This window comes from Pipistrellus kuhlii, unplaced genomic scaffold (genome assembly GCF_014108245.1).
Source record: "Pipistrellus kuhlii isolate mPipKuh1 unplaced genomic scaffold, mPipKuh1.p scaffold_m20_p_9, whole genome shotgun sequence".
Taxonomy (NCBI): Eukaryota; Metazoa; Chordata; class Mammalia; order Chiroptera; family Vespertilionidae; genus Pipistrellus; species Pipistrellus kuhlii.
Window position 1 is genome coordinate 54764769 of NW_023425595.1, and position 61452 is coordinate 54826220.

Sequence of the window (61452 nt, forward strand, 5' to 3'; positions counted from 1 at the left end):
TTGATGAGAGAGAATCATCCATCAGCTGCCTCTTGCACACCCCCTACTGGGGTTGTGCAGGCAACCAAGGTACATGCCCTTGAGACCGGAATTGAAACAGGGACCTTTCAGTCTGCAGGCTGACGCTCTATCCACTGAGCCAAACCGGTCAGGGCTCAATCTTGCTTCTTTTATTCCTTCCCGGGCATTGTTTGTGAAAGCAGTGTGTCCCGTGACCCCCCTGCATGCAATCCCTTCTTAAGGTCTGTTTACCAGAAAATAAAATCTACAGCAGTTATTTTTAAGAAAACCAGACCACATTTCTTCTTTCCCTCACGGTCCTTGTTATTTTTTTACTTCATAAACAGTTCTTCCTCGTTGGTTACAATAAGGATCACAAGAGTTACCTTTATCAGCCAGGTAAGCCAAGAAGTTATCTTTGAGGATATCCTAAGAATTTTCATTGTGCATGCATTTAACAACATGAGGTGAAACTCTCATAAACTAGTATGTCTTACTACTTTTTTGGCTTGCTACTTGGAAGGTTTTGATTTTCATTACGTCATTGCAGTGAATACGTACTTAGCCACATTTAAATTTTCCCCACACACCAGAACAGGAATGACTGCGCAAAGCTGAAGCATTCCTACCTTAGCAGATGAGGGCAGTTTTCAAAACTCCCTTCCTCACAAAACCGGCACTCAAGGAATCTGTTTCTGAGTCAGTATGCTGTACTTTTCATCTGGAGAAATGAATGCTTAAATTTTAAGAGAAAACGTTTCTCCATAGCTCCAAAAAGCAAGTATATTGACCTTTTCATTTCCAAATTCCTGTTCTTTTATACTTGAGTTCTCAAGTATAAAAATTGGATAGCATAAAGTCAGGTAGATCTATTCAATTGCTGTATAAAATTCTACAGACCATTTTGGAAAAGTCCAGTGCATGAGCCTAGAATTTTTTTTCCTTTAACAATTCTTTTTGCCACAAATTAGATTAAATTGTTATTTTTCTAAATTGTCCTGCAGACTAAAATAAAGAAAATTATATAAAATGAAATAGTAAGAATTAGGTTTTTTATTTTATTTCCTGATCTTTATTCATTTAGAAGTTAAACTAATATTATCATCAAAACGCATAAAAATATATTTTTTCAATATATTTGCTAGACATCCAGAGGAATATCTCTTATTTATTATAAGGTTTTTTTTTATAGTACCTAATATGAAAATACAATTGAGGAAAATGTCTAAAAATGTTCTCCATAAACTCATTTTTATCAGCACCAAATCTGACATTTATTCTCATTTTCATAATATACTTCTAGAGAAATCAGAGTTCTTATTGGCAGTTACAAATGGCTTTTCAAATGAGTCTAAGAGATAATCTGTTCTTGAATATTCACTGCTGGTCGCTTGTGGCGAAATGAAGCAGATGCCTGAGGCTTAGTAATTTCTGAGAAAGTCTCAGCCTCTGTATATCGGATTTCCCCGGCTCTTTATTATCTCTTCTGGATCTTGAATTAGGCAAATATAAGACCTGTCCTCCATGTCCACCAACATTTTCATTTTTTAATTTCTTCATCTCTCTTTGCTGCAACTCAGTAGTTTCTGTAAGTTGTCTATCACATTCACTAATTATATCTTCATTAGTAGTTTAATTATTTCACTAAGGTTTCAATGTCACTGATTATTTTTCAGTTTTTAAATGTTCCATTTTGAGTTTTTACAAATCTGTGCGCTCATTTTTTTTTTTTTTAAATCTTCACCTGAGGATATTTTTTCCATTGATTTTTCTAGAGAGAGTGGAAGTGATGGAGGGAGGGAAGGAGGAAGGGAAAGAGCTAGAGAGTGACCTATGTGAGAGAGACAAATAGATTTGTTGCCTTCCGAATGCACCCTGACCAGGATCGGGGAACGAACCTGCAGCCCAGGTATGTGCTCTTGACCAGAATTGAACCTGAGACCTCGAGCCAACGCTCTACCACTGAGCCACACCAGCCAGGGCTGCGTGCTCATTTTTAATAATCTCTTGTTCCTTACCCATGTTTTCAATTCCCTCTTTTATTTCTGTGTAAACATGTTAGAGGTACTTCTTTTATGTTTGATGATTCTAGTATGTCTTGTGAGTTTTATGTGTAAACTCATATTTATCGAGGCTTGGGAGACCCAGTGTGAGGATACATTCTTCCAGAGAGAATTTGAATTTGCTTTGTCAGGAACTTACTACTTTTTTTTATAATATATTGAATTGAATGTTCATAGTCTAAACATTCAATTCAACATATTCAATTACTTCGACTCTGGCAGAGATATTGAGAGGGAGCAGAAAGGGATTGAGTATTTCCTATTATTATATGAACTAGAGGCCCAGTGTGTGAAATTCATGCATATGTAGGGTCCCTAGGCCTGGCAGGTGATCAGGGCTGATGGGGGTCTTTGGTCCACCAGCTGGGGCCTTCCTTCATTCCACACCACCCCCAGGTGATCAGCACACATCACAGCAAACTCCCCTGGGGACAATTCGCATGTTAGGCTTTTACATATATAGATTACACTCTGAGTTTGTTTTTTCAGTTGTACCACTGGGTTGCTGCGAAGCATTGACACAATTCTGCTCGTACCTTGGAGTTTATGGTGTAAGCAAAGACTAAGTTGGCCTGAGAAGCACCATTGCTAAAACAAGTGTAATGATGAGCCATTCTGAAATTCATTTTAAAGAACTGCCATATCTTCATAGAAGATGGTACCAACCTCTCATATTAAGAACTAAACTTACTGACTCTATGTCTCAGACACTAAGTACCTCCCAAGTGTCAACTCATGTAATTCTCACAACATTCTTCACATGCGTGTGATATTATTATCCCCATGTTGCAGATGAAGCGCAGATCGATACCCAATGGATTACTTGCTCCAGGCGCCACTGAATTAGCCTCTCCAGGAGCAGAAGCTGGCGCAGGGATTCAGAGACACGTGATCTATGGAGAGTGTATATGGGAGGCAGCTGATTAGCAGCAAAGCCTGCAGCCAAGGGGGCAGCAATGCACAGCAGCGGGATTGAACTGCGCAAGGAAGGAGCCCAGTGTTAGCCTGATCCACAGGAGGAATGGGTATCAATCTGCACATCAGCATTGCAATGGCAACAGCTGTGGGAGTGGCCTCCATCTCACGTCAACCAAGGGCAATGCTCCAGATGGGTCCCGGGTGTAATCCGTTAGCAGCAATGAACCATCTGAGATTTGAGTGTACAAGGTGGTCAGGGGGGATCTGGGCCGGTACCAACAGTGTCTGCTGCACTCACAGAGGGAGGAAGGGCGAGGGGGGTTCAAAGCCAGACCGCCTGGTCCCAGAGTGGCCCTCTGCCGGTGCAGGCCTGCCTCGAACTCTCTCACTGCTGCCCTCAAACACCGCAAGCACAGTTTACCAGGAAACCCCTGAATTGCCAAACAAAGCACCACACCCAGATTTGTAAAGTGTTTAGATTTTTTTGTCTGGAGAAAATTTTGTACCCGATTAATTCAGAGGTTGCAGTATCAGCTCAACAAGAACTCTCTCTTACAAGTTTCCAGTGCTCCCAATTCAGAGAGGCCTGTTCAAGGCAATTTTGCAGGTGCCCAGGGCCAGAGCTAGGGTGCACAGCCCCAGGGCGAGCACCTCCTTCAATGGTGTGCCCTACAAGCCCCTGGAAGAGGGCCTATGATCTCACACCCTCCCTTCAGACAGCAGGGAGTCTGCTTGGTGAGAAGTATTCCTGGTCTTTCTCTCTCTCTCTCTGTACCTTCTCAGTGGGGAACTGAAGAAGGAGGGAAGTCGGCATCTGGAATTAATGACTTTAGCTTTTAAAGTTTCTGGTCTGATCAAAAGAAGACAGAAGGAAGGCCAAAAGGCACATGAAAACATGCTCAAAGTCACTAATTATACGAGAGATGCAAATCAAAACAACAATGCGGTACCATCTCACACCTGTCAGAATGGCCAACATCAACAAATCGACAAACGACAAGTGTTGGCGAGGTTGCGGAGAAAAAGGAACCCTCGTGCACTGCTGGTGGGAATGCAGACTGGTGCAACCACTGTGGAGAACAGTGTGGAGTTTCCTCAAAAAACTGAAAATGGAACTCCCATTTGATCCAGTAATCCCACTCCTAGGAATATATCCCAAGAAACTAGAAACACCAATCAGAAAGGATATATGCACCCCTATGTTCATAGCAGCACAATCTACAATAGCCAGAATTTGGAAACAGCCTAGGTGCCCGTCAGCAGATGATTGGATCCAAAAACTATGGTACATCTACACAATGGAATACTATGCTGCCATAAAGAAGAAGGAATTCTCATCATTTGCAGCAACCTGGATGGAATTGGAGAACATCATGCTGAGTGAAATAAGCCAATCAATGAAAGAGAAACACCACATGACCTCACTCATTTGTGGATAATAAAGAGCATTATAAACTGATGAACCAAAAGATAGATATAGAGACAGTAAAGCAACAAGCAGATTGTCAAATTACAGCGGGGAGGGGAGGAGGATCTGGGGGAGATAACAGATCAACCGAAGGACTTGTATACATGCATATAAGTACAACCAATGGACATAAAACTATGGGGAGGGAGGGGATATGGGGGAGGGAGGGAGGGGGCAAAAAAAAATCATTAAAATATGTAAAAATAAATAAATAAAAAAATTAAAAAAAATAAAAAAAAATAAAAAAGAACTTTGGCACTGTCAAAAAAAATAAATAAATAAATAAAGTTTCTGGTCTGAGGAATGTACTCAAACCTTCATAGGCACGGAGTGAGCAGTGGAAGGCTGGAAAGCTTTGAGAGTGGAAAAACAGGTCATAATCACTAGAGTCCTCCTACATGTAAACTACTCTGTGGATCTCTCTCTCTCTCTCTCTCTCTCTCTCTCTCTCTCTCTCTCTCTCGTAACTTCTTCAGTTATTTCCCCTTTTTTAAATTGAATTTATTGGGGTGACACTGGTTAACAACATTATATGGGTTTCAGGTGCATAATTCTACAACACATCATCTGTACACTGTACTGTGTTTTCACTGCCCCAAGTCAAGCTCTGTCTGTCACTGTTTATCCCTCTATACCCTCCTCCACCTCTTTTTATCCTTCCCCTCAGCAATCACCACACTATTTTCCATTGTTTGTCTTTTTGCTTAATAGCTTCCCCAACCCAGTTCCTACACACACACACACACACACACACACACACACACACACACACCCTTAAGGTGTCTTCCTGCTCTCTATGAGTCTGTCACTATTTCTTAGTTCATTTATTCATTAGATTCCATATATAAGTGAAATCATATGGTACTTGTCTTTCTCTGACTGGCTTATTTCACTTAGCAAAATGCTCTCCAGGTTTATTCATGCCTTTGTGAAAGGTAAGATTTCTTTTTCTTCTTCTTCTTCTTCTCTTTGTTTTTTAAATTGATTTTAGAGATGGAGAGAGAGAAAGAGAGAGAGAGAGAAATATCAAAGGGACAGAGAGAAGTATGGAAGTAAGAGGGTACATTGATCAGCTGTCTCCCATATACACCCCAACTAGGGATCAAGCCTGCAACTGGAGCATGTGCCCTGACCAGAAATCAAACTGATGACCCATCAGTACATGAGATAATGCCAAGTAGTATTTCATTGTGTAAATGTACCACAGCTTTTTTATGCACCCATCTACTGATGGACACTTGGGCTGCTTCCAAATCTTTATTATTGTAAATAACACTGCAGTGAACACATGGGTGCATATATTCTTTAGAATCAGTGTTGGTGCCAGAAGCCAATTCCAGCTTGTCATAATTGCAGGAGTTTCATCAAAAGGTTGATGGAACTTGGGGACTCAACAAGGGCTAAGTCACATGCATTATCGCCTGTTGGGAATGGCTAAAGGCATTTCCCCAAACCTGAAAAGGATGACTGCTTGCTGCCAGACAGTGCAGGGCATCTTACTCTACATGTTATTGTCTCCTACTAGCCAAACATCTGAACAGCTGAAGGCAGTTTCTCCCAGATCTGATAATCTGACAATGGACTCTGTATAGGAAACCCTATCCTTTGATATTTATATCTCCATCTTGCCTTAGGACAAATTGTGTTAATAAAGAGCAAGGAGTCCTGAGACTCGGAGAACTTGGTTTCCTTAGCCAAGCTCCTCTGGCCCCATAGTGCCTTCAGAAACTATGTTTTGTCTCTAGACTCTTATTTAATTTACGCACAGTGCTTCTCCAGGTCGTTGAACCCTTCTAGATGCTGGATCTAGACCCCTAGCATTATTTCAGGTTTCTTCTGATATATTCCCAGAAATGAAATAGTTGGGTTATCGGCAGTTCCATTTTTAATTTTTTGAGGTTACTCCATATTGGTTTCCATAGTGGCTGCACCAGTCTGAATTCCCACTAACAATGCATGAGTGTTTCAGTTTCTCTACATTAGGGGTGTCGAACTCAATCAGAGAAGGGGCCAAAATCTAAAATCCAGCCTAAATCGCGGGCCGAATGCTTAACTGAACATTCATAAACTGTCATTGTGATGGAAACGCAGCGGAGTGCAGTGATGACAACGCTGTGCGGGCCACATTGCAAGGCCTGGCGGGATGGATTTGTCCCGCAGGCCTTGTGTTTGACACATGTGCTCTACATCCTTGACAACATTTGTTTGTTGATTTATTGATGATAATAATCCTGACACATGTGAAGGGATATCTCATTGTGGTTTAACTTTGCATCTCTCTGATGATTAATGAAGAGCATCTTTTCATGTGCCTATTGACCATCTGTATGTCTTCCTTGGAGCAATGTCTATTCAGGTCCTTTGCCATTTTTAATTGAATTGTTTGTTTTGGTGTTAAGTTTTGTAAATTCTTTATAAATTTTGGATATTAATTCTTTACCAAATTTATTAGTGAATATGTTCTCCCATTCAATGGGTTGTCTTTTCATTTTGTTGATGGTTTCTTTTGCTGTGCAAAAACTTTTTAGTTTGATGTAGTCTCATTTGTTTATTTTTTCTTTTGTTTTCCTTGCCTAAGGTGATATGTCAAAAAAAATACTGCTATGAGAAATGTCTGAGATTTTATTGCCTATGTTTTATTCTATCATTTTTATGGTTTTGAGTCTAACATTTAAGTCTTTAATGCATTTTTTTGTTTATTCTTGTGTATGGTGTAAGAAAGTGGTCTAGTTTCATTGTTTTACATGTATCTGTCCAATAGTCCCAATACCATTTATTGAATAGATTATCTTTACCCCATTGTATGTTTTTGCCTCCTTTGTCAATATTAATTGAGCTTAAAGGCTTGGGATTATTTCTGGGCTCTTCATTATGTTCCATTGCCTATATGTCTGTTTTTTATTTATAATAGTATGCTGTTTTAATTACTATGGCCTTGTAATATAGTTTGATATCAGGTCACCTGTGGTTTCTCCATCATTTTTGTTCTTCTGCCTTACGATCACTGTTGCAATGCATGATGTTTTGTGCTTTCCTTATACATTTTTGAAATATTCATTTTAGTCCTATGAAATACACCATTGGTATATGCTTTTATTTTTTAAATATGTATTTTTTTAAAATCGATTTCAGAGAAGAAGGGAGAGGGATAGATAGCAACATTAATGATGAGAGAAAATCACTGATCAGCTACCCCTGCATGCCCTCACTGGAAATTGGGCCTGCAATCTGAGCATGTGCCCCGATGGAGACTTAAACCGTGACCTCCTGGTTCATAGGTCAACACTCAACCACTGAGCCATGCTAGTCAGGCCACCACTGGTTCATTGGTATTTTGATAGGAATTGCATTGAATCCATAAATTGCTTTGGATAGTATGGACAATTTATGTTAATTCTCTCAATCCATGAATACAATATATGCTTCCCCTTATTTGTATCTTCTTCAGTTTCTTTTTTAAAAATATATTTTATTTATTTAAGAGAGGAAAGGAGAGGAAGAGATAGAAGCATCAATGCCAAGAGGGAATTATTGATTGGCTGCCTCCTGCACGTTGGACGGAGGCTGCTACCCAGGCATGTGCCGCAGGCCAATGCTCTATCCACTGAACCAAACGGGCTAGCTAGGGCATCTTCAGTTTCCTTTTTCAGTGTCTTATAATTGTGTGAGTATGGATTTTTTACATCCTTGGTTAAATTTATTCTTAGATATTTTATTTTATTTACAGTATTGGCATAAGGATAGACAAATAGATTCCTAAAACAGATTAGAGTCCAAAAAGGAATTTCCAGAAATAAATTCAATTGATTTTTTAAAAATACGTTCTTAGTATTGATTTCTAGAGAGAAAGGAAGAGAGGAGAGAGAAACATTAATATGAAAGATAAATAGCAATCAGGCCCTAGCTGATTTGGCTCAGTGGATAGTGTCAGCCTGCAGACTGAAGGGTCCCTGCCGGGTTTGATTCTGGTCAAGGGCACATGCCTGGGTTGCAGGCTCAGTCCCCAGTAGGGGGCGTGCAGGAGGCAGCCAATCAATGATTCTCTCTCATCATTGATGTTTGTATATCTCCCTCTTCCTTCCTCTCTGAAATCACTAAAAATAATATATTAAAAATATATATAAGTAGCAATCAGGTGATCATTTGTCTTATGTCAGTACCCTGCCTGGGGATTGAACCCAAAATCTGGGCGAGTGCCCTGACCGTGAATCAAATCAGCAGGCCTTCAGTGTATGGGATATTGCTCAACCAACTGAGCCACACCAGCCAGGGCAAATTCAATTGATTTTTGGCAAAAACACTAAAGCAATTCAATGGGGAATTGGGACTTTTCAATATATTATGGTTGAATATAATCTTTAGAGGAAAAAATTAACCTTGATCCTCAATTCACACCCATTGCAAAATTAATTTGAGATAAACCATAGTCTTAAGTGTAAAAGCTAATACCACAAAGCTTCTAAAAGAAAATGTAGAAGAAAATATTTATGATCCTGGAGTAGGTAATGATTTCTTAAATAGCACACTATATATAAAAGAAAAAATTGTTAAATTGGAATTCAGAATTAAAATATTCTACTCATTAAAAGAAACTTAATAAAGGCAAAGTCAAGTCACCAAGATGGAGAAAATATTCACAATGCACATATCAAGGGACTCATATCCAGAATATATAAAGTACTCCCTTAAATCAATAATAAATAGTCAATCAATGCAGTTTAAAAAAAGTACAGAAGATTTGAATGGCACTTCACAAAAGATGATATATAAATCATTAAAAAGCATACAAAATATATTAGAGATTATTAAACATGAGGGTAATAAAATTAAAAACATAATGAGATATCACTACATACTGAAAAGAAGACCTCACATTTGTTCTTTTATTTATTTATTTTTGTTAATCCTCACCTGAGGATAATTTTCTATTGATTTTTAGAGAGAGTGGGAGGGAGAGAGAGAGACAGAAACATTGATGTGAGAGAGATACATTGGTTAGTTGCCTTTGCTGGAGCCTGCAACCCAGGTACATGCCCTTGACCAGAATCAAACCCAGGACTCTTCAGTCTTATTATTGATTTTTACTGAGCTAAACCAGCTAGGGCAGAGCTCACATTTAAAAAGTTGACAATTCTGCCAAAACCGATTTGGCTCAGTGGATAGAGCGTCAGCCTACTGACTGAAAGGTTCCGGGTTCAATTCCGGTCAAGGGCATGTACCTTGGTTGCGGGCACATCCCCAGTGGGGGTATGCAGGAGGCAGCTGATCGATGTTTCTCTCTCATCGATGTTTCTAACTCTCTATCTCTCTTTCTTCCTCTCTGTAAAAAAATCAATAAAATATAATTTAAGAAATAAAAATAAATAAAAAGTTGACAATTCTAGTCTTAGGAAGAATGTTCAGAAACTAAAATTCTTATATATTGTTGGTGGGAGTATAAAATGGTGCAAACATTTTGAAAACAGTTTTTGGCAGTTTCTTATAAAAATAAATATACAGCTATTCAATGGCAATTATATGTCCAAGTATTCACACAATAGAAATGGATCTATAGATTCACAAAAAGCCTTGAACTGAAATGTTTATAGCTTCTCTTTTCACAAGGGGTCAAACCAGGTAATCCAAATATCCATCAGCATGAGAATGGGTAAGCAAACTATGGCATATTCATTCAGTGGAATACTACATGGCAATACAATGTGCAAACTACTGCTGCATGCTACAATGTGGATGAAACTAAAAATATGTTAATGGAAGAAGTCTTTATGAGCATACAGTATTCTAGTCATATGAACTTCAAGAACCGAAAAAACATCTATGACGATAGAAATCAGAATAGTGGTTGAGGTGGTGAGATGGTGATCTGATAGGTATTGACTGGAAAGAGGCAGAAAGGAGCTTTCTCAGGTGATGGAAAATTTTCTTGGTCTTGGTCTGGTTGGTGTTCACCTAAGTACATACAGTTGTTAAAATTCATGAGCTGTACACTGAGGATGTGTACACTCTTGACTATCTAACTTATATGTTATCTAAATTATATGCTATTAAAATATTGTCAAGATAAAACTGAAAAGTCAGCCACCATTTATAAGGCAAACTTCATTGAGAACAGGTCTGTTTATATTTTAAAAAATTTTATTTGTAGATTTCCTCATTAGCATTTGTTCGAGGCTGATCTCTGATCTAGCAGTATTTTGTTTGCAAGATATAAAGTTATCACATTAGGAAATTCCCAGCATTTACTTTCATAATTACCTTGGAATCAGAATAGTATGTTCCCTTTGTTACATTTCACTTTTACTTTCATTTCTAGATTCCTGAGTAGAGTCCTTATGCATTTATCTATTTTCATATTTTATTTTATTGTTATTCCTCACCCAGCATATTTTTCCCCCCATTGATTTTTAGAAAGTGTGGAAGGGAGGAGTAGGGACAGAGAGAGAGAAACATCAATTTACATCAGGTGGTTGCCTCCTGCACACACTCTGAGTGAGGTACATGACCTTGACTCTAATCAAACCCAGCACCCTTCAGTTCTCGGGCTAATGCTCTCACCACTGAGAAAAACCGGCAATGGCTATTTTATTTATTTTAAATTTATCTTTATTGTTGAAAATAATACAGATTTACCCTCCCCCCCATTGACACCTTCCAGCCCACCCCCATGCCCTGCCCCAGGTCTTCACCCCACTATTGTCTGTGTCCATGGGTTATGCATATAAATTCTTTGGTTAATCTCTTTCCACCTACTCACTCTCACATCCCTCTAAGATTTACCAGTCTGTTCCATGTTCCTATGTCTCTAGCTTATGTATTTCTTTAATTAAAAATGTTAGAAACTTACAGTGCAATAGCATTAGCCTGGTATTAAAGTTGTTACCACATTATTAATATGTGGAATTCCTTTCAGAGAAAAAAATTTTTAGCATGATCACTCTCAGAGAAAAAATACTTTAAAGTTGATTATTTAATAATAGAATATTGAGTATGTACCATTGGTAAGAGTCATCCAAACTCCAAACCAGGAATGGAGTGAAAAACACTCTCACACACTTGTATCTTGCTTACACATTGGCAGCAGAAGAAAACTGGATAACTGGAGAAAGTAATGGCTCTCGGTGTCTATTTTGCCACTTTTCTCAAACATTTCCTTCCTTATTTCTATCTCTAAAAGAGTATTTGGAGAGAACATATATTTATTTTTAAATATATTGCTGGAAAGAAGAGAGGAGGCGCATTGCATGACATTCGTGCACTGGGGGGCGGGGAGATTCCCTCAGCCCAACCTGCGCCCTGTAGCAGCCCAGGAGCCCTCGGGGGATGTCCGACTGATGGCTTAGGGAGTGAGCCTAAGCCACAGTCAGACATCCTTAGTGCTGCTGCGGAGGTGGGAGATGCTTCCACCACGGCTGCTGTGCTTGCCAGCTGTCAGCCCAGCTTGTGGCTGAGCAGTGCTGCCTCCGTGGGAGCTTTCTGACTCCCTGGTGGTCAGTACGCATCATAGCAACCAGTCGTTCAACCAGTCGATTTGCATATTACCCTTTTATTATATAGGATTCCGGATATTTAAATAGTTAGAGGGGAAGTGTAAGTAAGATATGGAATACTATTAAAAATTTGAATGCAGTTTTGGAATAAAGTAGGCCCAGCTGGATAGATGGACGCCATTGTTGTGAGTCAACAATGACTTATTGAGCGTCTACTATTTGCAGGTGCCCTGCTAGCACTAGCATAATGCTGTGAGCAAAATAAACACAGTCCTCGCTCAGAATCAACTTAGAATTGTAACAGGTAAACAATTACTTTTTTAAAAATCAGCAATTAAAGTTGTGCAAAATGCTCCAAAGGAGACATATTGATCCACTCCAGGACCTGACAGGTCGGATCACAACAATCATTATTAATGGGAAGAACTTGAGGATTCTAATCACTTCAGGATTTCCTGGTCTTGAAACTGAGATAAGTGTTTTTTTGAGTGAACGTACCAGTTCTTTACAAAGATTTAGCCGTGCGTCAGCAAGAACTCAAACAGGTGTAAGAGAATTAATCTGATGTTATATTTGCATAGGTAGTTTTTCTACATGTGGTTTTTCCTAAAATCGATCTGCTTGAAACCAAGATTATGGTTGCCAGGTCTCTTCTGTCTTCTCACCAACCTTTTCACAGCAGTTCTCTCTTAAAAAAAACCCTGGCTAACCTCTCGCCCTCCTTGGGTTTTACAATGGTGTGTTGACCCTGGCTGTAAAATATTCATAGTAATGTTGAGAAAAGGAATGTTTCTAATACCTGATATATAGTTGCCAGATAAAAGATAGGCACACCTTGCTCTAACTGATTTGGCTCAGTTGAGAGAGCATCAGCCTGTGGACTGAAAGGTCCCAGGTTCGATTCCGGTCAAGGGCATGTACCTTGGTTTTGGGCACATCTCCAGTAGGGGGTGTGCAGGAGGCAGCTGATCAATGTTTCTCTCTCATTGATGTTTCTAACTCTCTATCCCTCTCCCTTCCTCTCTGTAAAAAGTCAATAAAATATATTTTTAAAAATATATAGGCACACCCAGTTAAATTTGAATTTCAGATAATCAATATATTCCATGAATAATGTATTACATGATTTATTGTTTATATCAATTTTAAATTTAACTAGAGCAAAAATCTATTTTCTAAGTCATTGGTTTAAACAAAATTGAGCTGTCTACTGATAAATTTTTGGAATAAAGGTCAGTAAGTGACTTTTGGGCTATAAAACAAATGTTTAAAAAATTGTGAGAAGGTTGATATGATAACATTTCTCTGGACCTATCTACATATCTATGTGAAAAAGATTTTTCCACACTTACAATCTTTAGAAATGAAAAAAAGGAACAGAATCTGTGGTGAACCTTATCACATTCTAGTAATTGGTAATATTCATGAACACACATGTGAATAAATTGTTAAACTATAACCTGCAACCCCAATAAGATTGCATTTATAATAGAATTTTACATCTTATCTTTAGTAATTATCAATATTTAAATATATTTATATTGTTTTGATCAATTATGTAATAAATACCAAAAGTAATATACATGATAATGCAATCAAGGAGAAATTTTTCTTTAACTTGCCAAAACCGGTTTGGCTCAGTGGATAGAGCATCGGCCTGCGGACTGAAAGGTCCCAGGTTCGATTCCGGTCAAGGGTATGTACCTTGGTTGTGGGCACAATTCCAGTGGGGGGTGTGCAAGAGGCAGCTGATCAATGAGTCTTTCTCATCGATGTTTCTAACTCTCTATCCCTCTCTCTCTTCCTCTCTGTAAAAAATTAATAAAATGTATTAAAAAAATTTCTTTAACTCTTAGATGTTTAGATCACAGGGAAAAATATTAAATATGGCAGAGTGGTCATAAAGATGTCCATTATAGCCGGGACCGGTTTAGCTCAATGGATAGAGCGTCGGCTTGGGGACTGAAGGGACCCGGGTTCGATTCCGGTCAAGGGCATGTACCTTGGTTGCGGGCATATCCCCAGTAGGGGGTGTGCAAGAGGCAACTGATCGATGACTCTCTCTCATCGATGTTTCTAACTCTCTATCTCTCTCCCTTCCTCTCTGTACAAAATCAATAAAATATATTAAAAAAAAAAAAAAAAAAAGATGTCCATTATGAATATATATTAATATTCTGCAGAAGTAGAATGTACAAAAGGAAATAATATAAAATTTTCAATTATTTTTTACAGCTTTTATTTATTTATATATTTTAATCCTTTATTGTTTAAAGTTTTCAATTATTAAAGATGAACTGAGATGTTAATTATCAAAGGGATTGTGGTAGGTGTCAAATGGCTATGGTATTTGCAGTCCATCGAATACATGTCAAAAAGAGCTGGGTCGATTTTATTCTATAATATCTAGGTCTACATTTTGTAGTTCCTTAGCAATCACTACAGCTTTTATGTTTTAATATCAACTTACAAATGTCCCAGGAAAAGAAGAGTTTTTCAATATGCGTTTGGTGGGTACATGATCAAAAAGCGTGTAAGGCCCGCACAGTGTTTCCATCGTCTCCAAGCTGAATTGAAATGGCTTATAGTTCTGAGCTCAGCAGGCTCCAGGGTGGGGTGAAATCTCTACACCATAGTAAACAGACCAACTTAATCTTTCTGACAAAATTCTCCCAGCTGGAACCAACGAGCTTATCCCAGCCGCGGTGAATGCAATGGGCCTCCCTCCCGATGACCCCATGCATTATACTGTGGGCTCTGCTTCTGCTTCCTGGTTACCCTGGATCTCCTGGAAGGCAGGAAAGCCCAGTGAGCTCTCCCAGGTCATGAGCTCTCCCCGCACACTCTGTCCAAGAAAAGGTGCGTCCACCTCCTGCTGAGACAGGGAGGCTGAGGGCCGCGTGGCAGCGCAGGGAGCCCGCAGGTGCAGTTTCCAGGAGAAAAAACACCGCCTTTTCCAGGAGATCTATCTCCCCAGTGAGACCAACGATGGCCTTTTTCACAGACAACTCTGCCCCCAGGTAGGAAAACACCCGACCATCCAAAAAAAGTTTCAATGCAGGGAACTAATAAGGTGATCTCCGTCTTTAAAAGAGTAAAAAATAAACTGAAAAGGAGAATCATGCCACCTCTTTGCATGCCACTGCATTTCCACGCATGCCTTACTCTCTCAATTAGAACAAAAAGTTAAGCATTGACGTGAAGGTTACACAAAACGTTGTGTGTGTGTGTGTGTGTGTGTGTGTGTGCTTGCATAGACATGCGAGATGGACCTTTTCCAAATAGGCTGATCAATGATTATCTTCTCTCCGCGACTTATCGATATTTCCTCTGATCCTCGAACAAGGAACAGAGGTTCTTTCTTTCTTTCGGTAAACGCCCCCCGCACACACTAAGATGAAGAAATAGCGGTGCTTGTAGGTCACGGAAATCCCCGGGGAAGGGGAAGTGGCTGCGGTTGTCAGCCCGGAGTTCCCCTGGCGGGAGGAAAGCACCGCGGGGCGCGGGGGGCGGAGACGTTAAAGGCGGGGAGACTGCAGCGCACGAGCCGCCAGCCGACAGGTGTCCCCGGAGCCCAGGTCCCCGGCACCTCGGCCCGGGCAGCAGGTGCGTGAACCCCCTCCCCCCGTCCCCCACCCCCGCGCCCGTCCGGAGAGGGGACCCCGGGTTGGGGACCCCGGGTGGCTCCGCTCGGAGGCGCGCGGGGCCCGGAGGTGGCCGAGGGCCGGCGGGGCGGCGCGGTCACCAAACCCCGCTGCAGGGCCCAGGGGTCCGCTGCAGGCGGCGGACCAGGGACAAGCAGAAGAGTGGGTCCCCGGGAGCCGGGCGTCTTCTCCCTTGGCTGCCACCCCAGGGGAGGCGCTGGGCGCGGGGTGCGAGGGCTGCCTGCACCCGCACTCACTTTCCCTCTGCCTTCCTGCAGAGTGCTCAGTTCTCTCTTACTTGTGGGGCGCTGGCCAGTGCACTGGGGAAGCTTTGCTGTGTGGTTTACTTTGCTCTCCAGGAGGTATCACCAGGCCTTTGAGTATGCAAGTCAGCCTCAGAACAGAGCCCCGAAAAGCATCGAAGTAAGGTCTCAGTAAAATATTTAATGACTAAATGGAGGAATGTTCCCAGTGGTGGCAGGAAGCAGAATTTTGATAGTTTTCCTGGTGATCAGTATGGACATTGTGTAGTGCTCTTAATTTTAGTAAAGGGCTGGAGGCATTTGCCTAATGCTAACAAAGTAATATTAACTTAGTTTGCTGTTATGTGTTGCTAGCATTAGATGTTGCTAATACCTAGCATATGCTAGTACCTCCTCTGAAGACTGTAGAGGTGTTCTCACAATCTTAACAAGCAGTTACCACCATGAGCTCTGCTGACAGGGAGGAAACTCAGGCTCGGGGAGGTGTGCTTGCCCAAGGTTACACACCCTGGTCAGGGGAGGCTGAATGGCATTGGAAACCCAGAATGTTTGACTCCAAAGCCTGGTATTGAACCATCCCTGTGCAGACTTTGTGGTCATTAATATAAAATTGATATCCTTAACACGATGCCGATGAGGGTGTTGTGGTTATAGGGGAGCTCAGTCAAGTTTGCCCACATTCATTTCTTCAACAAAATGTCTCAGTGTCTGCATTATATGCCAGGCTGGGTGGATATTGTGGTTGGGAAAGCTGGTACAAAGTGGAAACATTAGTTCTGATTTGAAGGAGCGCACAGTCTAGGGCAAAGGTCGGCAAACTCATTAGTCAACAGAGCCAAATATCAACAGTACAATGACTGAAATTTCTTGAGAGCCAAATTTTTAAAACTTAACCTTCTTATGCCTCTTCTTCAAAATAGACTCACCCAGGCTATGGTATTTTGTAGAAGAGCCACACTCAAGGGGCCATAGAGCTGCATGTGGCTCGCGAGCCGAGATTTGCCAACCACTGGTCTAGGGAGAGTCAGGAAAAAAAAAAAAAAAAGCAAACTTATTCTATAGTGTCGGAGATATGGATATACTAAGCACCCAAGAGGCGAGAGACATCCAGCAGCTCTGGGCTCAGAGAGGTTGCTCACTGGAAGTGACAAGAGTAAAAAGGGAAGAGGCTGGGGACTTGAGCCAAACCGAGAAGGAAAGAGGAAATCCAATAGTGAGGTACCCGAATCCAGGGGAACCGAGTATGTTAAGAGGAAGTGGGCTCCAGTGTAAAACACAGTTTATACTGGTTTTGGCAAAGAAGCTGTTTTTATAAATATTGAGACTAGTTTTAAGTGGTGCTGGCTAAAGCCGATGCTAGTGGGAGACCTTCACCATAGACACTTACTTGTTCATGCAGTTGGCTGTGAAAAGAAGGTGAGATAACGGGATAGTTGCTAGGGTTCAAAGAGGAGTTTTTGGTTTGTTTTTATTTGAAAGCTGGGACAGACTTAAGCATGCTGGTTCTATTGAGGGAAAAGAGCCAGTAGAGAGTGAGAGTTAAACAAACAAGGGGCATGAGTTAAGAGCAAGATTTCTGAGGCAGTGGCCGGCAGGAATGGGGATGAGAATGTAAAGGGGCAAGTAGGTTGCAGGTGCTATCTACTGAGAGCAAGATGGAGAGCAGGGGAGGAGAAATGTGAGAACACGGAAGGTTTAGAAGAGTTGCAGAGGGCAGTGGGATAGGAGCTGACCAGGGGCAGGCAGAATTGTCAGGAATGATGACGGGCCAGCCACAGTGGTGCCTGAAGTCCTGCTGGTCCCGGTCTGCAAGGCTGCAGATCTCCCCCAGCAACAGTTGCAAGTCTCTGTGTTGCAGATGGTGAAGACAGTTTGAACTGATCCAGGATTGGCACCTTGGCAGATTTTTGTGTATATATATATTTAATTTTCCACAAACATAGGCCTTCTTTCCACATCAAAGCTTCTTTAGGTAAGGTCTGGGTAAGACAGGGGTAGGGGACTTATTTTTCTGCCAAGGGCCATTTGGATAACATCATTCACAGGCCATACAGAATTATCAATTTAAAAATGAGCCCAGTATATTTGGTCAAACGTTTCATTAACTCACCCCTAATGCCTTGGTTGGGCCAGGCCCAATGATTTCAAGGGCCTCAGACAGCCCATGGCCTAGATGTTCCCACCCCTCTGGAAGGGATTTTCGATCTCATACACCCAGGGGCCAGGCAAGGGATATAAATGAACAAAACTGTGGGTGTCTCTTTTAAACAAAAACACATGTAATCATGAAGGAATGTTCTTCCTTTCCACAAAGAAATATGGCATTCTCATTTTTTTCTCTAAACACGTGTTCCTTGTTGTCTCCCTTTCATTTTGTTACTTTTGATAGATACAGGCATTAGGACAGTTGCACTGTAAGAAATCAGGGGAGCCAGCTCAGTGACAAATAGCGCCTGACAAATAGCCAGTCTCCACACCGAGGAGTGAAATGCGGTGCCAAGCCGGAGAGCACATGCCCTCTCTGCAAGGGGCAGTCCTGCTCGGAGCTGGCTGGCTGTTGCCAGGTGGGAATGTAGACCCCAGGTGGCCAGATCTTCTAATTTTTCTAACATTCTAAACTAGGGAATGTTATGGGAAGTCTCTTACTTTTCAAAAATGTTGGCAATTAACTGAAACATTTAAAAATACCGTGGTCCACCCTGGCCAGTGTGGTTCAGTTGGTTGAATATGGTCCTGTAAAGGCTGCTGGTCCGATTCCTGGTCAGGGCACATGGCCTCGGTTGCCAGTTTGATCTTCAGGTGTGGGCAGGAGGCAACTGATCGATGTTTCACTCTCACATTGATGTTTCTCTCACTCTCTCTCTCTCTCTCATCATTAAAAGATTTAAAAACTTTACAACAACAAAAAGCACTGTGGTCCAAAAATGTACTTATTTAGAAGACAGGTGATATTCAAACAAGGCATACAGATGAATTAACAGCATTGTATTAATGCTAATTTCCTGGTTCCTATAATTGTACTATAGTTATGTAAGGTGTTAACTTTGGGGAAGTTGAGTGCATGGTATATGGGAACTGTTATTTTTGTAAGGTTTCTCTAAGTATGTTAATTTTAAAATAAAAAAGTTAAAAAATTAGTAAAACATTATAGTTAATTCTGTGTAAGCCAAATCTAATACCTCTACTGGCTCCCCATTGGAGCTCTCTGCTTTTTCTCTGGGCTTTCCTGGCTCTGCCATGTGCAGTACAGCACCTTGTGCACAGCGGACAATCAGTAATACTGCTGCTCTATTTTGGAGAAAATATTTTTTAAAAATATCATTGTATTCTATGAATTATTTGACTTTTAAAACTGTCTCTTTCTCTCTTTAAACAGGTTTTACAAAGGAAGCAAACTGTTTTACTTCTTTTATATTTTTTCCATTTTTTTTTTCTTTCTGTAAATCAAAACAGCTCAACATGGAGGCCTAAAATCTTTAAAGGGACTTAGTCTAATCTCCGGGAGGTAGTTTTGTGCATGAATAAACAAATTAAGTAGTTAATTAGAGTTTGTGGCTTCCAAAGAATGTTATCATTTAAAAAATATGATCAAGTTATCTGAAGTATAACAATAAAATAATATTGAGGTTTTTTTAATTTGACTATGGGGAAGTGATGTGAGTTGGGACACATTCTTGAAATACTCTTCAAAATTGGCTGAGCGACCTGGCTGCTGTGTAGACTAGAAAAAAAAGTACCTATGTTTGTTAAAGATTTAGAAATGAATGACAGTTATCTAGAACAAAGAGTTAATATTCAACCCTCTGTTAAATTAGAGATATATACAAACAAGACCTTTGACATGTTTAAAGAAATGTCAAGAACAAAACTTTTTGTTAAGTACAAGAACTTTAGACAAAGTAGAAAAGATGAACTTGACGATTGGTGAATAAATTATCTAACCATTGATAAGACAATTGGTATTTTAGATTGTTCAAATGGGCTATTTATCTCTGAGATTGATAAGAATAAGAACAATGGCTGGAGGGTTACATTTTGATAAAGGAACAACCTTATTCAGAAGTAAAATTTGCAGAGACAAAATAAACCCCAAAAAGGTGATTTAACAATGTGTAAAATTTTTGACCAGTGAAAAACTGAAATTAGATACAATAACTCACCTTTGAGATATGGGTGTTTTTGTTGTTGTTGTTGTTTTGTTTTGTTTTTTGCCACCTGGAAATAAAGCATTAAAGTCTGCAGTGGGAAATCTCAGTATAAAAACAAAAACAAAAGAAAGAAAAGAAAGATCCCAAAAGGAAACCGTGTTTACAAATTACTGCTAGAAAAACCATGATGACTTGTTTATTGCTCGTTGCTGATAGTATTGATGCAGAACCTATTCATTAGTAGCTAGTCATAATTGAGATAGTCTGAGTCTTTAGGTCTCTGCTGTTCAAAAGGAGTGGATTGTGACAAAGTAAATTTATTATTATTTTGTCTTGATAATTTCCAGTTCAAGGTATGCTATCTGTGGAATATTTTCTGACCATACCATATTTGTACCATTTGGCTATCCATCTTAGCCTATGGACTTGGCACTTTTGATTGTCTTAAAACTAAATCCACTATCAGAGTGGAAGATTTGATGTTAGCCCTCAACAGCATGAAGCTGAATTTCAGAGACCCACCGAGCAAATAAAATAGGATGTCTAATTTGCTAAGTACGATCTAATGGTATCACTATTGCAAAGCAACCAGGTTCCTGACTATTTATGATCAATAATTATTCTTTACCGTAATAAATTTTAAAATCAGGCCTTAAGATGTCTTATCAGTTAATTCTGTTACTACTTAAGCTCTATCTGGAAGAAAAGTTGGGATTGCTTTGTTCCCCGTATTAAAATGATTGTAGGAAGAAAAATTACTTAATCTGAGCAAGATTTGGGACATACTATATTTCATTGAATCTAAGATGTCATCCTATATAATAAAGGGCTAATATGCAAATTGACCTAATGGCAGAACTGGTCACTATGATGCACACTGACCACCAGGGGGCAGACGATCAGTGCAGGAGCCTCCCCCTGGTGGTCAGTGTGCTCCCACTCAGCCAGAAGCTGGGCTCACAGCTGGCAAGTGCAGTGGCCGGCCGTGGTGGGGGCCTCTCCTGCCTCCGCAGCAGCGCTAAGGATGTCTGACTGCTGGCTTAGTCAGACATCCCCTGAGGGCTCCCACATTGGGAGAGGGTGCAGACCAGCCTGAGGGGCATCCCTTCCCCCACAGTGCACAAATTTCGTGCACTGACCCTCTAGTCAATTATAAGGTATATCATAATTTTAGGTACCTCTAAGAAATAAAAATGCTGCTAATTAAAATACAATATGGCATTAATTTTAAGATACCTCCTGATAACAGATATTAAAACATGCATCTTAGAATCAGTGAACTATGGTAATGTATTCTTTTTCTCTTATGCCTTCTACCTCCCTCCCCCCCACCACCAAATTTCACAGTCTAAATAAAGCAAAACAAACATAGTTAGTGTTTATTTTTCTGTAGAGTACTTATCAAGCATAACTTTCCACCATGGGAGCAAGCTAGCTGTGTGAGTGGGACGTTTTATTGTTAGGCTGACTGAACGTCACTGAAGCGTTCTTCCATTGACCTGCCCGTTGACACCCAAAGGCAGCTTGCTGACCTAAAGCTCTCTACACTTACGAAGGGTTTGCATTTTCATCACAAGGTACTATAGAGCGTCATGCTTACATTGCATGATCATACAAAGGTGCTGCTATGGGTAATTGTTCCTCAAGATATACCCACGCGGGATTTTGATCTCGCTTTGCTAAAACCCTGAAGACATAGGAGAAAAAAAAAAGGACAAAATATTCCCGTAGTAGGTGTTCCAACCTAGAACTAAAACTAGAAAAAATCAGAGCCATGCACAAAACTACCTCCCTAGAGAAAGACTAGTCCCTTTTCCCTCCCCATCCATTTCTTTATGAACGTCGTAGAGAATAGCGAGTTCTTATCCAAGCTGATGAAAAGCGCCAGCGTGTCTGAAATGAAATACGACTTTTCGTGTGAACTCTACCGGATGTCCACATACTCCACCTTCCCGGCCGGCGTTCCTGTCTCAGAGAGGAGTCTTGCTCGCGCTGGTTTTTATTACACTGGTGTGAACGACAGGGTCAAGTGCTTCTGCTGTGGCCTGATGCTGGATAACTGGAAACAAGGAGACAAACCTATTGAAAAGCACAAGAAGTTGTATCCCAGCTGTGCCTTTGTTCAGAAACTAAATTCAGGTAACATTCTGGGAGCCACCTCTCTGCTTAATTTGCCTTCCTCGGTGACAAATTCCACACATTCAGTCTTTCCAAGTTCGGAAAACACCGGTTATTTCAGTGGCTCTTATTCAAGCTTCCCCTCAAGTCCTGTCAACGCCGAACCAAACGTAGACACGTCTGCCTGGAGAAGTCCCAACCACGGTGTCATGAGTATGGAAAACGCCAGGTTGCTTACTTTCCAGACGTGGCCACTGACCTTCCTGTCGCCGGCAGATCTGGCAAAAGCAGGTTTTTACTACATAGGCCCCGGAGACAGAGTGGCCTGCTTTGCCTGCGGTGGGAAATTGAGCAACTGGGAGCCCAAGGACGATGCTATGTCGGAGCACCTGAGACACTTCCCCCAGTGCCCGTTTTTGGAAAGTCGGCCTCAGGACACTTCGAGATACAGTGTGTCTAACCTGAGCATGCAGACGCAGGCCGCCCGCTTCAGGACCTTCTGTAACTGGCCCTCGAGTGTGGGAGTCCATCCCAAGCAGCTTGCAAGCGCAGGCTTTTATTATATGGGTAAGAAACTCAATCTGAAAAAGTTCAAAATGTCTTACACATCTTAGCGTATATAATAAGATGCTAAGTTTTGGCCCAACGTCAATTTCAGGTCACAATGATGACGTCAAGTGCTTTTGCTGCGACGGTGGCCTGAGGTGCTGGGAATCTGGAGATGACCCATGGGTACAACATGCCAAGTGGTTTCCAAGGTAACTGTTTTGAAATTCTCGTTGCAAATGTGTGCGATTTTTATGGGATGGGTTATATGTGTTTACCTTTGTAGTCAGCTGTTGGTTGATTCTTTGTTTCAGACATACACTTGTGGATAAATTTAGGATGCATTGCTTAGAAAAACAATGGCTTAAAATATTTTGATTGGGGGTGGGGAGTCCCTTCTCCTCCTCCCTCCTTGGGAGTCCATTCTGTGGGACTCTTTCTCTCCCCACATGGGAGTCTGTACTTGATCTTCAATAAATCTCCACCTTTGTTTAACCAAAAAATATATATATTTTGATGGAAATTTAAGACAAAGAAGAAATAAGTTTAGATTTTTTAAATTATTAATACATATTTTAAAATAATATATAAAACCAAAATCACATGTGGTAAACAGGTACAGAGACAAAAAAATTTAAAATGCACAGAACTCTTGGGAAAAGGGGAGAGGGGGATGTGGGAAGAGACTGAACATAAACTGTGCACCTATGGATGAGGACAATGGGGAGTGGGGAAAGGGCAGAGGGTGGGGTGGGAACCTGGTGGAGGAGAGCAATGGTGGGGGGGGGGGGAAGGAACATTTGTAACAATATGAACAATAAAAACTTATTAAAAAAATAAATAAAAGTTAAAAATAAATAAATAAATAAATAAAATGCTACAGCTACCATTTTAGTGTACATACTCCAAAACCTCTTTATGCATATGTACATATAGGGTGTCCCCCAAAATGTATACTCTTTGAGTAATTATAAAGGCAGTGTATATTAAAACACATTTCATTTTCAAAATTGAGGTATCAACTGTTGAATTTGGGACACTATGTATATAATTTTTCTACATGAATTATATATTATATATAGTGTTTTGAGGCTCTTTTTAAATCAATTTTATATCTTGGGTGTATTTCCATTCATTCAATATTCAATAATATTAATCGGCCATCTATTACCAGGCATTGTTCCAGACACTTAAAATACTTAGTGGGACAATACTAAGACTTATGGTTTCATACTGATTTTACAGCAGGAGAGGGCAGACAATATAACCTTAATAAAGAAGTCCTGTAGCATGTTGGAAGGTAATAAGTACTATGGATAAAAAGAAAGCAGAGCAGGGTAAGGGAGATCAGAAGTGCCAGACAGATTGCAATATTCAGTGGGGTGATCAGGGTACATCGCATTTAGCTTTTTGATCACTACCTAGCTTTTTATTGTCATGTCTTATACTTTTGATTATTCCATACTTGTTTTCGCTCTTCTTTTTTTATTAAAATCAGGTGACCTATAATTATATTTTTCATGGTTAAAACTTTTAGTATTTTTAATGTTGATTACTAAACGTGGCATCCTAACTTCTTTTCATTTCAGATGCTTTTTTAAATATAAAACTGTATTTTCATTTGCAGCAACATAGTGCTCCCCAAATATTTCAGATTTCAAAAATTATGAAGGGATAAATAATTACTTAGATGTCTTAAAAAGTGCTGCTTTTTGTAAATATGTAAAAAGAATGGTAAATTTGCTTTGGCAGTGTCATGGATTAATTTTTTACTTAAATTTGACAGTGGATGCGTTTTATCGAGGAAATGTCAAACTTGTGAATATCTGACTTAATAGAAGATATGTCTGGCTTCCTCATTCTTTCTTCTTGTTCCCCTTTGTATATATTTTCATCTTTGAAGCATATAAAGCTAATTTATGAACAGTATTACCAGAGACAGCCTTCTTGCTTACATCCTCTTGCCTTTGACTTCAGTGTCTCTTAACAACACTTCCATACGCTACATGAATAGTCAGATGGTTATATGCATATTTGTGTTAGTTTAAAATGTTTAGCAGCCTACAAACGGTCAGATTCAAATAACTTCTCAAACTTAATTTTGTTTACATTTTAGGTGTGAGTACTTGATTCGAGTTAAAGGACAAGAGTTCATCAGTCGAGTTCAAGCCAATTACCCTCATCTACTTGAACAGGTAGGGTCTTTATTTTTTTTTAATCGTTGGTTAACAACAGATAAATTATTTTGTAATAGAGAGTAGTATTTTACTACAAAGGCAAGACTTGCTTTAAAAATAGGTTTTCTGCCCTGGCTGGTGTGCTCAGTGGTTAGAGTGTCAGGCCACCCACCTAAGGGTCTCCAGTTGGATTCTCAGGGAAGGACATGTACCTAAGTTGCAAGTTCAATCCCTTGCCTTGTTGGTCAACATGAAAGTCTTCCTTTCGCTCTCCTTCTCTCCTCCTCTCTCTTCTTCTTTCTTCCCCTCCCTCAATCCCATCTACTCTCTAAAAATAAATGGAAAAAATGGCCTTGGGTAAGAAATACCCGCCCCCAAAAAGTTTTCTCTTTTACAACACCCAGCATGATCTTAGAGTACTATTTTTAGGGTTAAAAACAGATTCAGAATTAGAAATCTCCTGAAAAATAATATTTAAGTTATATCTGTCTCTAAGCATTTTTCTAAGGAAGTTCCAAAATTATTTGAGGAAAAAAAATTGGGTGGAGGGGATAGTAGAATTATGATGGTTTAATATATTAATTTTTCTTTAAAAGATTTGAAAAAGTATTGTATTGCTCTTTCTAATCTTCCTGGAAAAGCAAATAAGAATTTATATAGTAGTTTGAGGACCAAACACTTTTAAGCAATAGCAAATGGAACTGATATAGGGTCCAACTTAGCCCAAAGGGTGATCCAGGAAATGTAAGATATTTGGGATGAAAGGCAAACAATGATTTTCATAGATCACTGAAAAGATCTAGCCCCTCTCCTGCTTTAATAAAAATAGAACTTATAGGGAGATATGGGGGAGATAAGAGATCAACTGAAGGATTTGTATGCATGCATATAAGCATAACCAATGGACGCAAAACTCTGGGAAGGAAGGGCATGTATGGGTGTGTGTGTGTGTGTGGGGGGAATTGGTAAGGTATGTACACATATAATACCTTAATAAAAAATGAGGGGAAAAAATAGAATTTAGCCGAAACCGGTTTGGCTCAGTAAATAGAGCTTCGGCCTGTGAACTGAAAGGTCTCAGGTTTGATTCTAGTCAAGAGCATGTACCTTGGTTGCGGGCATGTCCCCAGAAGGGGGTGTGCAAGAGGCAGCTGATTGATGTTTCTATCTTATTGATGTTTCTAACTCTCTATCCCTCTCTTCCTCTCTGTGAAAAATCAATAAAATGTATTTTAAAAAATAGAATTTATATGTTAATATATATTTATACACACACACACACAAGGAAATTACTGCTGAAAATAGTGCTTTTGACATAAAAAATTATTCTGCCAATAAACAAGTCAGAAACTTGAATAAAATAGGCCTCTTCATTTATTTTTGTTGCAATGAATAGGATAAGACTTATATTTTAATTTTATATCTTTTCCCCCCTACAGCTGTTATCTACTTCAGAAAATCAAGAAGATGAAAATGCAGAGTCACCAAGTATGTACAATGATAATAATTGCTACATGTTAATAGAACCACTTGGTACTGTTAAGATAGAAATTTGATAATAGTTGTAATATACTAGAGGTCCGGTGCATGAAATTCATGCACAGGGGATGGGGGAATCCCTCAGCCCAGCACCCTTTTGTAATCTGGGACCCCTCAGGGGATGTCTGACTGCTAGTAGGTATTGGGCCTAAACCAGCAGTTAGACATCCCTCTTGCAATCTGGGACTGCTGGCTCCTAACCGCTCACCTGCCTGCCTGCCTGATCACCCCTAACCACCTCTGCCTCAGCCCCCGCACCTGGGACCCAGACTTTCCTCCCTCTGATCTGCTGCAGGCTACCCAGGACCTGGGTGGCATCCCCCAGACCCCAGCTTTGTCAGGAAGGACGTCTGTAAGACGTCTGCTCTGTTGGGTCTAATTAGCATATTACCCTTTTATTAGTATAGATATTTATATAATTTACAGTACATTTTCAAATACATTAAGTTGGTATTTCTCAAAACTTCAGGGCATATCATAATTTCCTAAGGAAGTTTAAAAAATATTACAGATTTCTAGTCTGCATTTCAAACCTACTGAATTAAATCATAGTTATCTAAGGCAGCCTTTTTCGTATATGTGCTGTCGAAGCGAGCACCTAAGGCAGCCTTTTTCAACCGCTGTTCCGCGGCACACTAGAGATGTTGCCTGGTGTGCCGTAGGTGCAGACAAGACAAGAATTTTATAATTTTTCACTATTTTGTTTACTTAATATTTCATAATAAAGTAATTATAAAATACTTTCTTTGTGTTTATTTGATTCCTATTCAAGAGAATTACTTTATATATAGTCAATATAGGCACAGAGTTAAATTTTTTAACATTTTCTAATGGTGGTGTGCCTCGTGATTTTTTTCATGAAACAAGTGTGCCTTTGCCCAAAAAAGGTTGAAAAACACTGATCTAAGGGCAGGGCTTGAGCATCTATTGTTTTACATCCAGCCTAACCCTTGTTCTCAGACTAGTGTGAGAACAGATGCACTGTATCATTAGCTTGCTCACATATTCTTTACATGAAATGGAGAAGGTAGAAAATATTATTTTCAAATAGAGACTCTGAGAGGTAAAGTGATCTGTCCATCACCTTAAACCTAAAAGGTGATAGAGCCTATATTGGAACAAGCACTTCTATTTATTATTACCTACCGTGTTTCCCCAAAAAATAAGACATCCTCCGAAAATAAGACCTAGCGCATGGAAAGATAAGACATCCCCTGAAAATAGGAGCTAGCGCAACTTTGGGAGAAAAAATTAATATAAGACACTGTCTTATTTTCGGGGAAACAGGGTAGTGTTCAATTAAAGCCAATGAATACTTATTGTGTATCTGCTCTTCTGAGGATAGGTTAGAGAACAGGATAAATATAACTCCTGCTCTCTTGAACTCATAGGCAAGGGATACAAATACATAGACAGGAGAGAGGGATGTGGTGGGAAAGGTAAGTGAGCTCTGAGAGTGCATGAGGAAAGATCAAAAAGGCTTCAGATTAGAGGAAGTATTGGTCTTCTCATAGAATCATAGGGGCCAATAGGAGTTAACCAGGTGGCAAAGGGAAGAAAGAACTTTCCAGGCAGAAAGAACAGCACATGAAAGACTTCAGTGACAAAAGAGAACAGGCACATTTGGAGAACTGAACAAAACTCTGTATAGCCAGAAGTAGGACTTGCAAACAGATGAATGAATGAATCAGGTCGGCAGTAAGAGTAGCCAGCACTGTAGGCAGAATTTGTGACTTCTGGAGTAGAGTATAAAATACAATACAAATGAGTAAATGGCGAGAAATCCATCAGTTTGCAACTCCTGGGCTAGAGTGTACTGTGCAAATGAACAAGTGGCGAGAGATGAAGATGAAGAAGTAAATGGGGTCCAGAGATGGTGTGAGATCTTACACACCACAATCCTAAGGACAATAGAATTGTTGGTGGGATTTAAGGAGCGTGACATAGTCAGATTTCTGTTTTTAAAATGTCAATTTGGCTGCAATGTTGAGAAAGAACAAATGGGAGCAATTCTGAAAGAGGCTCTTGCAGAAATAAAGGTGAGTGATGACAATGGCCTCTTTTGGAAATATGTGAAACATATTTGATTTAGAAAGCTCATTTGTTCATTCAACAAGGGGATAAAAGGACCTATGTTCTGCTGGGGTGATCGCCGACATTCCTTCTCATAGTCGCAGTTATGCCGGATAAATCATATTTCATATCTGAATACAATATTCCATATTCTTATTCCAGTGATTGGACGTACTTATCATTATTTTAAATTTAATGGTTAATATAAAATGGTATCTTTATGTTTCTTGGGCTCTATGCTTTTGAAATTGTAATAACTTTTAATTTAAAAAATATGCAGATGATCCCAATATGTGTTAAATTCTTTATTCCATGTAGTTATTCATTATGAACCTGGAGAAAACCATTCGGAAGATGCGGTCATGATGAATACACCTGTGGTGAAAGCTGCTTTGGACATGGGCTTCAGTAGAAGGCTGGTAAAACAGACAGTTCAGAGTAAAATCCTAACAACTGGAGAGAATTATAAAATCGTCAGTGATCTTGTATTAGATTTACTTTATGCTGAAGATGAAATAAGGGAAGAGGAGAAAGAAAGAGCTACTGAGGAAGAAGAATCAGGTACACCTATTTGTTAGTACAGTCTATATATCCATAAGAATTTGATCTCACTGCATATAAAATATACTCATAGTTCAATTCAACCAGATTTTTCTTATGATTAGTATTCTGAAGAATTTCTTCACATGAAAATATATTTGAATTGCTTAGTAAATTAAAATGTATATACTTAATGAGATCATTTTTTCCTGCCTTTTCTTAATTTATATTTTTATTCTGGGTAGTTGATTATGTATGTAATTCTTGGCATGTTTTTAACCTCAGGCCAGTTGCTTGCCTTAAATTGAGATGGGATCAGTAACAATGATTAATTTTAATATCGGCATATGTCTTAGCCTGTGACTATAAATTAATGTACAAGTTATGATGAAATCTCCTACCTGCCTATACAAGAACTGAGTTTCCCTTCCTAGTGTCCGTCTAGTATTTAGGGGAGTCCTAAGATAGGTACTATTTCATATTCTCTCAAGATAACTTACCCATGTCCTTCCATACTAGCTTTGTCTGCTACTCTATTGCCTTTCATCAAAATTCTTCCTCAGAGCATGTCCGGTCTCAACTGGTTGCTCTCACTGCTCCCATCACTGTGGCTTAGACAAAAATGTGATCTCTCCTTTGCCACTCTTCCCCAAGCACGGACCAGTTCTGAGTTCTTTCAACATAGCTAAACACAGACTGTAACTTTTACAAGCTCTTACTGGAGATTCAGGGATAACAGAAGAGCAGTTTGGCACAAATGGCTCTTGGTCCCTGAAGCTCATCCTCACAAATCTCTCTTCCTAGCTTTAGGTTTATCTCTGCATAGCTCTAGCCATTTATACTAATGACCAGGAAGCATGTTTTCCCTAATCAAGGCTGGTTCCCAAATATTTACTAAGCCCAGAAGGAGAAAAAGAGGTTGCCCCTTATTCTTATTCCCAAGGCCATCTGGGATCTATTTCTTCCCAGGATTATGGACAGTGAGATTGTTTACTCCATTCCTGAGTAAACCTACTCTTGCCCACTAAGGTGGTTTTGCCTTCAGACTACAGTAATACAGCATTATTTATTTACCCAAGTGTGCGATATAGTCTTACACACCACCAATTCAGCGGCAAAATAGTCCAAGTTCATCTCTGCCCACCCTACTCAAGTTCTCTTTTTCACTGTGCAGTGAAAATCAGGCTGCAAGTCCTTTCTGTATTCTTCTCAGTTTTTGCCATTGGTCATTAGTAAACAATAGCGGAAAGAAGAGAACACCAATCTCCACAATTGTTTATAGACTCCATGAAGTCTAAAGCCATCCAGCTATAAAATATTTGTTTCCTCTAAAGAAAATAAACAAATTTCCAGATATATCCCCAAGTCAACAATCTATATATATAAAAGGCTAATATGCAAAGTGTCCCTGCGGGAGTTCCACTGGGTGTTCTATCATGCATTGACCACCAGGGGGCGGTGAGGAATGAAGAAAGGCCCCAGCTGTCAGCTGGGGAAGGGAAGCTCTGACCAGCAGCGGGAAGGTCCTGATCAGCCCTAATCGCCTGCCAGGCCTAGAGACCCTACCTGTGCACAAATTTTGTGCACTGGGCCTCTTGTATACAATAATATGCATTGTCAAAAAGATCCCTTCACCCTAACTGATTTGGCTCAGTGGATAGAGTGCCAGCCTGAGGACTGAAGGGTCCCAGGTTCGATTCTGGACAAGGGCTTGTACCTTGGTTATGGGCACATCCCTAGTAGGGAGTGTGCAGGAGGCAGCTGAATGGATGTTTCTCTCTCAACAATGTTTCTAACTCTCTATCCCTCTCCCTCTCTGTAAAAAATCAATAAAAAATAATTTTAAAAAAAAGATCCCTTCTCAGGTTCAACATTATATCTACACTACGCACATAGTGTCTGTATTCAAGAAATGTTTTTTGATTGAGTGAATGAAAATACATCCATTTAGGTTACTGATTATTTTAAAGTTTTCCCAAGAATAGTGGGTAATTTCTTGACAGGTGTGTAAATAAAGAGGAAATTAAGGATATTTTTCCAGAATAAAATGACTCTAAGGTATTTTCACCTAATAGAAGACAGCATACATACAGTCTGTGATTTTGAAATAAGACTTTTTCATACAGCCGCTAGCACTCCAATTTTAGACATCTTAAAGAATTTCAGAAAATTGATTACATTAGGTTAAATAACATATAATTTGAAAAATTAATCTTAGATTGAAAAATATACTTCAACATCAAGTTGTGTATTATATCTTAATTTTCTAATATATCACTATTTCTCTAACATAGATAATTGAACAGAATAAATTAAGTTCTAATTCTCTTCTCCCTCTATTACTTCTTTGTTCCCATTGCTCTTTAAATTTCTGAGGCTTGGTTGTTCATTTGTTCAATCTGTTTTTGGAGCATTAATCTTGTGCCAGATACTGTTCTAGGTTCTGGTCCTTTTCTCATTTATTCTCAGAGCTTCAATTATCTTGAAAATGTGTATCTCTAACCTTGACTTTTTTACTAAACCCTGTATTTTATTATTTATTAAATGGTTCTATTTTTGTGTTCTATTACTTGGCAAAGTCAGTGTTTCTAAAATCTAGAAGTCTCTCCCAAATATGTTTTTAGACAACCTAGCTTTTGTTATTAGTTTATTCATAGAAATATCTTTATGGATCATGGTAAAACTATATTATAATTATTAAATTTAGAATAAAAGATAATTAAACTTTCAGAGCTTCAAAATAGGAAACATTTTATCAGTAAATAAAAAAATCTAGATCTCAGAAAATACAATGATCCTAAATGTCAGGAAAGGGTCATTGACAAGTAGCATTTAGTTTTCAAAATGCTCTTAGTGTCTTTCCCCTTTTACTGCAAAATATTTAGGTAATGGCAATATCAAGTCTAATTTAGGAAAATAATTAAAAATTTCATCTTAAAATGGTAAATGGTAATTTAAGAAAAATATTCTATCATTTAAATAGTTTGACTACTTTTTCACAGTTTCACTAAATAGAAATTTCAATTTTATTAGGTTCTAAAGTGTATTTTATAGCAGTACTGCCAAAGGGTTGAGAGCACAGATTATGAGGCCAAACTGTCTTGGTTTGACTTTTGCTAATTGCTTCCTCATGTAATTTACTTGCCACACTGTGCTTCTGTTCTCTCATCTGCTAAATTAAAACATTAGTGTCTACCTCAAAGGGCTGTTGTGAAGATGAAATGAGTAAATACACGCTCAGTGCGTACCACAACGCTTAGTATTATAAGTAACATTGCTATTAGACACAGGGGATTGGGTAGCCTCAAACCTAGCAATCAACTTTAATGCCTGATTATGAATTATGGTCATTTCCCCCCCACTCAGTTATATGTATAGGTCTGGAAGGGAGTTTGTGAACAGAGATTGAACATGTTTACGTTCTTTTTTCATAAAGATGATCTGTCATATATCCGGAAGAATAGAATGGCACTTTCTCAACATTTGACTTGTGTGGTTCCAATCCTGGATAGTCTACTAATTGCTGGAGTGATTCATGAACAAGAACATGATATTATTAGGCTGAAAACACAGACATCTCTGCAAGCAAGAGAACTGATTGATACTATTATAGTAAAAGGAAATTTTGCAGCCACCATATTTAGAAACTCTCTACAAGAAAATGACCCCACGTTGTACAAGCGTTTATTTGGTGAGTGCTAGACAATTACTTTTGAGAACTTTCTAGATCAATTGAAAATATGCTTATTAATAATTGCGATTATTGAAAAAATCCAATCAAATATATAAACTAGTAATTTCACAGAAGACTAAAGACTTTTTCTGCCTTGACATGATGACAGTTATTTATAGCATTTGTCTGGAGTCTAAGCTGTTACTTTAAAAATATATATTCTGTGACTAAAGATTAACCTTATTTGCCCTACTGATGCTTTTTTTCTTTTTCCCCCTTAGTGCAACAGGACATAAAGTATGTTCCCACAGAAAATGTTTCAGGTAAAATAGTATTAATGATTTAAACCAGTAGAAAACATTATTTTTATTTTCTTGGCTTTTCATTGGGAGAGAAGCACCAAATTGCCTTTTATTAAAAATGTATTTCTCTTCTTAGATTTACCGATAGAAGAACAACTGAGGCGACTACAAGAAGAAAGAACATGCAAAGTGTGTATGGACAAAGAAGTTTCCATAGTGTTTATTCCGTGCGGTCATCTAGTAGTATGCAAAGATTGTGCCCCTTCTCTAAGAAAATGTCCTATTTGCAGAGGTACAATCAAGGGTACAGTTCGTACATTTCTTTCATGAAGATGATCCAAAATTTTAGCATTATGGGTTAACTATATTGTAATTTTAACTTTTATATTGCTTTAGTTTCCTTATTTTTAAAAATTTATTTATAACTCAGAAAATTTTGTTTTACACAAGTATAAATATATTTATGTAAACATACAGCTAAACCATATAAACATATTTCAGATATCAAGAGAATATGCTTTGTTCTTGTGAACAAAAAATAGGGGTACACTACAAGTACAATACTAAATTAAAATTTCAGCGCTATTGAATTGTAAGTGAAGTAAAATTTAAGATTTGTTAATTAACCTTTCAGAATTTTAAATATTTTGTTGTATTAAGAACCAAGAACATGGATCCTCTGTCTTTTTTTGATAAGTGTCCTATACATAGATCTTGATATTTGTTTGAGTGACTTTTTATGGACATGGTGTTTTTGTAAAGAATTATGTGAGAAATGTTTTAATAAAGCAATCAGAACTACTCTTATTCTTAATATTTTTATTTCTATGATGTCAGATAATTTAGGCATTCCTAGGCTCCTTCTTTACCAACTTAAAACCTCTTCAATATTGAACTACTAGAGGCCCAGTGCATGAAATTCATGAACTCCGAGGGGGGGGAGGAAAGGGGGAGGAGGTGTTGTCCCTCATCCCAGCCTGCACCATGTCTCAGTCCGGGAGCCCTCGGGGGATGTCTGACTGATGGTTTAGGCCCAACTAAGCCATCAGTCAGACATCCTTAGCACTTCTGCAGAGGCAGAAGAGGCTCCTGCCACTGCCACTGCGCTTGCCAGCCATGAGCCCAGCTTCTGGCTGAGTGGCGCTCCCCTGTGGGAGCACACTGACCACTAGGGGGCAGCTCCGGCACTGAGCATCTGCCTCCTGGTGGTCAGTGCATGTGATAGTGACCAGTCATTTAGCTGTCTGGTCAATTTGCATATTAGCCTTGTATTATATAGGATAGTTTAGTTCCTTTTCTTTAAGATGTTCCATCAGTTACACTTGTAGAGCACACCTGGCTTTAATTTACGGAATCCAATGGGATGTCTGATATGAAATCAAACAATCCTTATAGTGTTTGTTTATTCATTCGTCTATTGACTCAGTCAGGAAGTCTTGTGCCAAACCTATCCATTGGGAAAAGTCTGTTTTATTCTCACTACTTTGGTATTAATTCTGGGTCTTAGAAAGTACACTGAGTAGCAGCCCCTGGAACCAACAGGTAAATAAATATGTTCTACTCTAAAGGCCCGGTGCACAAAATTAGTGCACAAAGGTGAGGGGTTTGGGTGGGGGGGTGTCCCTCAGCCTGGCCTACAAAGACTGCAGCAACCCTCATGACCTCTATCCTGAGGTTCCTCCCCTCCTTCCGCACAGCCTCTGGGAAGATGCCTGTCCTGGGGCCTCCTCAGGGCCCCGGCCCACCACGCCCTGCAGCTCTCAGGTCTGGCTTCCCCACCTGGCATGGTGAGCGTCAGCTGCCATGGGAGCCAAGCCTCGGAAGTCACCCCCTTGGACCACAGTACTTGCGAGTGTGTGTGTGTGGGGATGGCCTTGGTGGCAGTGATTTGATGTCTGTAGTGTGCCTGCCAGACACCCCCCTGCTGCAGCACCATGCTGGTCACGTCTGGACTGCGGGCAGGGGCCTTCCAGTCTGCGACTGGGGCTGCTGGGCTGTGACGGGGGTCTGCAGGTGGAGGACTCCAGCACCCAAAGGGCTCCGTCAGCATCAGGAACTGAAAAGATCCATTTTTCTTCCTCCCCTCCCTCTGTGCGGCCAGAGAGGGGATGCTGGGCTTGCGGCCCCAGAGGCCCCTTCCCTCCCTCCACACTGAGCTCGCACTGTTCGCACTCCCTCCACAGCCAAGGAGCAGATGCTTGGCTCCCATTGCCAGGGCGATGCTGCCAGCATCTGCTATGGGCACTGCCATTTTGCTGTGGAGTGACGGTTAATTTACATATTACTTAGATAGGATACTGTCAATGCATTACTTTTTGGTAACACATTCAAAGGATAATTCTCTATCCTTTGTTTCCTATAAAGTTGTCAGGTCTTTAAAACCAGAAGTAACTCTATAGTGGGGAACACTTTTGGGGGGGATAAGCAAAGGCCAGTTCTAGATGTATGCTAGGGTTGCGCAGAGGGAGATTAGGCACCAAGCAAGGAGGAAAAGAATCCATCTCCTTATTCTGACACTAAGAGACTATTTCTTTGGGATATCACTGATTTTGCCTCTCTTTTCAAAGGCTAACCAAATGGCTCTCTTGGGGCACTAGCCTGTATTGTAATACTGCTTAGGTTATCTGTAACTCAGCTATAAGATATATAGACAGTACGTGGCTTTTTTTGCAACACCTATTTTTTTAAAAATCCGGTTCTTATTGCATACTACATAATATTTGAACTTTTCTATCTCCATTTTGTAAAAAAACTCTTGTTCATTTCTCATTGTAGTAATCTATAGCTAACATAACCAACTTACTTATTCAAACATTTTATTTCCCTAAGTATTAGTTAAATTGAAATTTTGTTTTGGAAAAAATAAATCACTATAGCTAATACTGGTAGTTCCATTTTTGGCTGATTGATGTGTGGTAATTCGAGTCTCTCCAACTTGGCCTTCAGGTCTCAGAATTGGGTAGATAATTTAAACCTCAACATACAATCTATATATATAAAAGCCCAGTGACCGGATTGGCGGAATGACTGGTGGCTATGATGCTCACTGTGGCAGCCAACCAGCCAGATCTGAGCCCCGATGGCCCCCCACCCCGTCACTGCCCGGTCCCCAATCGGCCCCCAACACCCCATCCATGCACGAATTCATGCACTGGGCCTCTAGTTTATGTTATAATTCACAACTTTGCAGCAGGCTTACTATCATTCTTAGGTCATGCTCATTATAACTTCCACCCACTCTTTTTATTCATTTCCTTATGTTACTTGACAATATTAGCTAAGTTCCTTTGTGGCCACAAGCAGTGTCATTCAACCACATTCACCTCCTTCTGACATCTTACACATCATAGCAGACAGTGTGGATGTTACTAAATCCCAGGCAAAACTATATACCAGCTCCTTATCATATTGGGACATGGCCCTGTATAGTACTTAACCTCATTTTCTGTCACTTGCCCCTTGCTCACTATTTCCCAGCTCTCTTGACTTCTTTAGTTTCTAAACATGACAAGCTCTTTTGCTTCAGGGTTTTGATTGGAATGTTCTTTCAGTCACTCTTTCCCTGACAAAGTCCTACTCATGCTTCAGGTCTCACTTAGCCTAGATGTTATTTCCTCAGAGAGGCTTTCTCTGACTTCTCCCAACTCAATTACATACCTTAGACTTAGACTGTCTTTTTTTTAGTTTTATATTTTATTGATTTTTTACAGAGAGGAAGAGAGAGGGACAGAGAGTTAGAATCATCGATGAGAGAGAATCATTGATTAGCTGCCTCTTGCACACCCCCTACTGGATTTGTGCCCGCAACCAAGGAACATGCCCTTGACCGGAATCGAACCCAGGACCTTTCAGTTCCCAGGCCGACGCTCTATCCACTGAGCCAAACCGGTTTCGGCTAGACTGTCTTTTAAGTGGCCTCCTGCACGCCCTCTACTAGGGATCAAACCATGGACCTCCTGGTTCATGGGTCAATGCTCAACCACTGAGCCACATGGGCTGGGCAAAAACTTTTGTTTTGTTTTGTTAATCCTCACCTGAGTATCTAGCTTTGGCCAGTTTAATTTTCAGCGCCCCAGCTAAAGAACCTAAGATGGGCAGAGGTAGAGATTTTTCTTTCCCTACAGTATATACTGATGTAGGGAAGGAAAAAATAATTTCCCCCAACCCTTCTGAGTTCTTGGCTAAGAACACTCTAATAAGAGACAGATTAACAAGAGGAAAAAAACAGAAGTTTAGCAAAGATGCCCCCCCTCACCCCCTGCACTTGATGTCCCTACTAAGTAATTTTACACCCATGACCCTCTTATTCTACTGGTTGGCTATATATACATCCTCAGCTGTCTGCTGTATTCAGAATTGAGCCTTATCTCTATGTCCTGAATAACCTTACCTTTTCTTATTTGTTGACATCTTAAGTGGCAGAATAACTTTTTTTTTTTTTTTTACAATACCACACAATCAATCCTAACATTCTTTATGCTTATTTAAAAACTTTACATATGCAATTGATGCATATAAAAAGATTTTTTTATGTCATTTATAATGGAGCAAAGAAATTAAAACTATACTGAAATAGGGATTTCTAGTTAAATGGTGGCATAGATACTATTATAGCTTCCTTCCACAATCACATCAAAATTACAACTAAGCTACAGAATAATCATCATTCAAAACCACCTCAAACCTGGCTGAACAGATGTCCTATAACTAAGGATATAAAGAAGAAGCCACATGAGACTGAGGGGAGGAAATGCAAAATTGGTAGTTACAGAATAGTCATAGGGATGTAAAGTACAGCATGGCGAGCATAGTTAATAATACTGCAATAACTATTATGGTATCAGGTGAGTATGAGATTTATCAGGATGACCACTTAGTAAGTTATATAATGTCTAATCACTGGATTATACAACTGAAATGAAGGTGAGTACGAGATTTATCAGGATGACCACTTAGTAAGTTATATAATGTCTAATATCACTGGATTGTACAACTGAAATGAATATTGTCAAATGTAATTGAAATACAAAAAAAGTATTCAAAAAAAATAAATATATATATATATATATATATATTCTGAATACATTTACTATATTACCTAGTTCTTTTATTCAATAGGGAGAAAGGAAAAACAGAAGGGTTAAAAAACCTAGTACCATTTCCCACCTACAAAATTTCTCACTGTCTTAAAACCAGGATTGTTAAATATGGTAAGGGCATTTCCTCCCACCCCCTTTCCAAGTCTTTTTGTGAAAGTGGTTTTCCTTTGTTCATAATAAAGGTGAGGACATCCATTGAAAATCAGTGTCTACCTATTGATAGCCCCAAGGCAGAGCATTATGCATTCTGGGACAGATAATATAAATGTACATCTTTTTTCAAATATGCATACAGACCTATATGTGAGAATGAAAAGTGTTATGAAAGCATTATTCTGACATCTTCTAAGTCAATAAAAACTTTGTCCTTAAATGCATGTTTTATTTTCTCCAAATAAAAATTACCTTTTATTTTCCCCTAGTTTTATGCAATGAAAAAAAAAAAAAAGCCATATTGGAGCTAAAATGGAATTTACATACATTGCTGGGTGGACTGAAAAATGCTAACACTGCCAATACTTGACCATATCTAACAAAGTTAACAATTTATCATTAGATCTAACAATCTAACTTCTGGGAATATGTCCTAAAATAAAATTTATGTCCATAACTATTTATTACAGCACTATTTGTAATAGTAAGAGATTGGAAACCATTCAAAAGTATATCCATTAGGGAAATAGTTGAATACATACGGTCTAGTTGAATATGTTATTGGTACATCTACACAAAGTAAGACCACATTACCCAGCTCTGTCCGTGGATCAAGTTATTGGCTCAATGGATGGAGCATCAGCCTGTGGACTGAAAGGTCCCAGGTTCGATTCCGGTCAAGGGCATGTACCTGGGTTGCGGGCACATCCCCAGTAGAAGGTGTGCAAGAGGCAGCTGATCGATGTTTCTAACTCTCTTTCCCTCTCCTTCCCTCTCTGTAAAAAATCAATAAAATACATTAAAAAAAAAAAAGTTATATAAAAAAAATACAACTCAATGAAAGTGGGCACCACAAACATTCAGATTATAGTTTATAAATACCATTTCCCATGAAAGGAACCAGGGCACCCTGAATAAATGGTACATTACAGAAATGTACAAAATCAGCCTGGAAATCAATCAAAGATTATTATGACCATGTCAAAGGGCTCAGAAACTAGTGTGTATACTCCTATAAGCCCAAGATTAAAAATACTTGAGCACCAATAATGGCAATAACTATAATGGATTACAACTCACAAAATACACTTAAAACCCCAGATTAATACTATTCACTTTTAGAGTTTTTAATCTACCAGGAATGTCTTTAATAGTTTTTAGGTCGAGATCTAGCTTTTAAAAAAATGTATTTTTATTGATTTCAGATAGGAAGAGATAGATGGAAACATCAATGATAAGAGAATCATTGATCGGCTGCCTCCTGCATACCCCACACTGATGATCAAGCCCACAACCTGGGCATGTGCCCTGACTGGGAATTGAACCGTGACCTCCTGGTTCATAGTTTGATACTCAACCACTGAGCCATGATGGCTGGGCAAGATCTAACTTTTCTATTAAAATATTCATTCATTTAGCATTACTTATTGAAGTTAATATTCTTATCACTAATATCAATGTCACACATCAAATTCATATATATGTATCACATGGATGTATATATATGTTCTATATCTACCTATCTATCTGTACACACACTTTTTTTGTTTTTTTTGTTTATTTGTCCATCCTTGTGTTACTACAATACTGTCTTAATTACTGTGGCTTTATTATATACAACTCAATATCTGCTAGACGAATCCCTTCAATCTTATTTTCTTCCTTAAAATTGTCTTGAATCCTATAAAAATCTTTTCTACATAAATGTGAAAAATATTAGGATGGCAACTTCAATAGAAATATACAACTTATTTTTTAAAAATCACCAGCAACTCATTCTAGCCGGTTTGGCTCAGTAGATAGAGCATAGGCCTACAGACTGAAGGTTCCTGGGTTCAATTCTGGTCAAGGGCACATGCCTGGGTTGCAAGCTGATCCCCAGTAGAGGGCATGTAGGACGCAGTTGATCAATGATTCTCTCTCATCACTGATGTTTCTGCCTTTCTCTCCCTCTCCCTTCCTCTCTGAAATCAATAAAAATATATTAAAAATAAAATAAAATAAAATCACCAGCAACTCTACAATGAAAATATGAAAAAGTTTAACTGAATAAATTTAACACCACATTACAGCTTATATAAGATTATAGTTACAAAGTACTATTTATTATAACTGAAAGTTATTACAAACTTTTTTTTACATACTTTTATTACATACTTTCGAATGTTTGAAATTGGAATTTTCCCCTATACCGAAGTATGTTCACTATCTTTTTTTGGTCAGGACAAGAACTGAAAAAGAGAAATAACCTTGAATTCAGAATGAACAATTCTTGCTATATATATTTCCCACATATCTAAGGAAGATTCTGTAACTTTCCGAGAAACGGTGACTTGAACTAAGTACTGAACTATTACCAAAATTCACGTGCCATATTTGGAAGTTTGTAGTCATTCGGAGCCCATGGCATTTCTTTTCTTTGAGTCACAGACTTACAAATACTTTCTTTATCCTATTAACAATGGAACAAAAAACCTTCTGTTCTGTGACTGAGTGGCAGACAGAAAGGACAGGGACAGAAAATGGGAAATGGTTCAGGATCTTGGAATTCCCGGCTGCCTTACCTAAGTGGCCTGCTATTTGGAAGTTTTTGAAATGTTTGCCCTGGAGTTCCCCTGAAAGAAGGCATCTGCTATTGCTGCCAAACGGCGTCTTCACAGAACACACATGAAGAAATGTGTTCGCGCTGAAACCCATTTGGCTCAGTGGCTAGAGCACCGGGCTGCGGACTGAAAGGTCCTGGGTTCGATTCCGGTCAAGGGCATGTACACTGGTTGCGGGCACATCCCTGGTGTGAAACATCCCTGTTTCTCTCTCATCAACGTTTCTAGCTCTCTATCCCTCTCCCTTCCTCTCTGTGGAGAATCAATAAAATATATTAAAAAAAGAAAGAAAGAAAAGAAAGAAATGTGCTCGCTGCAACATGACATTTACTGTGACACCCGTCGGTGGCATTCATGAGGATGGATGGGGGTGGGTGCAGGGGTGGGACCAAAAACGTCCATGACGAGCAACGCCAAGATTTTTGAAATAACGACACCCTTTCGTTAGTGCCATCTCTAGCACAGAAATCCGAGAGTTTAAAAACAAAAGTTTAAAAGTAAAAGGCCCACCGGTTAATTATGAAATAGGCATAATTATAATAGCATCCCCCTAAACGATGATAAAAATCAGGCCTTCAAAATGAAGCTGACGCTGTTCTCCTTTCCAATCCTTCTGCTTGCTTCCATTTCCACGGCGAGCTGTCGCAAGGGGATGAAAAAACGGTTACCACCGCTTGAAAACCATTATAATTGTTACAATTGTTTGCAAACATGGTTGACTCTACGCTCCGATGCAGGAGTCACGCCTGCGGCCAGCGGCCCGGAGCCGGATCCCTTAGCTGCGCGGTGACACGACCACAAAGGCGCACCACCCACCCCGCGCTGGGGCGTTTCCTCAGGATTTCCCAAGATTCAAATTCTCCGCGTCACGGTGCATCACATCCCCCACGGAAGAATGTTAGAGATAAGGCGAGAAGGAAAGGTCAGAGGCGTCCAAACCTCGAGGTTAAAAGCCGGAGCACCAGCTGCGGGGCACGGTTCCGTCTCACTCGCTGCCCGCTGACCCGCCGACCGCAGCGGAACGCACGCGGCCACCCGCGCCCGCGGACCGCAGACTCCCCGGCGCCAGCGCGGCGGTGACGCAAGCCCGTAGGGCACGCTGACGCCACCGTCGCCGTGCGTCAGTGTGGGCGGAGCCTGGGCGCTGGGGTGGACTTCGGGAGCTCCTGCCCGGGCCTGTGGGGCCGGCTGCACGTCGCGTGGGCGCCGCTGCCGCTGGGTGTGGAGGCCGAAGGGCAGCCGCGCCGTCTCCGAGGTGAGTGCGCCCGTCGCGGGCACCGCGCGAGGCGGGTTGGGGCGCGGGGCCCGCTTCCCCGGACGGCGGCGGCGGCGGCCGCCCCGAGGGCAGACAGCCTGGCGGCCGAGCGTCCCGCGCGCTGCCCGCGCTGCCCGCGCTCGCCCAGGCTTTCATTGGATTCGGAAGCTCCGACTGCCAAGACCTGCTGCGGTCGAAAAATAATGTTTAAAAAAATGGACCCGTTGGCCTGCCCGCTCTGGCCGCCGCCCCCTTTTCCGGCCCTCTTGGACTTGGACCAAGAAAAGATGTGTTTCCTCCCAGAGCGTTTGCAGGGAGGGAAAAAAAAAAAAAAAAGATTTTTATTTTTTATTTTATGAACCCTTTTTCATTTGCTGGAACCAAGGCGTTTGTTGGCGGCGAGTCGATGAGTCTCAGCTGCGCCCCGCGCTTTTGCTGGTCCTTTGTGAGCTGTGAGGACAGCCCCGGGGAATCCATGGGTGAATCCCGCAGTTGCTCTTTTTTCCCCCCCCTTCCCAGACTATCAGTTTGCATAGAAGTGGTCAGAATCCACAGCACGGTGCTTGTGGGTAAAAGTGTGTAATTTAAAGGGGTGAGATCGCGCCCCGCTGTGACGGAGGCATTTCCTGCAAATAGTGGTCCCGAGGCCAGGGCTCCCAGGCCTTTGTGCTCTGCTCTGTTTTCCAGGCGCCTCCTGAGGCTGTTGCTTTAGAATTGGGAGGGAATTGTGGAGTGTTTAAAGGTTTGTATTCTCGAATTCCTGGTGCATTGCACTCGGCACTGGTCAGCTTGCCCAAGTCCTGGAGAGACGTGGCATTAAAAAAAAAAAAAAGTTAACTGTCTAATGACTGCTCCAATGTTGCTGGTGGATGTCTCTTTCGCCACTGCCTCCTTTTGCCAGGGAAATTCTTAAACTATTAAAACTTGTCACCAAAAAAAAAAAAAAAAGGAGACCAAGTACAAAATGTTTTGATCTAAGTAAATGTCCATCTGTCTTTAAAGTTGTGTTTAAAACATAGATCTTACTTAGAGCTAAGGGGCCTGTCTATATTGCATTTATTTTAATTAAAGCTCTCCCAGTTAAAAGTTTTTGGGACAAATTGCTGGAATTAACATGTATTTTCTAAAGTGTAAATCATTTTTAGACTTTATTGAGTAAATTGAATGCTAGTGTATAAATGTTCTTTACTATGAAAATAGTTTTCTAAAATAGCTTCTTTTTTTTTCCCCCCCCAGACTTACAGCTTTGAAGAGACTACTTTTCTCTCCTCATTTCCCCCCCTGCTGCAGTAATAAATCCCATTATGGTGACCCAGAAACTTTATAAAAGGATATAGCTTGAACTCTGTGGAGTGTAATTTTGTGTATGATTTATATTTTTTAAATATGAAGTGTTTTCAGAAATAATAGTAAAGTTAATTACTGGCACATTATGTAATACAATTCTTTATTGGGCATTTATGATAATACTACAAAGGACAAGCTGTAACCTTGATAAATTTACTTATCTGTTATTACAAAATGAATGATATAGGTGCATGATCCTTAAATGAAAGGTTAATTTTTAAATGCAGAGTAGAAAGTTTCTGCTGTGGAAATTTTATGGTTAACTAGTTAAGTTTATAGAGAAAATACCTTCAATTGATCAAGCATAATAATAAAGTGGTATGCAGAGTTAGGGAGAAAAACAACATAATATGATGCTGCAGGAAATGGAAACATATAGACAATGATTAACAACGGAGGAGAAATTAGTAGTTTGTGAGCTTTAAGCAAAATTACTTTCATTTGACATCATACACAGCATAACAGGAATTAGTTCAACAAAGCTTTTAGGTATTGATGTCCCTCAAAACTATCTGAAACTAATATAACCCACTTAAGTAAATATTCTGGTATTAAGTTGTGTGAATTAGCCTTTAGATAATGTGACCATATGAAGACTTTAATTCTTGTTTACTAGACTAAAATAAGATTTTTTATTTTTGGAAATTATATTAAGGTGCTTGTAGGGAAAGAAGCCTGCATAAAGTTTTTTCTTTTTATAACATAATCAGTAATTGGCTTGATAACCAGGCTTTGTAGTTACAACCAAAAGCAAACTTAGGTATTCTGTAGTTGTTTAAAATTTTGGGAATATAAACCTCCTCGAAAAGTCAGTTAGTTTTAAATATTTTCAGAAGTGTATCAACTTCTTTCAGGTCATTGTATTAGTGTTACACTAAATAATGACTTAATAGCATCTAAGTTACCTAAAAGAGTTAATATAATCCCAAAGAGTACTACAGAGTATCTTGGTAATATAGATACTACCCAAGTGTAAACGTAGGTGTAAATCCACTAAACTAGGCGTAGTGAATTTTAAGTAGGCGCCTATCATTTGATTCTTTTTTACAGTAAAAATTTAGTATGAAGAGATAAGAAATTTCATGTGAAAGTTTTTGCCCATCTAGAAGTAAAGTCATTCATGCACAAAACTACCTCCCAACGACTTGTCCCAAGTCCCTCATATAAAAAAAGATTATAATGGAAGATAGTACGATCTTGTCAAATTGGACAATTGACAACAAACACAAGATGAAATATGACTTTTCGTGTGAACTCTACAGAATGTCTACGTATTCCACCTTCCCCACTGGTGTTCCTGTCTCAGAGAGGAGTCTTGCTCGCGCTGGTTTTTATTACACTGGTGTGAACGACAAGGTCAAATGCTTCTGCTGTGGCCTGATGCTGGATAACTGGAAACAAGGAGACAATCCTATTGAAAAACATAAACAGCTCTATCCTAGTTGCAGCTTTATTCAGAATCTGGTTTCTGTTACTGGTTTGGAATCCACCTTGAAGAGTACTTCTCCCGTGAGAAACAGTTTTCCACATGCATTGTCTCCTACCATGGAACAGCGTGCATCATTCAGTGGTTCTTATCCCAACCTTTCACCAAACCCTCTTCATTCTGGAGCAGTTGAAGACTTGTCCCACTTGAGGACTAACCCGTACAGTTATGCGATGAGCACTGAACAAGCCAGATTGCTTACTTACCACCCGTGGCCATTAACTTTTTTGTCCCCCTCAGAATTGGCAAGAGCTGGTTTTTATTACATAGGACCTGGAGATAGGGTAGCCTGCTTTGCTTGTGGTGGGAAACTAAGCAACTGGGAACCAAAGGATGATGCTATGTCAGAACACCGAAGACATTTCCCCAACTGCCCATTTTTGGAGAATTCTGTAGACACACTAAGGTTTAGCATTTCAAATTTGAGCATGCAGACACATGCGGCCCGACTGAGGACATTTATGTACTGGCCTTCTCATGTTCCAGTTCAACCTGAGCAGCTTGCAAGTGCTGGTTTCTATTATGTGGGTAAGAAACTTACATAGCTCTACATTGTATCTAGTTCATTTTAATTGACATATGAGAACACGTGTGTGTTTAATTTTAGTCTTTTGTTTCCTTAGGTCGAAACGATGATGTCAAATGCTTTTGCTGTGATGGTGGCTTAAGGTGTTGGGAATCTGGAGATGACCCATGGATAGAACATGCCAAGTGGTTTCCAAGGTAATTGTTTTTAAAGGTATTCCTACGCAAAACTGCTTAAAGAAGTAGGAATCCTGGTTAAATTTACATCTCAGTATCACAAAGCTTCTCTTATGCTATTGGGGAATGAGCCTTTTAAAACTTCCAATTTGAACTAATTATTTTGATTGAAAATGTAGGATGTTCCGTGGATTTTTATTTTCTTAACAGCGATGAACAGACATTTTTAATTTTGGTGATGTCAGTTTATCAATTTTCTCTTGTGGATGTTGGGGTTTTTTTTGTTTTGTTTTTTTAATATATTTTATTGATTTTTTTATAGACAGGAAGGGAGAGAGACAGAGAGCTAGAAACATCGATGAGAGAGAAACATCAACCAGCCGCCTCCTGCACACCCCCTACCGGGGATGTGCCCGCAACCAAGGTACATGCCCTTGACCGGAATCGAACCTGGGACCCTTCAGTCCACAGACCGACGCCCTACCGCTGAGCCAAACCGGTTTTGGCTGATGTTGGTTTTTTATCTAAGAATTTGGTACCTAACATGAGGACAAAAAGATTTTCTGTTAGGTTTTCTTCTGTTTTACATTTTATATTTACATATAGGATTTGTTTTGTTTATTTTTGTATATAGGATGGTAATAGATTGAAGTTTATTGTTCTTTGCATATGGATATCTAGTTGTCTAGCACTATTTGTTGAAAACAAAAGGAATGAAATGGAAACAGATGTTATGTGTACTTCCTGGAACACCTTTGAGAAATCTTAGTAATTTGAAAAATGAGTACTTGGGAAATACTGTCACATTATACATGAAAATATTTGGTTCACTATTTTTTGGAGGGTGGATTTGTGCTTTAAATGAATGGAAGAATGAACACTAAAGAAAGATTAGCTGTTGTTATATTATGAAAGATCACATTTTAGGAATACTGGATTATAGTTTCTGAAACTGTTAAACTGCCAAATTGTCTAGAATAGCATTTTTCAAGCCTCAGTTGGTGTTCCTTTTGGAAATCTAGACCCTTTTATTGTTGTGGTAAAGGATCTAAGTAGAAAATACCAGAATGCATCAGCACATAGTAAAAGTGTAATATTTAATAATTTTGTTTCTGTTAGGTATGTATATATGCTACATTGTGATGTAAAGTTTCTATTATGGGGACAAAAAGTATGAAAGCCCCTTTTCTAGAATGATCAGGTTATATATTTGATCTAAAACAATTTTAAAAAGTTGTCTCTCTCTTTCAGGTGTGAGTTCTTAATACGCATGAAAGGACAGGGGTTCGTTGATGAGATTCAAGCCAGGTATCCTCATCTTCTTGAGCAGGTAAGTAGATTTTTATAATTGACAACATTGAATTCTCCTAAATAATAATTGCAAAAAGTTTTAGAAGTAATTGTTACCTTTGTTTTTCAGGTATAGTTACAGGTTTTCTATTCATATTAATACCTTTAATTTTTATTCTTTTAACTACCTTGTTAAGGGGTTATAAAGAAGGTTATCTATTGTTTTTAGTTTTTTGGAAATCACTCAACATACTACTATACAATTTGTAGTAAGTTGGAGGAGGATCTTCAATGTCTCCTCCATCTTTTCCAGAAAAGAAAATACAATTGTCTGGAGTTTGGAACCTCTGAGAGTGGTCCATTTGAAATATGACTTTCTAAAAGGAATGTTAAATCATTTATACTTTTTTTTTATTTTCCTGGAACTAGAGAAATACTTGAATTCTAGTTTGGAAGTAGATGAAGTTTAAGGACATTTTTATGATGATTAAGGTAAAACAAAGCAAAGTGAAGAATTATTTTTTAATATGTTACTGATGCTAGATGGGAAAGGAGGGAGAGAGAGAGAGAAACATTAATGTAAAGTGAAACATGTTGGATGCCCCCACATGAACCCCGACTGGGGATTGAACCTGTGATCTGGGTGTGCACCCTAATTGGGAATCAAACCAGCGATCTTTTGTTGCATAGGACAATGCTCCAACCAGCTGAGCCACACTGGCCAGGGCAAGCAAAGTATTATGTAAATTTTCCAGTTTTCAAAGAGTATGTACGTTATCTACAGAAAACTTAATGTTCCTTTGTGCAGGCTATTTGAAATTTTTTATTTTACCTATTAATTTTTCTTATGTTTCATAGTTGTTGTCAACTTCAGACGCTCCTGGAGATGAAAATGCTGATCCACCCAGTATGTATGAAAATACTTTAAATATGGAATGGGAATTTTTATAAGAATGTTGGGAATGAAAGTATGTAAACAAAGAATTTTTGGGGTCATAGAACAAAAAGGCTGGAAGTTAATTATTAATAATGAGTGTACTAAGTCATGACATTGTCAGGATTTTTAGAAGTATACTAATCTTTCTTAAAGTACTGACATTCCAAGTGGGGAGATAAGACACATGTAAAAGAAAAACAACCATAACAAGTATCATAGCTAAAGGAATTCCAAGGAAATGTGCAAATACTAAGCCCTCCAAGGAGGAAAAGTTGTTTGCTATAAGCTAGCATATTTGAAAAGGCATAGTTCACATCTGATTTAGAAATTGGGCTAGATGTTAGGTTTGTGGGTTGTTGTTTTTTTTTTTAAATATGTTTTTATTGATTTCAGAGAGAGGAAGGGAGAGGGAGAGAGGGATAGAAACATCAATGATGAGAGAGAATTATTGATCAGCTGCCTCCTGCTCCTCTTCCCTCCCCCACTGTGGACTGAGTCCATAACCTGGACATGTGCCCTGACCAGGAATCGAATCTCTACCTCCTGATTCATGAGTAGACTCTCAACCACTGAGCCACACAGACTGGGCTAGATGTTAGGTATTGTCAGGAGAGCTTTTTATCATGAAAGGGGGTGAATTTTCTCAAATACTTTTTTCTGACTATTGAGGGTCATGTTTTTTATTCTTTATTTTGTTAAAGTGGTTTATCATGTTTATGGATTTGTATATGTTGAACCATCCTTGCATCCTTGTACAAGAAGATATAAGATTCTTTTAATGCATTGTTTAATTGCTTGTTAGTTTGTTGCTGAGAACATTTACATCTGTATTCATCAAGGATATTGGCCTGTAGTTTTCTTTCATTTAGTGTCCTTATCTGGCTTTAGTATCAGGGTAATGCTAGCCTTATAAATGAATTTGGGGTTTTCTCTCTTAACTTTTTGGAAGAGTTTAAGAAGGATTGGCATTAATCTTTTTTAAATCTTTGGTAGAATTCACCAGTGAAATCTGGTCTCAGTCTTTGTTGGGAGGTTTTAGATTACTACTTCAATCATTTTAGTTGTTCTTAGTCTGTTCACATTTTCTATTTCTTTATGATTCTTTGTTAGTAAGATGTATGTTTCTAGGAATTGATCCATTTCATCTAGACTATCCAATTCGTTAGCCTTAGTTGTTCATAGTAGTCTCTTAGGATCCTTTGGGTTTCTGGTGTTGCTCTTGTGATGTCTTCTCTTTTGTTTATAATTTAAGCCTTCTCTTTGTGTCTGTATGAGCTTAGCTGTGGTTTTTCCATTTTGTTTGTCTTTCAAAAAAACTAACTTTAGTTTCTTTTTTTCTATTTTCTTTATAGTCTCTATATCATTTTTTCCCCCTGCTCAAATCTTTGTTATTTCCTTCTTTTTGCGAAGTAGGGCTTAGTTTCTTTTACTAATTTCATGATGTTTCAAGTTGGGTTGTTTATTTGAGACTTTAAAAAATATATTTTTATTGATTTCAGAGAGGAAGGGAGAGGGAGAAAGAGAACGAAACATCAATTAAAAGAGAGTCACTGATCAGCTGCCTCCAGTACACCTGAGCCCACAATCTGAGCATGTATCCTGACTGGGAATTGTACCATGACCTCCTGGTTCACAGTCGACGCTCAAACACTAAGCCACACTGGCTGGGCTTGAGACCTTTTTAAAATATATATATATTTTATTGATTTTTTTTATAGAGAGGAAGGGAGAGGGATAGAGAGCTAGAAACATCGAACAGAAAGAAACATTGACCTGCACACCCTTTTCCAACCAATGTACATGCCCTTGACCGGAATCGAACCAGGGACCTTTCAGTCTGCAGACCGAAGCTCTATCCACTGAGCCAAATCAGTTTTGGCAAGACACCATTTTTAATGCAGGCATTTATTACTATAAATTTCCCTCTTAGAACTGTTTTTGCTGCATCCACCCTCTTAAGTTTTGGGTATGTTGTGTTTTTGTTTGTTTCAGAATATTTTCTAATTTCCCTGATCCATTGGTTGGTCAGTTGGTCTAATTTCCTTGTATTTGTGAATTTTTCCATTTTCTTCCTGTTAATGATTTCTAGTTTTATACCATTGTGTTTAGAAAAGATACTTGATATGATTTCAATATTCTTAAATTTTTAAGGCTTGTTTTGTGGCCTGACACGTGATCTATCATGGAAAATGTTCCATGTGAGTTTGAGAAGAATGTTTTTGGTACTATTGGATAGTGTTCTGTGTATGTCTGTTAGGGCCACTTAGTACTCAGGTTCCATTTACTCAGATTCACTATTTTTTTTGTTAATTTTGTGTCTGGATGACCTATGCAATGTTGCAAGTGGGGGTATTGAAGCCTCCTGCTATTATTATTTCTCCCTTTAGTTCTGTTAATATTTGCTTTAAATATGTATGTACGCCAATGTTGGTACACATATATTTACAATTGTTAGAGCTTCTTGATGAATTGACGCCTCTATAATGATTTTCTTTGTCTTGTAACTGATTTTAACTGAAAGTCTTATTGTATTTGATGTGAGTATAGCTACTCCTCATCTCTTTTAGTTACCATTTGCATGAATATCTCTTTATGTACTCAGCCTATCTGTTTCTTTAAAGGTGAAGTAAGTCTCTGATAGGTAGTATATTGTTGGGTCCTGGTTTTTTAAAGCTATTCAACCATTGTGTATCTTGATCAGAGAATTGTCCGTTTACATTTAAAGTTGTTACTATTATTAATATATTTTTATTGATTTCAGAGAGGAAAGGAGTGAAGAGAGAGAGAGAAACATCAGTGATGAAAGAGAATCATTGATTGGCTGCCTCCTGCACATGGATTGAGGTCACATCCCAGGCATGTGCCCTGACCAAGAATTGAACTGGGATCTCCTGGTTCATATAGGTCGACCCCTGAGCCAAGGTGGCCAGGCTAAAGTAACTATTGATAGTTAAGGACTTACTGTTATAATTTTAGTTTAGTTTTTTTTTTTTTTTTTTTTTTTTACAAGTTTCTTAGTTCATTGCTGTCTTCCTTTTTTGATTATTTTTTCTTTATTTTTACCATGAGGCTTACATGAAACATAAGACTGTTTTGAACTGCTAACAATTTACTTAACCATATACAAAAACTACACTTTTTCTTCTTCTCACCCCACATTTTATACTATTGATGCTATACTTTTACATCTTTTTATATTAACACATTAGCAAATCATTGTAGCCAGTTATTATAGTTGTTTTTTTTTTAACTTTTATACTAGAAATAAAAGTGAATTTTGCACAATTGTTACAGTTCAGGGTATTCTGATTTTGACTATATGTTTACCTCTTAAGTGTTTTATATGTCTTATGCTGTTATTTAAGTGTCTTTTCATTTTAACTTGAAGAAATCCTTTTAGCAGTTCTTTTAAGGCAAGTCTAATGTTGTTGAACTACCTCAACTTTTGTTTGTCTGAATGTCTTTACTTCCCCTTCATTTCTGAAGGACTGTTTTGTGTGGTTGACGGTTTTTATCTTTAAGCACTTTGTTATATCACGTCACTCTCTGGCCTGCATGATTTCAGCAGAAAAATCTGCTGATATTCTTATGGGATTCCTTCAATGTGAGAAATTGTTTTTCTCTTGCTTCTTTGGAAGAATAAGTTTGTCTTTGACCTTTAATATTTTGAATTATGTGCCTTGGAGTAATCTTTGGGTTTATCTTGCTTAGAGTTTTTTAAGCTTACTGTTCTTGGATATTCATAGCTCTTCCAAAATTTGGTAAGTTTTCAGCTGTTCATTCTTTTTAAAAAAAAATTTAGCATTTTTTTTATTCTTTATTGTTTAAAGTATTACATATATCTCCTTTCCCCTCCATCGACCTCTCCCTGGCCACTCCCACCCTCCAGGACATATCCCACTGCCCCAGTGCCCATGTCCATTGGTTATGCTTATATGCATGCATATAGGTCCTTTGGTTGATCTATTACTCTCCCCCCCCCCCCCCCCCCCCGACCTACCCCTCCCCTCCCCTACCTTCCCTGTGAGGTTTGATGGTCTGTTTGATGCTTCTCTGTCTCTGGATCTATTTTTGTTCATCAGTTTATGTTGTTCTTTATATTCCACAAATGAGTAAGATCATGTGATATTTATTTTTCTCCAACTGGCTTATTTTGCTTAGCATGCTGTTGTGAATGGTAGGAGTTCCATTTTTTACAGCAGCATAGTATTCCATTGTGTAGATGTACCACAGTTTTTTAATCCACTCATCTGCTGATGGGCACTTAGGCTGTTTGCAAATCTTAGCTATTGTAAATTGTGCTGCTATGAATGTAGGGTTGCATATATCCTTTCTGATTGGTGTTTCTAATTTCTTGGGATATATTCCTAGAAGTGGGATTACTAGGTCAAATGGGAGTTTTGTTTTTAATTTTTTGAGGAAACTCCATATTGTTTTCCACATTGACTGCACCAGTCTGCATTCCCACCAGCAGTACAAGAGGATTCCTTTTCTCCACATCCTCAACAGCACTAGTATTTCTTTAAGTACGTTTTTTTTCCTTTCTCTCTTCTGCGACACCCATGATGTGAATGTTCATGTGTTGGGTAGTGTCCCATAATTCACAAAGTCCTTTAGTCTTTTTAATATCTTTTTTGTTTTTGTTTTTGTTTTTTGTTGCTCTAACTGGCTAATTTCAAATGATCTGCCTTCCAGTTCTCTGATTCTTCTGTATGATCAAGTCTGTTGTTGACTCTATTGAATTTTTCAGTTCTGTCTTATTCTTTAGCTTTAGGATTTCTTTTTCTTTTCTTTTTTTTCTTTTTTTTTTACGGTTTCTATTTCTTTATTAAACTAATTTTTGTTCATGTGTTGTTTTCCTCATTTCATTTAGTTGTCTTTGTTCTCTTGAATTTCTTTTTCTTTAATTGATTATTTTAAATTGTCAGGCAAATCATAATTGTCATAGCTTTCCATTTCTTAGAGCTGATTAGTGGAACTTGATTAGTTTCTTTTGGTGGTGTGATACTTGCCTGATTAGGATGACATACATATTACCTTTCCTGGTTGTCTGTGCACTTGAAGGAGCAAACAGCTCTTTATAGACTGCTCTTGGCAGGTAAAGACTTCCTTCTCGAGGGTCCCCTTGTGATGGGATTGCCTCTGGATTGCGATCATGCTTGGTTGGAGCTGTTATGAGGCTGTTGCTGGGTCTGTGATGCTATCCATGGTTGGTGGACTTGTTGCTACAGGCTAAGGCTGGTGTAGATCCTATCTGGTCCTTTGGTGGATAGGACTGACTCTAGTGCATTGTTTAATAGTATATTGTTGGGATAAGGTTCTGCTTCAGTGTCCACAGTTGGGCTATGGAAGGTGGGCCTGTTATCAGATGTACAGATGAATGTGGCTCCTTTCAGGTCCTTGCAGGTAGGAAGGGGCTCTTGTCTGGTGGCTGGACTTGTCTCTTGATGGACAGGACTGGCTCTGGAACATAGCTCAGAGGGGCTGGAATTGAGCCCCAGAGCTGTTATCAGGTTCAAAGAAGATAGAGGTCTGTAGACCTGGTCCTGGAAGCGCAGATGGACATGTCTCCTTCCAGGTCCCTTGGTGGATTAGACTGCTCTCTAACGTAGGTAGAGAGTGGGGAGTTGTTTCAGGGCCTCCTGGAATGCAGACATGAGTGTCTCCCACCAGGTCCCTGCACTAGCAGTACTGCTTGTGGACTGGCTGAGAGAGACTGGAGCTGAGGATCAGGCCCTTTGAGTATCTCCAGCTGCTCAGTTGAGAATGTAGCTTGCTGGGTCCCCGTGGCAGCAGGAATATTTGTGGACTGCGGCTGGGATGAGTTGGAACCCAGTTGCAAGGCCCTTTCAAAATCTATAGTTTGACAGGTTTATCTGCAGTGGTTCCTGGACCATGGCTGGATCTAGTTCATAGGCAGCTTTGGTGTCCACAGCTGAGACCAAAGCATAGGTGGGCATAGCTCCTGTCCATTTTCTTGGTGTATGGTGGGGACAGGATCGAGTTAAGTTGGATTGTAGCCAATTCCTGAGCAGTATGAAAATGTTTTTTGGGTCTGTAGATGGGATAATGGTCAGTGAATCAGCTGTCTGGGTCCAAGTTTGTTTTCTCAAAAACAGTTCTCCTTGGTCTTAGACTGTTAGAAGATTTCGTAATCTGGCTCTGGAACATAGCTGAGAGGGGCTGGAACAGGATCTCAGAGCTCCCACCTCTAGTTCATAGGTGGACTCCTGTTGATGGGGTAAGGGTGGGTGGGGGAATATGAGTGAGAGACATCTTATTTGGCAGTCTTGTGAGATCTCTGTCCTTCAACCTCCTTAAGACATGGATTCTTGACTTCCCAGACACCACATTCTTGGTTTTTCCCTGGTTGATCATGGACAATCTCCTGTGATGACTACTTCTTTTTCAAACCTTCAAATGATGGAATACCTCTCAATACTTAGGCTATGTTGTCCAACTACGTATTTAAATCTCTACTTAACTATAGCATTTGCTCCCTTCTTTCATCCTGTTAATTTGTTCCTACTTTGGTTGTCCCCATCTCAGTTAATGGCACCCATTTGCTCAGGTCAAAAGTTGACTGAGAAAACTGACCTGACTGGTATGGCTCAGTTGGTTAGAGTGTCGTCCCATGTACCGAAGGGTCTTGAGTTTGATTCCTGCTCAGGCCACATACCCAGATTTCAGGTTCGATTCCTAATCAGGATGTGTATAGGAGTCACCTGATCGACTTTTCTCACATTGACGCTTCCCTCCTTTCTCTCCCTCCCTTCTTCTCCCTTCCTTTCTCTCTCTGTAATCAATGCAAAACGTATTGTCAGCCTGTGGACTAACTTAAAAAAAGTTAACAGTCCACAGGCTGATGCTCTATCCACTGAGCCAAACTGGTTTCGGCTTGATTCCAGTCAAGGGCATGTACCTTGGTTGCGGGCACATCCCCAGTGGGGGGGTGTGTGCAGGAGGCAGCTGATCCATGTTTCTCTCTCATCGATGTTTCTAACTCTCTATTCCTCTCCCTTCCTCTCTGTAAAAAAAAAAAAAAAAAAAAAAAAAGTTTAAAAAAAAGGTAACTTGGGCATTTTTCCTGATTCGTCTCTTTACCTTATATGTTTAATTAGAAGTCCTTTCATCTCTACCTTTATAATATGTCCCTAATCTTACCACTTTTCTCCATTTCCATCCCTATCAACCTAATCTAGACTGCCATCATCTTTTATAATATCCAAACAGATCTCCCTGATTCCATTTTACCTCATTTAAATTTATCACCAAACTGCCAGAATTATCTTTTGGTGGGGGGAAAGTCAGGTTTTATCACTCCTCTGCTTAAAACCCTCCTAGAATATTCTGGCAAACAGAAGAAAATATAAACTTCTCGCAAGGCTCTATAATCTGGGCATCCTCCTCCTCCTCCCTGGCTTTCACCACCTTTCTGTTTCTTGAATATACCTTGTATCAAGCTTTACTCTTGACTTAAAGTTGTATACTTGCTTTTCTCTTTGCCTGGAAGACTTCTTCAGATATTCCCATAGCTTACTCCTTTTTATCACTAAAGTATTTGTTCTTGTGCTACCTCTTCAGACAGGGCTTCCACATATGTTTGAGCAAGGGAGCACATTACACATGGTAGCCAATGTATATTTATATCTCTATATATAAAAGGCTAAGCAAATGACAGGCCCACTGGCTGGTAGGTATGACGGGCACTGACCACCAGGGGGCATATGCTCAACACAGGAGCTGCCAAGAGATAGCAACTTTGCAGAGTGCCCTCTGCCACTCCAGGAGCCCTCGGGATGTTGGACTGCTGGATTTTCCCCAATCCCCCCAGGCCAGGCCTAGGGACGCCCCTGCTGGAGGGACCCCTCTCACTCTGCAGACACCCTTTGAGCCCCAGCTCTGCCCCAAGTGCAGCTGACCAAGGATGTTGGCTCCAGGGTGTGTCTGGCCTGTCTCGCCCAGTCCTGCCCCGCTAGCCACCTGATTTCCTTTCAATGTGCACAAATTTGTGCACCAGGCCTCTAGTGTGTATTATAACAGTTTTCCAGCAGATGGCAGTAAAGCATCTTGAAGAATTAATGTTCTTGTAATTTTCTTTTTTTTTTTTTTTTAAGATTTTTAAAATATATATTTTTTTTATTGATTTCAGACAGGAAAGAGAGATAGAAACATCAATGATGAGAGGGAATTATTGATTAGCTGTCTCTCCTCCACGTTGGACCGAACCCATAACCCAGGCATGTGCCTTTGACTGGAATTGAACCTGGGACCCTCCTGTCCACAAACCAATGCTCTATCCCCTGAGCCAAACCGGCGAGGGCTGTAATTTTCATAATATGTCATATTGGCTAGCATAGAAAATGCTTCCCTGGTTATCTTATTTGAAGTGTCCTCCTGCCTCCTAGTTTGTTTTAATCACCTTTACATGGCTTTTTCTTCAGAGCATCTGTCACTTCTGAAATCATATGACTGTTTACTTCTTTTATCATATTTATTTTCATCTTTAGACATATTTTAGGTGAACCAGCCTTCCATTTTACTATACTTCCTGTCTTCGCTTGTTATTCTTTCTGCTTCATCTTTTCGTATCTTTAGATTCTGTTTCTTTAAATCAGAGCTTTAATGCCACTTTTCCATGAAGTCTTTGTTGATTTCCCCAACTTCCCTGGCTGAAGTGAGATAATTTCTCACTTCTAAATTTGTATAGCATATTGGTTTCTAAATATGACTGTACTTCAGAATCACTTGGGGAATTTTAAAAACATACAGATTTGTAAGCCCCATCCCTATTTTCTCTTAAGTTGGTCTGGAATGTTGCCTGGGAAGTAGAAGTGGTATTTCGTAAAAAGTACAGCATATCATACACACTCATTTGAACCTGATCAAGTTAAACTTTTGTTGGAGTTATAGGTAATGAGTGCATCTAGTTCATCTCTCTTACCAGGATAAGTAATGTGAGAGTAAAGTTTGTGTCATAGACATTTTCCTACATACTTTTATATTTGTGGAATTTAACATTGGTACATGTCATTTCAAATAGTTGTTCATTTTGGACCTGGAGAAAGTTCTTCAGAAGATGCGGTCATGATGGATACACCAGTGGTGAAAGCTGCCTTGGAAATGGGCTTCAGCAGAAGCTTGGTAAAGCAGACAGTTCAGAGTAAAATCCTATCAACTGGAGAGAATTACAAAACAGTTAATGATATTGTGTCAGCACTACTTAATGCTGAAGATGAAAACAGACAAGAAGAAAAAGAAAGACAAACGGAAGAAATGGCATCAGGTATTTGGGAAGGCTAGAAAACTGCATTATTTCCCTGGGGCTCACAGGATTGTCTCACATGTCACGGGAAAGTTAATATCCTCATCTGTCCACTACCTGCTGGTAGCAGCCTCCAGTCATTTCCAAACTGCACATCCCCTTCTCCACTATTTAACAACTATTGACTATACCTTTTTTCTATGTTTATTTTCCAGTAAGATTCCTTGATATATGCTAATCAGAGGATTTTAGCTTAACTCTTCTTGAGTCCTATTTACTTGATATAACAAGTTAAAGTTGTTCTGAAAAAGCAAATTTTTTTAAGTTGAATGCAGGTCTTATTTATCTTTAAGTTCCTTCAAATCATAGTCTTAATATGATATTTGACTTTGTAATCCTGTAAGGGATCCTTATACAAAAAATAGAACTGATGATAAAGTCCTAGGGCTTGGTGAGAAGCTCCTGTCCAACCCAAAGATAGGGAATTGATTTTGGTATTCTTCAGATGATGTTAAGTCTCAGACTCCCAAAACAAGTCTTGAGTAATCATTTCTTAAAGTATTTATTGAACATGAACACCTATAGGAGTCATGGTGCTCATTCTCAAGGAGTTTATAGACATCTGTGGAGACTAGGATGCAAAAAATAGGGTTAAAGAGCTAGCAGAGGTGAAGGTTGCTTATATAGTATCAATTGGGGCATTTGGATGGGAAAATCCCTTTTCTGTTTATTTCTAAAGAAAGGAAAATAAACTTACTTTATGAAGTTTAATGAGAAATAAGTAAAAAAAAATACCATGACAGTCAACCTGGCAACCTTGTGGCTGACATGTGGGTAGCGAATACAGTGTGGATATACTGGACAAAGGAGTTTTTCACCTCCCACTGGGACAAAGTGAGATTTATCACATTACTCAGAATGGTGCACAATTTAAAGCTTAAAATTTTTTTATTTTTGGAATTTTCCATTCACTAGTTTTGGACCATGGTTGATTGTGAGTAACTGGAACAGTGGAAAGTGAGACCACAGATAAAGGAGGTCTACAGTACTGCTTCATAAGCATGGAGTTAAAAAGAATACTAGGAGACCATGGTCTGCAGCTGATTGTTTCTGTAACCTTGGACAGGTTCTCATTTTTTTTCTGAGTCTTCCTATTTTAAAATGAGAAGCAATCATAACATATCTACATTGTTTGACAGAATCTTTGTATCAAATAAGACAATTTATATAAAAGTGTAAAAGTGATATTTTTAAAATTAGATTTCGTTTTCATAAATATCAGAAGTGGAATTACTGGGTCAAATGCTGTATCTTTAATTTTTTGAGGACTCGCCATACTGTTTTCCATGGGGAGTACACCAGTTTGCAGTCCCACCAATAGGACATCCTCACCAGCATGTGTTCTTTGTTGACTTTTTGGAATGGCCATTCTGACTGGTGTGAGGTGGCATCTCGTGGTTTTGACTTGCATTTCCCTGTTGAGGGTCATGTGTATGTCTTCTTTGGAGAAATGCCTTTTTATGTTCTCTGTCCATATTTAGTGGGGTAATCACATTTTAATGTATGAAACTGTCAGATCACTCTGTTGTGCACCTAAAACTAATATAATAAATATAAGATTCTATACCAACTATTCTTAAAGTTTAAAAACTTAAAAAAGTACAGTGATATAATACAAGGAGAAGTTAGCGTGCATTATTAATTCCATGTGGGAAAGTACAGAAGTGGGAAATTTTTGCTATCCTCTAACATTCTCTGCTTGCTTTCAACAGAATAAAGGAAAAGCAGGCTTCTAAACATTAATATATTGACTTAAGAAAGGGACACAAACAAAGACTCTGTGTATACTATGTGCCTTAGCAAAATCTTCAGGGGGTTTTTCAAGGGAGAGACATTAATGTGCAAACAAGTAAATTTGCCCTTCTTTTTCAAGTTCCTATTTATTTAGTGCCTAAATTGCTTATAGGGTTGGTATAGGTTTAGTTGGAGCAGTATAAAATATAATGGATTTTTTTTCTTTCTTTTTTTTTAAATGAAGATGATTTGTCATTAATTCGGAAGAATAGAATGGCTCTCTTTCAACAGTTGACTTGTGTGCTTCCCATCCTGGATAATCTTCTGAAGGCCAATATAATTAATAAACAAGAACATGATATAATTAAACAAAAAACACAGATACCTTTACAAGCAAGAGAACTGATTGATACTGTTTTAGTTAAAGGAAATGCCGCAGCCAACATCTTTAAAAACTGTCTAAAAGAAATTGACTCTACATTATATAAGAACTTATTTGGTGAGTTTTTTGGTAAAATTGTTTTAAAAATCCTTGGGATTATGTTCATCTTTGTATCTGACAAATAAATAAGTCCGATTAGCAAACTATGCTCCATAATTTTTAACCTATTCTAAAAAACGTCTTTTATTGCCTAAGTTGTATGGCTAAGTCTTTTCTGATAATATATACTTAGAATCTATGTTATTCTATAGATATCAATAGTAGGTAAAACAGATACGTAGTAGGTTAAGCAGTGCTGTATTTGGTAATGGCCTTTTTTGTATATTTTCTTTCCTTAGTGGAAAAGAATATGAAGTATATTCCAACAGAAGATGTTTCAGGTAAAAAAAATGAAGACTTAAGACCAACATGAATTATTACTCATATTATTTATTTAATGGGAACTAAAATGGAAATTAAATTTCACTAAAGTTTTTTTGTTTCTGTTACTAGGTCTGTCTCTGGAAGAACAGTTGAGGAGGTTGCAAGAAGAAAGAACTTGTAAAGTGTGCATGGACAAAGAAGTTTCTATTGTATTCATTCCTTGTGGACATCTAGTAGTATGCCAGGAATGTGCCCCTTCCCTAAGAAAATGCCCTATCTGCAGGGGTATAATTAAGGGAACTGTTCGCACATTTCTCTCATAAAAGAAATATGGGCTCTATGTTAGCCTGTATGTAAAAGTCTTCAAATAATTGTTGAACATTTGAAGCCATCTGAAGTAGAAAAGGAGTTACTAGTTCTTTCATTAGTAACATATGTGTTCTACCCTGCTTTGGTACCAGTAATGTGGTTTCCAAAAAAATATTGTATATCATATTTAATTCATATCAGTGGGAAGATTTATGCTTGGTGGACTTTATTAGTGTATATGTGTGCATATAGGAGAAATTAAGGAGTAAGGACTCTCAGTGCTATTATGTATCATTTCAGGAGTGACTGAATTTGATATGTCTGAAAGCTTTGAGCACTACATGAGAGTGTAGTTTAAAAGAACTGGAAACCAGGAACTCGAGTTTATCCACTTACAATGCCAAGTTCTCTTTGGTGTTTTTAATTTGTGTTAAATATATTTCTTGTACTGGCAAATAAGCTTTTTCCTAATATGTGAAAAAATCTTAATAAAATTCTTTGAAAAGATTACATGATCAGAAATTTTTTTTCTTGACTTAAAAAATTTTATGTCTTTAAAAATTATAAGGATTAAATGGGTAATATATATAAGCATTGTTCTTGTCATAAGCACTCATATGCTAATTTAGCATTTAGATAAATTAGATAAAAGGTTGAACTCATGAGATAAATTACTAAGAAACATTTAGCCCTAACCAGTTTTGCTCAGTGGATAGAGCTTCCAATCAAGGGCATGTACCTCGCTTGCAGGCACATCCCCAGTAGGGGATGTGCAGGAGGCAGCTGGCCGATGTTTCTCATCAATGTTTCTGGTTCTCTATTCCTCTCTCTCTCTGTAAAAAAATAAAATATATTTTAAAAATTTTAAATAATTTAAAATTCCTTTAGATAAAATTATTCGTCTAGTTTTGTATAATCTATCTCTATAAAAGCCCAGCAACTGTTACAGCTGAAGGACCACAACAACTGGTCGCTAAGATGCATACTGACCATCAGGGGGCAGATGCTCAACACGGGAGCTGCCCCCTGGTGGTCAGTGTGATTCCACAGCTGGAGCACCACTCAACCAGAAGCCAGGCTCACAGCTGGCGAGCACAGCAGCGGTGGCAGGAACCTCTCTGCCTCCATGGCAGTGCTGAATGGCGAGCCTAGAGGTAAGGAGCGAGCAGGCGGGTGGTTAGGAGCAAGGGGTCCCAGGTGGCAAGAGGGCACAGGCCTCTGCCTCTGCCCAGTGCACAGATTTCATGTATTGTGCCTCTAGTATAGAAACAATTTAAATTAAAATGTATATACAGATTCTCAACTAAATTTAGATCAATCTGCAATGGATTTTTAAAAAGTAGTGTAGTTGCTTTGTTGCATAGGTGTTAGTGGGATGAAGAAGTAGAATATAGATAATCGTAATTATCTCCTTTTACAGCCCAATCATATTTGACCTTTCCCAGATC

The 61452-nt window shown here is 39.1% G+C and overlaps 1 protein-coding gene and 1 long non-coding RNA gene across 6 annotated transcripts; both read left to right on the top strand.

Moving 5' to 3' along the window:
* Positions 1-15187: 15187 nt before the first annotated feature.
* Positions 15188-20117, top strand: LOC118712464. The gene is made up of 2 exons (XR_004986046.2): positions 15188-15542; positions 19220-20117. It is a non-coding gene; the product is annotated as an uncharacterized LOC118712464 (long non-coding RNA).
* A 1021-nt stretch (positions 20118-21138) lies between these two features.
* BIRC2 (baculoviral IAP repeat containing 2) lies at positions 21139-60514 on the top strand. 5 transcript variants are annotated; one of them, XM_036426187.2, is made up of 9 exons: positions 21139-21889; positions 44647-45430; positions 45526-45625; positions 46856-46934; positions 47753-47801; positions 56875-57117; positions 59135-59389; positions 59671-59712; positions 59825-60514. In XM_036426187.2, the coding sequence occupies exons 1-9, from the start codon at positions 21827-21829 to the stop codon at positions 60016-60018; spliced, it is 1809 nt and encodes a 602-aa protein (XP_036282080.1). In that variant the 5' UTR covers positions 21139-21826; the 3' UTR covers positions 60019-60514. The 5 variants fall into 5 exon arrangements, with proteins under 5 accessions (XP_036282080.1, XP_036282081.1, XP_045433998.1 ...); XM_045578041.1 differs by lacking the exon at positions 21139-21889 and adding an exon at positions 41788-42069 and having other exon boundaries at positions 43306-45430; XM_036426188.2 differs by lacking the exon at positions 56875-57117.
* The last annotated feature ends 938 nt before the right edge of the window (positions 60515-61452 follow it).

Excerpts from the sequence above, each read along its gene's own strand:
- BIRC2 (XM_036426186.2), top strand. The coding sequence starts at position 21,827 with ATGAACGTCGTAGAGAATAGCGAGTTCTTATCCAAGCTGATGAAAAGC. Across the intron at positions 22,677-22,767 it reads CGCAGGCTTTTATTATATGG|GTCACAATGATGACGTCAAG; the intron begins GTAAGAAACTCA and ends CGTCAATTTCAG. Across the intron at positions 29,006-32,420 it reads TACTGAGGAAGAAGAATCAG|ATGATCTGTCATATATCCGG; the intron begins GTACACCTATTT and ends TTTTTCATAAAG.